This window comes from Salvelinus namaycush, unplaced genomic scaffold (assembly GCF_016432855.1).
Source record: "Salvelinus namaycush isolate Seneca unplaced genomic scaffold, SaNama_1.0 Scaffold1543, whole genome shotgun sequence".
Taxonomy (NCBI): Eukaryota; Metazoa; Chordata; class Actinopteri; order Salmoniformes; family Salmonidae; genus Salvelinus; species Salvelinus namaycush.
Window position 1 is genome coordinate 1 of NW_024058279.1, and position 60,839 is coordinate 60,839.

The 60,839-nt window shown below is 44.1% G+C and overlaps 2 protein-coding genes across 2 annotated transcripts; one reads left to right on the forward strand and one right to left on the reverse strand.

Moving 5' to 3' along the window:
• Window positions 1-7,790: 7,790 nt before the first annotated feature.
• On the forward strand, window positions 7,791-30,723 carry LOC120037010 (haloacid dehalogenase-like hydrolase domain-containing 5; the record flags this gene model as incomplete). The annotated part of the gene is made up of 7 exons (XM_038983242.1): window positions 7,791-7,994; window positions 12,979-13,091; window positions 16,129-16,222; window positions 26,245-26,278; window positions 26,415-26,589; window positions 26,691-26,879; window positions 30,306-30,723. Coding segments are annotated over 7 exons (1,227 nt in total), but the record flags the coding sequence as incomplete, so codon positions are not given.
• A 5,262-nt stretch (window positions 30,724-35,985) lies between these two features.
• On the reverse strand, window positions 35,986-48,056 carry rab43 (RAB43, member RAS oncogene family). The gene is made up of 3 exons (XM_038983243.1): window positions 47,728-48,056; window positions 41,659-41,842; window positions 35,986-37,065 (listed from the first exon to the last, which is right to left on the reverse strand). Exons 1-3 carry the CDS (start codon window positions 47,920-47,922, stop codon window positions 36,812-36,814), a joined length of 633 nt encoding a protein of 210 aa, XP_038839171.1. The 5' UTR covers window positions 47,923-48,056; the 3' UTR covers window positions 35,986-36,811.
• Window positions 48,057-60,839: the final 12,783 nt, after the last annotated feature.

A 60,839-nucleotide genomic window follows, 5' to 3' on the forward strand; every position in this document is an offset into this window, starting at 1 on the left:
TGGTGTGGTGATGTAGATATGTAGTGTGTGGTGATGTACTGTAGATATGTAGTGGTGTGGTGATGTAGATATGTAGTGGTGTGGTGATGTAGATTGTAGTGGTGTGGTGATGTACTGTAGATATGTAGTGGTGTGGTGATGTAGATATGTAGTGGTGTGGTGTGGTACTGTAGATATGTAGTGGTGTGGTGATGTACTGTAGATATGTAGTGGTGTGGTGATGTACTGTAGATATGTAGTGGTGTGTGATGTAGATATGTAGTGGTGTGGTGTGGTACTGTAGATATGTAGTGGTGTGGGATGTACTGTAGATATGTAGTGGTGTGGTGATGTACTGTAGATATGTAGTGGTGTGGTGATGTACTGTAGATATGTAGTGGTGTGGTGATGTAGATATGTAGTGGTGTGGTGATGTAGATATGTAGTGGTGTGGTGATGTACTGTAGATATGTATGGTGTGGTGATGTAGATATGTAGTGGTGTGGTGATGTAGATATGTAGTGGTGTGGTGATGTACTGTGGATATGTAGTGGTGTGGTGATGTAGATATGTGGTGTGGTGATGTACTGTAGATATGTAGTGGTGTGGTGAGGTACTGTGGATATGTAGTGGTGTGGTGATGTAGATAGTAGTGGTGTGGTGATGTAGATATGTAGTGTGTGGGTGATGTACTGTAGATATGTAGTGGTGTGGTGAGGTCCTGTGGATATGTAGTGGTTGTGGTGATGTAGATATGTAGTGTGTGGTGATGTAGATATGTAGTGGTGTGGTGATGTACTGGAGATATGTAGTGGTGTGGTGATGTAGATATGTAGTGGTGTGGTGATTAGATATGTAGTGTGTGGTGATGTAGATATGTAGTGGTGTGGTGAGGTACTGTAGATATGTATTGGTGTGGTGATGTACTGTCGATATGTAGTGGTGTGGTGATGTAGATATGTAGTGGTGTGGTGATGTACTGTAGATATGTAGTGGTGTGGTGATGTACTGTGGATATGTAGTGGTGTGGTGATGTAGATATGTAGTGGTGTGGTGATGTCCTGTAGATATGTAGTGGTGTGGTGATGTACTGTGGATATGTAGTGGTGTGGTGATGTACTGTGATATGTAGTGGTGTGGTGATGTACTGTAGGATATGTAGTGGTGTGGTGATGTCGATATGTAGTGGTGTGGTGATGTACTGTGGATATGTAGTGGTGTGGAGATGTACTGTAGATATGTAGTGGTGTGGTGATGTACTGTGGATATGTAGTGGTGTGGTGATGTACTGTAGATATGTAGTGGTGTGGTGATGTACTGTAGATATGTAGTGGTGTGGTGATGTAGATATGTAGTGGTGTGGTGATGTAGATATGTAGTGGTGTGGTGATGTACTGTAGATATGTAGTGGTGTGGTGATGTAGATATGTAGTGGTGTGGTGATGTAGATATGTAGTGGTGTGGTGATGTACTGTAGATATGTAGTGGTGTGGTGATGTAGATATGTAGTGGTGTGGTGATGTACTGTAGATATGTAGTGGTGTGGTGATGTACTGTGGATATGTAGTGGTGTGGTGATGTACTGTGGATATGTAGTGGTGTGGTGATGTACTGTAGATATATAGTGGGGTGGTGATGTACTGTAGATATGTAGTGGGGTGGTGTAGATATGTAGTGGTGTGGTGATGTACTGTAGATATGTAGTGGTGTGGTGAGGTTCTGTGGATATGTAGTGGTGTGGTGATGTACTGTGGATATGTAGTGGTGTGGTGATGTACTGTAGATATGTAGTGGTGTGGTGATGTACTGTAGATATGTAGTGGTGTGGTGATGTAGATATGTAGTGGTGTGGTGATGTAGATATGTAGTGGTGTGGTGATGTAGATATGTAGTGGTGTGGTGATGTAGATATGTAGTGGTGTGGTGATGTACTGTAGATATGTAGTGGTGTGGTGATGTAGATATGTAGTGGTGTGGTGATGTACTGTGGATATGTAGTGGTGTGGTGATGTAGATATGTAGTGGTGTGGTGATGTACTGTAGATATGTAGTGGTGTGGTGATGTAGATATGTAGTGGAGTGGTGAGGTACTGTGGATATGTAGTGGTGTGGTAATGTAGATATGTAGTGGTGTGGTGATGTAGATATGTAGTGGTGTGGTGATGTACTGTAGATATGTAGTGGTGTGGTGATGTACTGTAGATATGTAGTGGTGTGGTGATGTAGATATGTAGTGGTGTGGTGATGTAGATATGTAGTGGTGTGGTGATGTACTGTAGATATGTAGTGGTGTGGTGATGTACTGTAGATATGTAGTGGTGTGGTGATGTAGATATGTAGTGGTGTGGTGATGTAGATATGTAGTGGTGTGGTGATGTACTGTAGATATGTAGTGGTGTGGTGATGTAGATATGTAGTGGTGTGGTGATGTACTGTAGATATGTAGTGGTGTGGTGTGGTGATGTAGATATGTAGTGGTGTGGTGATGTAGATATGTAGTGGTGTGGTGATGTAGATATGTAGTGGTGTGGTGATGTACTGTAGATATGTAGTGGTGTGGTGATGTAGATATGTAGTGGTGTGGTGATGTACTGTAGATATGTAGTGGTGTGGTGATGTAGATATGTAGTGGTGTGGTGATGTAGATATGTAGTGGTGTGGTGAGGTACTGTGGATATGTAGTGGTGTGGTGAGGTACTGTGTATTTATAGTGGGGTGGTGTAGATATGTAGTGGTGTGGTGATGTACTGTGGATATGTAGTGGTGTGGTGATGTACTGTAGATATGTAGTGGTGTGGTGATGTAGATATGTAGTGGTGTGGTGATGTACTGTAGATATGTAGTGGTGTGGTGATGTAGATATGTAGTGGTGTGGTGATGTAGATATGTAGTGGTGTGGTGATGTAGATATGTAGTGATGTACTGTGGATATGTAGTGGTGTGGTGAGGTACTGTGTATTTATAGTGGGGTGGTGTAGATATGTAGTGGTGTGGTGATGTAGATATGTAGTGGTGTGGTGATGTACTGTAGATATGTAGTGGTGTGGTGATGTACTGTAGATATGTAGTGGTGTGGTGATGTAGATATGTAGTGGTGTGGTGATGTAGATATGTAGTGGTGTGGTGATGTACTGTAGATATGTAGTGGTGTGGTGATGTACTGTAGATATGTAGTGGTGTGGTGATGTAGATATGTAGTGGTGTGGTGATGTACTGTAGATATGTAGTGGTGTGGTGATGTACTGTAGATATGTAGTGGTGTGGTGATGTAGATATGTAGTGGTGTGGTGATGTAGATATGTAGTGGTGTGGTGATGTAGATATGTAGTGGTGTGGTGATGTAGATATGTAGTGGTGTGGTGATGTACTGTGGATATGTAGTGGTGTGGAGAGGTACTGTGGATATGTAGTGGTGTGGTGATGTAGATATGTAGTGGTGTGGTGATGTACTGTAGATATGTAGTGGTGATGTACTGTAGATATGTAGTGGTGTGGTGATGTACTGTAGATATGTAGTGGTGTGGTGATGTAGATATGTAGTGGTGTGGTGATGTACTGTAGATATGTAGTGGTGTGGTGATGTACTGTAGATATGTAGTGGTGTGGTGAGGTACTGTAGATATGTAGTGGTGTGGTGATGTACTGTAGATATGTAGTGGTGTGGTGAGGTACTGTAGATATGTAGTGGTGTGGTGATGTACTGTGGATATGTAGTGGTGTGGTGATGTACTGTAGATATGTAGTGGTGTGGTGATGTACTGTAGATATGTAGTGGTGTGGTGATGTACTGTGGATATGTAGTGGTGTGGTGATGTAGATATGTAGTGGTGTGGTGATGTACTGTAGATATGTAGTGGTGTGGTGATGTACTGTGGATATGTAGTGGTGTGGTGATGTACTGTAGATATGTAGTGGTGTGGTGATGTACTGTGGATATGTAGTGGTGTGGTGATGTACTGTAGATATGTAGTGGTGTGGTGATGTACTGTAGATATGTAGTGGTGTGGTGATGTACTGTGGATATGTAGTGGTGTGGTGATGTACTGTGGATATGTAGTGGTGTGGTGATGTAGATATGTAGTGGTGTGGTGATGTAGATATGTAGTGGTGTGGTGATGTACTGTAGATATGTAGTGGTGTGGTGATGTACTGTAGATATGTAGTGGGGTGGTGATGTAGATATGTAGTGGTGTGGTGATGTACTGTAGATATGTAGTGGTGTGGTGATGTACTGTGGATATGTAGTGGTGTGGTGATGTACTGTGGATATGTAGTGGTGTGGTGATGTACTGTGGATATGTAGTGGTGTGGTGATGTACTGTGGATATGTAGTGGTGTGGTGATGTACTGTAGATATGTAGTGGTGTGGTGATGTACTGTAGATATGTAGTGGTGTGGTGATGTACTGTAGATATGTAGTGGTGTGGTGAGGTACTGTGGATATGTAGTGGTGTGGTGATGTAGATATGTAGTGGTGTGGTGATGTAGATATGTAGTGGTGTGGTGATGTAGATATGTAGTGATGTACTGTGGATATGTAGTGGTGTGGTGAGGTACTGTGTATTTATAGTGGGGTGGTGTAGATATGTAGTGGTGTGGTGATGTAGATATGTAGTGGTGTGGTGATGTACTGTAGATATGTAGTGGTGTGGTGATGTACTGTAGATATGTAGTGGTGTGGTGATGTAGATATGTAGTGGTGTGGTGATGTAGATATGTAGTGGTGTGGTGATGTACTGTAGATATGTAGTGGTGTGGTGATGTACTGTAGATATGTAGTGGTGTGGTGATGTAGATATGTAGTGGTGTGGTGATGTACTGTAGATATGTAGTGGTGTGGTGATGTACTGTAGATATGTAGTGGTGTGGTGATGTAGATATGTAGTGGTGTGGTGATGTAGATATGTAGTGGTGTGGTGATGTAGATATGTAGTGGTGTGGTGATGTAGATATGTAGTGGTGTGGTGATGTACTGTGGATATGTAGTGGTGTGGAGAGGTACTGTGGATATGTAGTGGTGTGGTGATGTAGATATGTAGTGGTGTGGTGATGTAGATATGTAGTGGTGTGGTGATGTAGATATGTAGTGGTGATGTACTGTAGATATGTAGTGGTGTGGTGATGTACTGTAGATATGTAGTGGTGTGGTGATGTAGATATGTAGTGGTGTGGTGATGTACTGTAGATATGTAGTGGTGTGGTGATGTACTGTAGATATGTAGTGGTGTGGTGAGGTACTGTAGATATGTAGTGGTGTGGTGATGTACTGTAGATATGTAGTGGTGTGGTGAGGTACTGTAGATATGTAGTGGTGTGGTGATGTACTGTGGATATGTAGTGGTGTGGTGATGTACTGTAGATATGTAGTGGTGTGGTGATGTACTGTAGATATGTAGTGGTGTGGTGATGTACTGTGGATATGTAGTGGTGTGGTGATGTAGATATGTAGTGGTGTGGTGATGTACTGTAGATATGTAGTGGTGTGGTGATGTACTGTGGATATGTAGTGGTGTGGTGATGTACTGTAGATATGTAGTGGTGTGGTGATGTACTGTGGATATGTAGTGGTGTGGTGATGTACTGTAGATATGTAGTGGTGTGGTGATGTACTGTAGATATGTAGTGGTGTGGTGATGTACTGTGGATATGTAGTGGTGTGGTGATGTACTGTGGATATGTAGTGGTGTGGTGATGTAGATATGTAGTGGTGTGGTGATGTAGATATGTAGTGGTGTGGTGATGTACTGTAGATATGTAGTGGTGTGGTGATGTACTGTAGATATGTAGTGGGGTGGTGATGTAGATATGTAGTGGTGTGGTGATGTACTGTAGATATGTAGTGGTGTGGTGATGTACTGTGGATATGTAGTGGTGTGGTGATGTACTGTGGATATGTAGTGGTGTGGTGATGTACTGTGGATATGTAGTGGTGTGGTGATGTACTGTGGATATGTAGTGGTGTGGTGATGTACTGTAGATATGTAGTGGTGTGGTGATGTACTGTAGATATGTAGTGGTGTGGTGATGTACTGTAGATATGTAGTGGTGTGGTGATGTACTGTAGATATGTAGTGGTGTGGTGATGTACTGTGGATATGTAGTGGTGTGGTGATGTACTGTAGATATGTAGTGGTGTGGTGATGTACTGTGGATATGTAGTGGTGTGGTGATGTACTGTGGATATGTAGTGGTGTGGTGATGTACTGTGGATATGTAGTGGTGCCTCCTGCCTGCCTGCCTGCCTCCTTCCTCCTACCTGCTACCACCATCCACCTAATCGTGCTCTGCTCTGATCTGGACACACTGTTCTCAGAGCAGAAACAACATAATTCTACTGGGACAAATTATAATGTTGTGTTTATTGCTTGATCATTCTGGCTTTTATATAATTTCTATATTTTGAGGAATTTGAGCCTTATCCATAATCTAATTATGAAATACATTGTTGAGTCAGGGTGGCTGATGTTGGTCAGGGTGGAATGACGTGTGTGTGTGTGTGTGTGTGTGTGTGTGTGTGTGTGTGTGTGTGTGTGTGTGTGTGTGTGTGTGTGTGTGTGTGTGATCTTAACTGAGAGACAAGTGCTCCCCTGGGAAAGAGGACGGATGTTAGTTCTTAATAATCCTCAAGTGAAACAGAGTGAGATAGAGGGGAAAGCATTCTTATCAAAACACTGACAGACACAAAGCCACCGGGGGGTTCGTGGCTAATGTGGGAATTGGGATGATGCTGGTTCATAAAGCTGGGATGATGCTGGTTTATAAAGCTGGGATGATGCTGGTTCATAAAGCTGGGATGATGCTGGTTTATAAACTGGGATGATGCTGGGTCATAAAGCTGGGATGATGCTGGTTTATAAAGCTGGGATGATGCTGGTTCATAAAGCTGGGATGATGCTGGGTCATAAAGCTGGGATGATGCTGGTTCATAAAGCTGGGATGATGCTGGTTCATAAAGCTGGGATGATGCTGGTTCATAAAGCTGGGATGATGCTGGTTTATAAAGCTAGGATGATGCTGGTTCATAAAGCTGGGATGATGCTGGTTCATAAAGCTGGGATGATGCTGGTTCATAAAGCTGGGATGATGCTGGTTCATAAAGCTGGGATGATGCTGGTTCATAAAGCTGGGATGATGCTGGTTTATAAACTGGGATGATGCTGGTTTATAAACTGGGATGATGCTGGTTTATAAACTGGGATGATGCTGGTTTATTAAACTGGGATGATGCTGGTTTATAAAGCTGGGATGATGCTGGTTTATAAAGCTGGGATGATGCTGGTTTATAAAGCTGGGATGATGCTGGTTTATAAAGCTGGGATGATGCTGGTTCATAAAGCTGGGATGATGCTGGTTCATAAAGCTGGGATGATGCTGGTTCATAAAGCTGGGATGATGCTGGTTTATAAACTGGGATGATGCTGGTTTATAAACTGGGATGATTCTGGTTTATTAAACTGGGATGATGCTAGTTTATAAAGCTGGGATGATGCTGGTTAATAAAGCTGTAAAACATTGTTTAGTATTATGCTCAGAGAATCCTCTATTATTCTTTGCAGTGCAGGTTTGGGTGGGTCTGTCTGGGTCTGTCTGGGTCTGTTTGCTTTTGGTTGAGCAGATCAGGACCAGATCTTGCCGTTTTGCTGTGATGCCACGCATGGATGGTTTGTGTGTGACAACACATGAAATGTAAAAACTAAATTAATCCAAACTAAAAAAACACAGCTGAAATGGAAAGAATGGTTGTACAGTATTTGTCATATGGTTTGTCCAATGCCTTTGTCAGAATTGTCTCTGATCCTCCTGTGCTCTAGATCCAGCCAGGGTTCGGTCTACTGTTTGACATCGATGGGGTGCTGGTCCGGGGGAAGACTCCTATTCCAGCCGCTAAGAAGGCCTTCCAGAAGTTGGTGGACTCCAGAGGACAGTTCTTGGTTCCTGTGGTGTTCGTCACCAACGCTGGAAACTGTCTCCGTCAGAAGAAGGCTGATCAACTGTCTCAAATACTGGGAGTGCCTGTGAGTCCAACCCTAACCTTAACCTCTGACCCCTAACCCTGGGAGTGCCTGTGAGTCCAACCCTAACCTTAACCTCTGACCCCTAACCCTGGGAGTGCCTGTGAGTCCAACCCTAACCCTCTGACCCCTAACCCTGGGAGTCCAACCCTAACACTAACCTCTGACCCGTAACCCTATCCCTGGGAGTCCAACCCTAACCTTAACCTCTGACCCCTAACCCTAAACTCTGACTACTAAACCTGTGAGTCCAACCCTAACCTCTGACTACTAACCCTGGGAGTCCACACCTAGCCTCTGACCCTTAACCTTAACCTCTGACTACTAACTCTGGGAGTTCAACCTTAATCCTAACCTCTGACCCCTAACCTCTGACTACTAAACCTGTGAGACCAACCCTAACCTTAACCTCTGACTACTAACCCTAACTACCAACCCTAATCCTAACCCCTAACCCTAACGTCTGACCCCTTGTCATGTGAGTCTAACCCTAACTGCTGACCCCTAACCCTCTTACCTTTAACCCTAACCCTCTTACCTTTAACCCTAACCTTGGGAGTCCAACATCAAACCCTGGGAGTCTAACCCTGGGAGTCTAACCCTGGGAGTCTAACCCCTAACCCTGGGAGTCTAACCCTGGGAGTCTAACCCCTAACCCTGGGAATCTAACCCTGGGAGTCTAACCGTGGGAGTCCAACCTCAAACCGTGGGAGTCCAACCTCAAACCCTGGGAGTCTAACCTCAAACCCTGGGAGTCCAACATCAAACCCTGGGAGTCTAACCCCTAACCCTGGGAGTCTAACCCTGGGACTTTAACCCCTAACCCTGGGAGTCTAACCCTGGGAGTCTAACCCCTAACCCTGGGAGTAACCCTGGGAGTCTAACCCCTAACCCTGGGAGTCTAACCCCTAACCCTGGGAGTTTAACCCCTAACCCCTAACCTTGGGAGTCTAACCCCCAACCCTGGGAGTCTAACCCTGGGAGTCTAACCCTGGGAGTCTAACCCTGGGAGTCTAACCCTGGGAGTCGAACCTTAACCCTGGGAGTTTAACCCCTAACCCTGGGAGTCTAACCCTGGGAGTCTAACCTTAACCCTGGGAGTCTAACCCCCAACCCTGGGAGTCTAACCCTGGGAGTCTAACCCTGGGAGTCTAACCCCTAACCCTGGGAGTCTAACCCTGGGAGTCTAACCTTAACCCTGGGAGTTTAACCCCTAACCCTGGGAGTCTAACCCCTAACCCTGGGAGTCTAACCCCTAACCACAAACCCTGGGAGTCTAACCCCTAACCTTGGGAGTCTAACCCTGGGAGTCTAACCCCTAACCCTGGGAGTCTAACCCTGGGAGTCTAACCCTGGGAGTCTAACCCTGGGAGTATAAACCCTAACCCTGGGAGTCTAACCCCTAACCTTGGGAGTCTAACCCTGGGAGTCTAACCTTGGGAGTCTAACCCCTAACCTTGGGAGTCTAACCCTGGGAGTCTAACCCCTAACCCTGGGAGTCTAACCCTGGGAATCTAACCCCTAACCTTGGGAGCATAACCTTGGGAGTCTAACCCTGGGAGTCTAACCCCTAACCTTGGGAGTCTAACCCTGGAAGTCTAACCCTGAGAGTCTAACCCTAACCCTGGGAGTCTAACCCTAAACCCTGGGAGTCTAACCCCTAACCCTGGGAGTCTAACCCTGGGAGTCTAACCCCTAACCCTGGGAGTCTAACCCTGGGAATCTAACCCCTAACCTTGGGAGTCTAACCCTGGGAGTCTAACCCCTAACCCCTGGGAGTCTAACCTTAACCTGGAAGTCGAACACCCTAACCCCTGGAATTCTAACCCCTAACCCTGGGAGTCTAACCTCTAACCCCTGGAAGTCTAACCCCTAACCCTGGGAGTTTAACCCCTAACCCTGGGAGTTTAACCCTGGCAGTCTAACCCCTAACCCTGGGAGTCTAACCCTGGGAGTCTAACCCTGGAAGTCTAACCCCTAACCCCTGGAAGTCTAACCCCTAACCCCTGGGAGTCCAACCTTAACCTGGAAGTCTAACCTTAACCTGGAAGTCTAACCCCTAACCCCTTGGAGTCTAACCTTAACCTGGAAGTCTAACCCCTAACCCTGGGAGTCTAACCCCTAACCCTGGGAGTCTAACCCCTAACCCTGGGAGTCTAACCTTAACCTGGAAGTCTAACCCCTAACCCTGGAAGTCTAACCCCTAACCCTGGGAGTCTAACCCCTAACCCTGGGAGTCTAACCCTAGGAGTCTATCCCTAAACCCTGGGAATCTAACCCTAGGAGTCTATCCCTAAACCCTGGGAGTCTAACCCTAGGAGTCTATCCCTAAACCCTGGGAGTCTAACCGTAGGAGTCTAACCTCTAACCCTGGGAGTCTAACCTCTAACCCTGGGAGTCTAACCCCTAACCCTGGGAGTCTAACCCCTAACCCTGGGAGTCTAACCTTAACCTGGAAGTCTAACCCCTAACCCTGGGAGTCTCACCTTAACCTGGAAGTCTAACCCCTAACCCTGGGAGTCCAACCTTAACCTGGAAGGCTAACCCCTAACCCTGGGAGTCTAACCTTAACCTGGAAGTCTAACCCCTGGGAGTCTAACCTTAACCTGGAAGTCTAACCCCTAACCCCTGGAAGTCTAACCTCTAACCCTGGGAGTCTAACCCCTAAACTTGGGAGTCTAACCCTGGGAGTCTAACCCCTAACTCCTGGGAGTCTAACCTCTAACCCCTGGGAGTCTAACCCCTAACCCTGGAAGTCTAACCCCTAACCCTGGGAGTCTAACCCCTAACCCTGGGAGTCTAACCTTAACCTGGAAGTCTAACCCCTAACCCTGGGAGTCTAACCCCTAACCCTGGGAGTCTAACCTTAACCTGGAAGTCTAACCCCTAACCCTGGGAGTCTAACCCCTAACCCTGGGAGTCTAACCTTAACCTGGAAGTTTAACCCCTAATCCTGGGAGTCTAACCTTAACCTGGAAGTCTAACCCCTAACCCTGGGAGTCTAACCTTAACCTTGAAGTTTAACCCCTAATCCTGGGAGTCTAACCTTAACCTGGATGTCTAACCCCTAAACCCTGGAAGTCTAACCCCTAACCCCTGGGAGTCTAACCTTAACCTGGAAGTCTAACCCCTAACCCCTGGAAGTCTAACTCCTAACCCTGGGAGTCTAACCTTAACCTGGATGTCTAACCCCTAAACCCTGGAAGTCTAACCCCTAACCCCTGGGAGTCTAACCTTAACCTGGAAGTCTAACCCCTAACCCTGGGAGTCTAACCCCTAACCCTGGAAGTCTAACCCCTAACCCTGGGAGTCTAACCCCTAACCCTGGGAGTCTAACCCCTAACCCCTAACCTTGGGAGTCTAACCCTGGGAGTCTAACCTTGGGAGTCTAACCCTGGGAGTCTAACCCCTATCCCTGGAAGTCTAACCCCTAACCCTGGGAGTCTAACCCCTAACCCCTAACCCTGGGATTCTAACCTTGGGAGTCTAACCCTGGGAGTCTAACCCTGGGAGTCTAACCCCTAACCCTGGGAGTCTAACCCCTAACCCTGGGAGTCTAACCCCTAACCCTGGGAGTCTAACCCCTAACCCTGGGAGTCTATTCCCTAACCCTGTGAGTCTAAACCTGGGAGTCTAACCCTGGGAGTCTAACCTCTAACCCTGGGAGTCTAACCCCTAACCCTGGGAGTCTAACCCCTAACCCTGGGAGTCTAACCTTAACCTGGAAGTCTAACCCCTAACCCTGGGAGTCTCACCTTAACCTGGAAGTCTAACCCCTAACCCTGGGAGTCCAACCTTAACCTGGAAGGCTAACCCCTAACCCTGGGAGTCTATCCCCCAACCCTGGGAGTCTAACCCCTAACCCTGGGAGTCTAACCCCAAACCCTGGGAGTCTAACCCCAAACCCTGGGAGTCTAACCCCTAACCCCTGGGAGTCTAACCCCTAACCCCTGGGAGTCTAACCTTAACCTGGAAGTCTAACCCCTAACCCTGGGAGTCTAACCCCTAACCCTGGGAGTCTAACCCCTAACCCTGGGAGTCTAACCCCTAACCCTGGGAGTCTAACCCCTAACCCCTGGGAGTCTAACCTTAACCTGGAAGTCTAACCCCTAACCCTGGGAGTCTAACCCCTAACCCTGGGAGTCTAACCTTAACCTGGAAGTCTAACCCCTAACCCTGGGAGTCTATCCCCCAACCCTGGGAGTCTAACCCCTAACCCATGGGAGTCTAACCATAACCTGGAAGTCTAACCCCTAACCCTGGGAGTCTATCCCCCAACCCTGGGAGTCTAACCCCTAACCCTGGGAGTCTAACCCCAAACCCCTAACCTTGGGAGTCTAACCTTGGGAGTCTAACCCTGGGAGTCTAACCTTGGGAGTCTAACACTTAACCCTGGGAGTCTAAACCTGGGAGTCTAAACCTGGGAGTCTAACCTCTAAACCTGGGAGTCTAACCCCTAACCCTGGGAGTCTAACCATGGGAGTCTAACCCTGGGAGTCTAACCCTAACCCTGGGAGTCTAACCCTGGGAGTCTAACCCTGGGAGTCTAACCCTGGGAGTCTAACCTTAACCTGGAAGTCTAACCCCTAACCCTGGGAGTCCAACCTTAACCTGGAAGTCTAACCCCTAACCCTGGGAGTCTAAACTTAACCTGGAAGTCTAACCCCTAACCCCTGGGAGTCTAACCTTAACCTGGAAGTCTAACCCTGGCCCTGGGAGTACCTACAAGCCAGGCTCATGTTTCATGTCTCTTACAGCATGCTAATTCATCTGGAGGTCTGAACTGAGAAGTGCAAACAACATTCATGTAAAACTGTCTGGATGTTCTCATAGTGTCTATCACCTGACCTAGAATCATTATCATTCTCACTTTATACTGAAGGTGGTTTCAGGCTGTGGTTTCAGGCAGCAGCCAATCCAGTAGACTGCAACAGTCACTCTGTTTGATAACTTTGTATCTGTGTTGTGTCTTTTGTGTCTCTTGTAGATCTCCCAGGACCAGGTGATGCTGTCTCACAGTCCTCTCAGGATGTTCACGAAGTACCATGAGAAATGTGTTCTAGTGTCAGGACAAGGACCTGTACTGGATATCGCTAACAAGTATCTGTCTAATCACTTCTAACTCTGTTTCACTGTGCCATTATCACCAGATGTATATAGTTACTCAGCCAGTGTGAGTAGCTTACTAAAAAACTATCGACATATGAAACATCAATCAAAGCCTTTAGTCTTTCTTAGAGAGGTAGTTCTATGTTAATCAGTAAGATCACATGGCTGTACAGCTGGTTGTGTTTTGTAACCCTGGTTCATCTGCTCCCCATATATTCAAGGTCTCTGTGATTACTGGGTGACAGCCTGGCAGGTCCAGGGACAGTAATGAGAGCGTATACAATAATAGTGCACCGATGACGATAAGAGCAGATGATGTTGTTATCCAGATAAAGGTTTGGCCTACTGCTTCCGCCTGGGGCTTGTCGTCCAGATAAAGGTTTGGCCTACTGCTTCAGCCTGGGGCTTGTCGTCCAGATAAAGGTTTGGCCTACTGCTTCAGCCTGGGGCTTGGCGTCCAGATAAAGGTTTGGCCTACTGCTTCAGCCTGGGGCTTGGTGTCCAGATAAAGGTTTGGCCTACTGCTTCAGCCTGGGGCTTGGCGTCCAGATAAAGGTTTGGCCTACTGCTTCAGCCTGGGGCTTTGGCGTCCAGATAAAGGTTTGGCCTACTGCTTCAGCCTGGGGCTTGTTGTCCAGATAAAGGTTTGGCCTACTGCTTCAGCCTGGGGCTTGTCGTCCAGATAAAGGTTTGGCCTACTGCTTCATCCTGGGGCTTGTCGTCCAGATAAAGGTTTGGCCTACTGCTTCATCCTGGGGCTTGGCGTCCAGATAAAGGTTTGGCCTACTGCTTCAGCCTGGGGCTTGGTGTCCAGATAAAGGTTTGGCCTACTGCTTCAGCCTGGGGCTTGTTATCCAGATAAAGGTTTGGCCTACTGCTTCAGCCTGGGGCTTGGCGTCCAGATAAAGGTTTGGCCTACTGCTTCAGCCTGGGGCTTGTCGTCCAGATAAAGGTTTGGCCTACTGCTTCAGCCTGGGGCTTGTCGTCCAGATAAAGGTTTGGCCTACTGCTTCAGCCTGGGGCTTGTTGTCCAGATAAAGGTTTGGCCTACTGCTTCAGCCTGGGGCTTGTCGTCCAGATAAAGGTTTGGCCTACTGCTTCATCCTGGGGCTTGGCGTCCAGATAAAGGTTTGGCCTACTGCTTCAGCCTGGGGCTTGGCGTCCAGATAAAGGTTTGGCCTACTGCTTCAGCCTGGGGCTTGTCGTCCAGATAAAGGTTTGGCCTACTGCTTCAGCCTGGGGCTTGTTATCCAGATAAAGGTTTGTTCTACTGCTTCAGCCTGGGGCTTGTCGTCCAGATAAAGGTTTGGCCTACTGCTTCAGCCTGGGGCTTGGCGTCCAGATAAAGGTTTGGCCTACTGCTTCAGCCTGGGGCTTGGCGTCCAGATAAAGGTTTGGCCTACTGCTTCAGCCTGGGGCTTGTCGTCCAGATAAAGGTTTGGCCTACTGCTTCAGCCTGGGGCTTGTCGTCCAGATAAAGGTTTGGCCTACTGCTTCAGCCTGGGGCTTGGCGTCCAGATAAAGGTTTGGCCTACTGCTTCAGCCTGGGGCTTGTTGTCCAGATAAAGGTTTGGCCTACTGCTTCAGCCTGGGGCTTGTTATCCAGATAAAGGTTTGGCCTACTGCTTCAGCCTGGGGCTTGTCGTCCAGATAAAGGTTTGGCCTACTGCTTCAGCCTGGGGCTTGTCGTCCAGATAAAGGTTTGGCCTACTGCTTCAGCCTGGGGCTTGTCGTCCAGATAAAGGTTTGGCCTACTGCTTCAGCCTGGGGCTTGTTGTCCAGATAAAGGTTTGGCCTACTGCTTCAGCCTGGGGCTTGTCGTCCAGATAAAGGTTTGGCCTACTGCTTCAGCCTGGGGCTTGTCGTCCAGATAAAGGTTTGGCCTACTGCTTCAGCCTGGGGCTTGTCGTCCAGATAAAGGTTTGGCCTACTGCTTCAGCCTGGGGCTTGTCGTCCAGATAAAGGTTTGGCCTACTGCTTCAGCCTGGGGCTTGTCGTCCAGATAAAGGTTTGGCCTACTGCTTCAGCCTGGGGCTTGTCGTCCAGATAAAGGTTTGGCCTACTGCTTCAGCCTGGGGCTTGTCGTCCAGATAAAGGTTTGGCCTACTGCTTCAGCCTGGGGCTTGTCGTCCAGATAAAGGTTTGGCCTACTGCTTCAGCCTGGGGCTTGTCGTCCAGATAAAGGTTTGGCCTACTGCTTCAGCCTGGGGCTGGCAAACCTAAACACAGCGTCGTCAGCCATGCTGATGATCAGACCTTTTCTAGCACAGAGAATACAGAACGGTCTTTGATAAGAGTATAAACTGTGGAAATTCCACTGAGTATACAAAACATTAAGAGTATTCCATGACATAGACTGACCAGGCGAATCCAAGTGAAAGCTATGATCCCTTATTGATGTCAATTGTTAAATCCACTTCAATCAGTGTTAATGAAGGGGAGGAGATGGGAAAAAGAAGGACTTTCAAGCCTTGAGACATGGATTGTGTATTTGTGCCATTCAGAGGGTGAATGGGCAAGATAAAACACTTAAGTGCCTTTGAACTGTTTGTGTCAAGAACTGCAAGGTTTCTGGGTTTTTCACACCCATGTGTATCAAGAATGGTCCACCACCCAAAGGACATCCAGCCAATTGGATTCAACTGTGGGAAGCATTGGAGTCAACATGGGTCAGCATCCCTGTGGAATGCTTTCGATACCTTGTAGAGTCCATGCCCCGACGAATTGAGGCTGTTCTGAGGGAAAAAGAGAGTGGGGTACCAGTAAATATTATGAAGCTGTTCCTAATGTTGGGCTCCCAAGTGGCGCAGTGGTCTAAGGCACTGCATCTCAGTGCAAGAGGCGCCCTGGTTCGAATCCAGGCTGTATCACATCTGGCCGTGAGTGGGAGTCCCATAGGGCGGCGCACAATTGGCCCAGCGTCGTCCGGGGTAGGCTGTCAATGTAAATAATAATTTGTTTCTTAACTGTTTGGTATACTTAGTGTATGTTATAGATGTTACCATGTTGATCCTTAACGTCCCTCCAGTCTGGGCTTCCGGAATGTGGTGAGCATCGACATGTTGAGAGAATACTTCCCCCTGCTGGATATGGTGGACCACAACAGACGACCCAAACTACCAGTAGGAACACGCACGCACGCACACACGCACGGTGGTGCTGTTGGACAGGAAAAACCATCCATGTAACCTCATTGATCCAATGGTGGCCATATTGTTTGAGCTAGAGTCCTGGAAGATGTTGTGTTTAAAAACATGGGTACATACACTACCGTTCAAAAGTTTGGGGTCACTTAGAAATGTCTTTGTTTTCCATGAAAACATACCTGAAATTAGTTGCAAAATGAATAGGAAATATAGTCAAGACGTTGACAAGGTTATAAATAATGATTTTTAATTGAAATAATAATAGTGTCCTTCAAACTTTGATTTCGTAAAAGAATCCTCCATTTGCAACAATTACAGCCTTGCAGACCTTTGGCATTCTAGTTTTCAATTTGTTGAGGTAATCTGAAGAGATTTCACCCCATGCTTCCTGAAGCACCTCCCACAAGTTGGATTGGCTTGACGGGCACTTCTTACGTACCATACGGTCAAGCTGCTCCCACAACAGCTCAATAGGGTTGAGATCCGGTGACTGTGCCGGCCACTCCATTATAGACAGAATACCAGCTGACTGCTTCTTCCCTAAATTAGTTAATGCGTAGTTTGGAGCTGTGATTTGGGTCATTGTCCTGTTGTGGGAGGAAATTGGCTCCAATTAAGCGCAGTCCACAGGGTATGGCATTGCAAAATGGAGTGATAGCCTTCCTTCTTCAAGATCCCTTTTACCCTGTACAAATCTCCCACTTTACCACCACCAAAGCACCCCCAGACCATCACATTGCCTCCACCATGCTTGACAGATGGCGTCAACCACCAAAGCACCCCCAGACCATCACATTGCCTCCACCATGATGACAGATGGCGTCAACCACCAAAGCACCCCCAGACCATCACATTGCCTCCACCATGCTTGACAGATGGCGTCAACCACCAAAGCACCCCCAGACCATCACATTGCCTCCACCATGCTTGACAGATGGCGTCAACCACCAAAGCACCCCCAGACCATCACATTGCCTCCACCATGCTTGACAGATGGCGTCAGGCACTCCTCCAGCATCTTTTCATTTTTTCTTCTTTGTGATCCGAACACCTCAAATTTAGATTTGTTTGTCCATAACACTTTTTTCTAATCTTCCTCTGTTCAGTGTCTGTGTTCTTTTTCTTCTTCTTTTTGGCCAGTCTGGCATTTTCTTTGCAACTCTGACTGTACTTGTCCTCCTGCTCAGTTGTGGAACGGGGCCTCCCACTCCTCTTTCTATTCTGGTTAGAGCCAGTTTGCGCTGTTCTGTGAAGGGAGTAGTACACAGTGTTGTACGAGATCTTCAGTTTCTTGGCAGTTTCTCGCATGGAATAGCCTTCATTTCTCAGAACAAGAATAGACTGACGAGTTTCAGAAGAAAGTACTTTGTTTCTGGCCATTTTGAGCCTATAATCGAACCGACAAATGCTGATGCTCCAGATACTCAACTAGTCTAAAGAAGGCCAGTTTTATTGCTTCTTTAAATCAGGACAACAGTTTTCAGCTGTGCTAACATAATTGCAAAAGGGTTTTCTAATGATCAATTAGCCTTTTAAAATGATAAACTTGGATTAGCTAACACAACGTGCCATTGGAACACAGGAGTGATGGTTGCTGATAATGGACCTCTGTACGCCTATGTAGATATTCCATTAAAAATCAGCTGTTTCCAGCTACAATAGTCATTTACAACATTAACAATGTCTACACTGTATTTCTTATTTTAATGGACATTTTATTTTGCTTTTCTTTCAAATACAGGGACATTTCTAAGTGACCCCAAACTTTTGAATGGTAGCGTACATTTCTTCAACAACAGGTTATGGTCAATAATATCAAAGGCTGCACTGAAATCTGACAGTACAGCTCCCACAATCTTCTTATTATCAATTTCTTTCAACCAATCATCAGTCATTTGTGTCAGTGCAGTACATGTTGAGTGCCCTTCTCTATAAGCATGCTGAACGTCTGTTGTTAATTTGTTTACAGAGAAATAGCATTGTATTTGGTCAAACACCATTTTTTCCCAACAGTTTGCTAAGAGCTGGCAGCAAGCTGATAGGTCTGCTGTTAGAACCAGTAAAGGCCGCTTTACCACTCTTGGGTAGCAGAATGACTTTGGCTTCCCTCCAGGCCTGAGGACAAAGACTTCCCTCCAGGCCTGAGGACAAAGACTTTCCTCTAGACTCAGATTAAAGATAGGACAGATAGGAGTGGCTATAGAGTCAGTTACCATCCTCAGTAACTTTACATCTACGTTGTCAATGCCAGGAGGTTTGTCATTATTGATCGTTAACAATAATTTACCCACCTCTCCCACACTAACTTTACAAAATTCAAACATGCAATGCTTTTATTTTTTTTACGCATGAGTACAATGGCTCACTTCGTTGTTGGGATTTCCTGCCTAAGTTTGCCCACTTTGCCAATTAAGTAATCATTCAAATTATTGGCAACATCAAATAGTTTTGTGATGAATAAGCCATCTGATTCGATGAAAAATGGAGTTGAATGTGTCTTTCTGCTCATAATTTAATTCAAAGTACTACAAAGTGTTTGATCTTGGCATCATAATACAGTTTTCCTTTTTTTTTGTTTAGTAACAATTTCTCAAATTGCAATAAATCAGCCAGTCAGATGTGCAGCCAGACTTACCACTCCTTTTGCCCCATCTCTTTCAACCATACAGTTTTTCAATTCCTCATCAATCCATGGAGCCTTAACAGTTCTAAGTCAGTTAGTAATTAGTTTATCAGAGATAGACATAATACTGAGAAGAGCAAACAAAGCAAGAGAAATAAACATACATTCAGCAGTCCATTAATCAGTTGGCGTGTGTAAGTGTGTGTGTGTGTGTGTGTGCTGCGGGGTTGAAGCTACGAACCCATAGGTTCTCTTACCCCTAACATGCTTTTGGGAGGGAGGGTGGAAAATAAGCATTTCACTGTGACAAATACAATTTGCCAATCTTGCCGTTAAACTCATCAATCTGACCCTGGGAGAAATGCAAACTGTTCTTCATGTCCTGGACCTCTCTGGTCAGGTCGTCCATTCTTTTATTAGTTGACTCCACCAGTATTGTTCTTCAGGTCCTGGACCTCTCTGGTCAGGTCATCCATTCTTTTATTAGTTGACTCCACCAGTATTGTTCTTCATGTCCTGGACCTCTCTGGTCAGGTCGTCCATTCTTTTATTAGTTGACTCCACCAGTATTGTTCTTCAGGTCCTGGACCTCTCTGGTCAGGTTGTCCATTCTTTTATTAGTTGACTCCACCAGTATTGTTCTTCAGGTCCTGGACCTCTCTGGTCCATTCTTTTATTAGTTGACACCACCAGTATTGTTCTTCAGGTCCTGGACCTCTCTGGTCAGGTTGTCCATTCTTTTATTAGTTGACTCCACCATTATTGTTCTTCAGGTCCTGGACCTCTCTGGTCCATTATTTTATTAGTTGACTCCACCAGTATTGTTCTTCAGGTCCTGGACCTCTCTGGTCAGGTCCATTGGTTTATTAGTTGACTCCACCAGTATTGTTCTTCAGGTCCTGGACCTCTCTGGTCAGGTTGTCCATTCTTTTATTAGTTGACTCCACCAGTATTGTTCTTCAGGTCCTGGACCTCTCTGGTCCATTATTTTATTAGTTGACTCCACCAGTATTGTTCTTCAGGTCCTGGACCTCTCTGGTCAGGTCCATTAGTTTATTAGTTGACTCCACCAGTATTGTTCTTCAGGTCCTGGACCTCTCTGGTCCATTATTTTATTAGTTGACTCCACCAGTATTGTTCTTCATGTCCTGGACCTCTCTGGTCCATTCTTTTATTAGTTGACTCCACCAGTATTGTTCTTCAGGTCCTGGACCTCTCTGGTCCATTCTTTTATTAGTTGACTCCACCAGTATTGTTCTTCAGGTCCTGGACCTCTCTGGTCCATTATTTTATTAGTTGACTCCACCAGTATTGTTCTTCAGGTCCTGGACCTCTCTGGTCAGGTCCATTAGTTTATTAGTTGACTCCACCAGTATTGTTCTTCAGGTCCTGGACCTCTCTGGTCCATTCTTTTATTAGTTGACTCCACCAGTATTGTTCTTCAGGTCCTGGACCTCTCTGGTCCATTCTTTTATTAGTTGACTCCACCAGTATTGTTCTTCAGGTCCTGGACCTCTCTGGTCAGGTCGTCCATTCTTTTATTTGTTGACTCCACCAGTATTGTTCTTCAGGTCCTGGACCTCTCTGGTCAGGTCATCCATTCTTTTATTAGTTGACTCCACCAGTATTGTTCTTCATGTCCTGGACCTCTCTGGTCAGGTCATCCATTATTTTATTAGTTGACTCCACCAGTATTGTTCTTCAGGTCCTGGACCTCTCTGGTCAGGTCCATTGGTTTATTAGTTGACTCCACCAGTATTGTTCTTCAGGTCCTGGACCTCTCTGGTCCATTATGTTATTAGTTGACTCCACCAGTATTGTTCTTCAGGTCCTGGACCTCTCTGGTCCATTATTTTATTAATTGACTCCACCAGTATTGTTCTTCAGGTCCTGGACCTCTCTGGTCCATTATTTTATTAATTGACTCCACCAGTATTGTTCTTCAGGTCCTGGACCTCTCTGGTCCATTCTTTTATTAGTTGACTCCACCAGTATTGTTCTTCAGGTCCTGGACCTCTCTGGTCCATTATTTTATTAATTGACTCCACCAGTATTGTTCTTCAGGTCCTGGACCTCTCTGGTCCATTATTTTATTAGTTGACTCCACCAGTATTGTTCTTCAGGTCCTGGACCTCTCTGGTCCATTATTTTATTAGTTGACTCCACCAGTATTGTTCTTCAGGTCCTGGACCTCTCTGGTCCATTAGTTTATTAGTTGACTCCACCAGTATTGTTCTTCAGGTCCTGGACCTCTCTGGTCAGGTCATCCATTCTGTTATTAGTAGAATCCACCAGTATTGTTCTTCAGGTCCTGGACCTCTCTGGTACATTATTGTATTAGTTGACTCCACCAGTATTTGGATAAAACACTAAGCTATTTTCTAGTTGTTGTAACAACTGCTTGTCTCTTTTTGTTTGTTTAAAAGATCCTTCACAGAGACAATCAATCAAATGTATTTATAAAGCCCTTTTTACATCAGCTGATGTCTCAAAGTGCTATACAGAAACCCAGCCTAAAACCCCAAACAGTAAGCAATGAAGATGTAGAAACACGGTGGCTAGGAAAAACTCCCTAGAAAGGCAGGAACCTAGAAAGAAACCTAGAGAGAAACCAGGCTATGAGGGGTGGCCAGTCCTCATCTGGCTGTTTTAAGGCCATATTGTTCTTCATGATGTTCAAACAGTACTCCCGCCTGCTTTGGTCTTTGTCATGTCAACAACGTAGGTTACGCTGTTACTTCCAGACAGGGCAGGTTGCAAGGATCTAGACAGCCACAAGCCTGGGACAATCTGCGGTCCCAGTCACAATGGCTAACCTCGTCACGGGCTGCGCTCAAGAACACCCAGCTAGCTTAATGTCAAATCATATCAAATTGTATTTGTCACATGCGCAGAATACAACAGATGTAGACCTTACAGTGAAATGCTTACTTACAAGCCCTTAACCAACAATGCAGTTTTAAGAAAATAACTAAAAAAAGTAAGAGATAAGAATAACAAATAATTAACAATAGCTATATACAGGCGGTACCGGTACAGAGTCAATGTGCGGGGGCACTGGGGCCCCAAAACAGCTCCTCAGATCCGGCCTTGGGATCTGTCCAGTCCAGGATCACTGGATCACTGATCACTATACAGATAGTAACGGTCCCAGCAACTGATGCCAACCACGTCACAGGATCCAAAATCAAAAGGGAGCTAGCTAGTAACCAAACCTTTTCAATAGACTTTCAAAACAAACTTTTCAAAACAACAAATCGAGCTCTCCCTCGTTCCGTGTTCAACAGGAAGTGAAGAAGACATTTAAAAGTAGTCAACATCATTACAAATGGTCCAAAATAGATCAAAGGACTATTGCATGATCGGTTGATGTTGAGTTGTGATATTTGGCAAGTGTGGTAAGGAGTACAGAAGTAGCTCACCCTAGGGTGATGTGTCCAATTTGTCCAGATGGTGGCATTATGATGCAAGTGTGTGTCTGTGTGTTTGACTATGTGCATTTACAGTATGTATGTATGTGAAACATTTCATAGTGAAACACTATCAATACCCCTGATGGACCTTTTCAGGTAGTACTAACACTTGTGCCATCTTATAACAACTGCTCAACTCACTTCAACATTTACCAACAATGAACAACAGTACCTAGCTTGAACCCTGGCAACACTGCTCGCTGCTTTAATTACTGTGGGGTTTGCAAAGCAAAAGCCCCCACTTAAATCTTCAACATAATTCTCACTTTTTATTGTTATTAAATGGGACGTACAAAGCAAACGTCACATTCTAAAACTTTGTTGTACTTCTTCTTATTCTTCTTCTGCACGCTACTCCTCTTACACTGCTAGAAACGCCATTCACACTTTAAAACGTCTTTCTTTTTGGCCATCTTCATTCACTTTAATGTGGCTAATAATTGTGACGTCATCACTTCCAACTTCCATCCACTGTAATGCAACAATGCAACTTTTGACACAAATCAGCTACTTGGACCACTTTGACAAAAACTTACACAAAGAGTTAAAGGTTGTGGCATCTTCTTCCTCTACTTCTATGCTATTCAAATCTGGAATAATAACAGAATGATCTGGTACCAATCAAACGTTACAGCTGTTTAAGTGACCGCAACATTTTCGGTAACTTTTTCTGAGTGTAGTTATTTGTGTTGAAATATCTAACACAATCCAAAGTAATACGGTTGACCGTGTGGTCTATCAAAGTAATACGGTTGACCGTGTAGTCTATCAAAGTAATACGGTTGATCAAAGTGATAAGGTTGACAGTGTAGTCTATCAAATACGGTTGACAGTGTAGTCTATCAAATACGGTTGACAGTGTAGTCTATCAAAGTAATACGGTTGACAGTGTAGTCTATCAAAGTAATACGGTTGACAGTGTAGTCTATCAAAGTAATACGGTTGACAGTGTAGTCTATCAAAGTAATACGGTTGACAGTGTAGTCTATCAAAGTAATACGGTTGACAGTGTAGTCTATCAAAGTAATACGGTTGACAGTGTAGTCTATCAAAGTAATACGGTTGACAGTGTAGTCTATCAAAGTAATACGGTTGACAGTGTAGTCTATCAAAGTAATACGGTTGACAGTGTAGTCTATCAAAGTAATACGGTTGACAGTGTAGTCTATCAAAGTAATACGGTTGACAGTGTAGTCTATCAAAGTAATACGGTTGACAGTGTAGTCTATCAAAGTAATACGGTTGACCGTGTAGTCTATCAAAGTAATCATACCGATTATTTTACAACATTTAAGTTTGACTATATTTAACTCTTGGCTTAAGTAAAACCTTTTAAACTTCTTCAAATACCACAAGAATACATGTAAAGAGTTGAAGCAAGTCCCATCAAATTTTTCATAATGGAAAATTACCATCTAGTTATTATTAGGTGGGACTTGCGAAGCAAAAGTCCCCACTTTAAATCTTCGTCTTACGTCTTCTTATTATTTTTCTGCATGCTACTCCTCTTACACCGTTTACGCTAGAAACACCATTCAAAGTTTAAAATGTGCAGACTGGTCTGGAATAGTGTGCTTGCATACAACTTTTTAAATTATTTATACTTTTTAAACTATACATTTTTTGGTCTTTCTTTTTGTCCATCTTCATTCATTTAAATGGGACTTTTTTCAACATTCTAAAGCTCCCCGTTGTGACATCAACGTTTCCAACATTCACTGTAAACAATGTAACTTTTGACCACTTTGCAATTATCTTAGGCAAAAAGTTAGAGCATATGAAATCTTCCTCTACTTCTCTGATTTTCAAACCTGAAATAATAACATAATTATCTGGTACCTATCAAACGCTACAGCTGTTTAAGTAACCGCATCAACAACATTTTTTCTAACTTTTTATAAACAACTGAACTTTTGACCACTTACCCAACAAGTTAGACAAAAAGTTAGAGGGTGTGACATCTTCGTCTACGGCTCTGCTATTCAAATATGTTTGCAGAACAAAAATATCCGCTACGGATCTAACTATACAGCTGTTTTAGTAAATATATTAACACATTTTCCCCAACTTGTTCCAAACAACTGCCGTTTTGCCAAAAACTTAGAGCGTATGGAATCTCCCTCTACTTCTCTGCTTTCCAAATCTGGCTTTGAACAATAATATCTGCTACCAATAAAAAGTGAGTTGTTTGTAGGAGTTTAGAGTGATGAAAAAAGAAGCTAGCTAACAGCATGTCATATCATGTCATTGAGCAGCTCAAACGGAGTCATTGCTATGGATACCGATGCATTAAATAATTCACAAACAGTAATTATTGAACTGTTCAAGCTAGGGACACAAACAAACTTTCACATGTTCAGGCTATGCTAACTTCAAATTCTCAAAAACTTTGATCATAAAAATTGCATAAAAATTGCATAAAATAACCCACTACGAGTAACACTTGAATCATTCAAGCTAGAGACATCAAACCAATTGTCACATGTTCAGGCTATCCTAACATCAAATTCTTTAAAACTTGTATCAACTATAACTAGAAAATTAGCATAAAATAACCCACCAACAGTAACTCTTGAACCATTCAAGCTAGAGACAACCAAACCAACTTTCACTTGTTCAGGCTATCATATCCTATCAATTAATCGAGCTAACAAGCTTCACAAGAACACCACATTTTCTTTAGGAAATGTACTTTTCTAGTTATTGGTGAAAAAAAAAAATCCCATGAGATGAAAAGGTCAGGAATGTTCAGTTTAGCAACATAATAAAGGTCCAATGGCCACACCCTCTCATGCAATACCATGCAAGACTCAACTTATCTTAACACATTTCGATTGACCACGCGGTGGCACTATAATGGGCACATGTTTATATCTCTAGATCTGTTTGACTCAGAGTGATGAAATGTGTCACACACGCTCAGGGAGGTGAGTCAAGCTTACCTGTAGAAAATAGTTGAGTTTGGCCGCATGGTGGCGCTGTTGGACAGTCATGCAAGCTCATTGGTTCATAGTGGCCATGTTGTTTAAAGACGTGCATCCATAAATGCTATATACCAAATTTACCAATCGGTTAAGCAGTTCAGGAGAAGAAGACATTTAAAATAGTCAAAAATACATCAAAGTTATATTGCATGATCTGGTTGATTTAGAGTTCTGATATTTGCCAAGCGTGGTCAGGAGTACAGACGTATCTCATCCTAAGGCGATTTGTCCTGATGGTGGCACAGTGGACCCACAGTTTGAACCCTGGTAAGGCTGCTTGCAGGTATATTTAGGGGTTCAAGCAGCAAAGCTGGTGAAACCCTGTTGTATTTGTTCCACTTCATTATTGTCATTATTATTATATTCCTCTTTCTACCATGTTGGTGAAGAAAAAAACAATTTCCATGAGATGGAAAGGCCCAGGACTGTGCAACTTAACAACATGGCAAAGGTCCTAGGACCACACCCTCTCACGCAATACCATGGCAATTGGCCACATGGTGGCTCTATAACAAGAGATTGAAAAGTCTAAGTCATGTAACTTAGTTCATAGGTCCCTCCCCTCACAAAGAACAAATTTGCCTCAAGAACCCATAAAGTCCACCTCTGCTATGACTGTGTTCTCCCTATGTATGTCATGTTGTGTTACTGTATATTATTGTATAGACTGGTAGTTCAGTATATTATATACATTTAGCAGACACTTTTGTCCAGTAGCCCGAAATATATTCCAACCACCTGAGACTGAGGATACCCTACCCATGGTGTATCACCATGTTACCTCTGCTGGAGCAGGGTCACATGCACAGCGATGTGAAAGGTCAGGGAGGAGATGGTGATTGAGAGTGACAGTGTCCTAGGGACACTTTAGGGTGTATGTACTCTGGAGCCCTGAATGTTATTCTTCTCTTGTTGCAGTCTTCACCTATTGTGAACCTCCCTATAGTTCAAGGTAAGAAGCATATTGTTCATATCATAGTACATTATCTCCAAATAATGGTTCTACATGTAGAATCATCTTTCAGATTTATAAGAAAGGTATAAACTCACAATTTAATGATGTTGTTTCTCTTTTTTCCTGGTCGCAGCGGTCATCCTGTTCGGCGAGCCAATCCGATGGGAGACCAACCTCCAGCTGATCATTGATGTGTTGCTGACCAATGGGAGCCTGGGTAACGCCCATGAGATGCGTCACTCCGCCCACCTGCCGCTACTGGCCTGTAACATGGACCTGATGTGGATGGCCGAGGCCCAGTCTCCACGGTAACAAGTCACTGAGAAAGATTACACTAAGTGACATGGAACAATGGTTGACAAATGTTTTAGTCACACTGTCTGTCATTGTGTGTGTGTGTGTTGCGTAGGTTTGGCCACGGGATGTTCCTTGTGTGTCTGGAGAACATCTACAGGAAGATAACGGGGCAGGAGCTGAAGTACGAAGCTCTGATGGGGAAACCTTCTGAACTAACATATCACTTCGCTGAGTACCTCATCAGGGAGCAGGCTGCAGAGAGAGGCTGGAGGACACCTATAAGAACACTCTACGCTATCGGGTAATAACCCCATCAGAGCAGTATACACTATCAGGTTATAAGGTACACCCATCAGAGCAGTATACACTATCAGGTTATAAGGTACACCCATCAGAGCAGTATACACTATCAGGTTATAAGGTACACCCATCAGAGCAGTATACACTATCAGGTTATAAGGTACACCCATCAGAGCAGTATACACTATCAGGTTAGAACCTACAACCATCAGAACACTATCGGGTAATAACCCCATCAGAACACTATACACTATCAGGTTATAAGGTACACCCATCAGAACACAAAACACTATCGGGTAATAGCCCCATCAGAACCCTATACACTATCGGGTTAGAACCTACACACAACAGAACACAATACACTATCGGGTAATAGCCCCATCAGAACACTATACACTATCGGGTTAGAACCTACACCCATCAGAACCCTCAACGCTATCAGGTTATAACCTACACCCATCAGAACACAATACACTATCGGGTAATAGCCCCATCAGAACACTATACACTATCGGATTAGAACCTACACCCATCAGAATACAATACACTATCGAGTAATAAATCCCCTTCAGAACCCTCAACGCTATCAGGTTAGAACCTACACCCATCCTAACACTATACGGTATCGGGTAACAGCTCCATCAGAACACAATACACTATCGGGTTAGAACCTACACACAACAGAACACTATACGGTATCGGGTAACAGCACCATCAGAACACAATACATTATTGAGTAATAACCCCATCAGAACACAATACACTATCAGGTTAGAACCTACAACCATCAGAACACAATACACTATTGGGTAATAAACATACCAGCACACTATATGATATCGGCTTGGAACCTACACCCATCAGAACACTATCGAGTAATAACCCCATCAGAACACTATACAGTATGAGGTTAGAAGCTACACTCATCAGAACACTATCGGGTAGAACCTACAACCATCAGAATACTATACACAATCAGGTTTGAACAGGTTCACAACAACAATACACTATTGGGTAATAAACATATCAGCACACTATATGATATCGGCTTGGAACCTAGACCTATCAAAACACTATACACTATCAGGTTAGAGCCTACACCCATCAGAACACTATACACTATCAGGTTAGAGCCTACACCCATCAGAACACTATACACTATCAGGTTAGAACCTACACCCATCACAACACAATACACTATTCGGGTAATAACCCCATCAGTATACTCAATGCTATCAGGTTAGAACCTACGCCCATCAGAACATTATACACCATCGAGTAATAACCCCATCAGAACACTATACACCATCGAGTAATAACCCCATCAGAACACTATCAGGTTAGAACCTACACGTATCAGAACACTATACACTATCAGGTTAGAACCTACACCCATCAGAACACTATACACTATCGGGTAATAGCCCCATTAGAACACTATACGCTATCGGGTAAGTACCCTAAACCCATCAGAACACTATACACAATCAGGTTAGGACCTACACCCATTGGAACACTAAACGCTATCGTGTTAGAACCTACACCCATCAGAACACTATACGTCTACGCTGTCGGGTAAGGAACCACCCATCTGAGACAAAGCTGTAAGAAACCCTACGCTTCACTCTAATTATTTTTCCTTACTCATACAGTGGGGAGAACAAGTATTTGATACACTGCCGATTTTGCAGGTTTTCCTACTTACAAAGCATGTAGAGGTCTGTCATTTTTATCATAGGTACACTTCAACTGTGAGAGACGGAATCTAAAACAAAAATCGAGAAAATCACATTTTAAGTAATTAATTTGCATTTTATTGCATGACATAAGTATTTGATCACCTACCAACCAGTAAGAATTCCGGCTCTCACAGACCTGTTAGTTTTTCTTTAAGAAGCCCTCCTGTTCTCCACTCATTACCTGCATTAACTGCACCTGTTTGAACTCGTTACCTGTATAAAAGACACCTGTCCACACACTCAATCTAACAGACTCCAACCTCTCCACAATGGCCAAGACCAGAGAGCTGTGTAAGGACATCAGGGATAAAATTGTAGACCTGCACAAGGCTGGGATGGCCTACAGGACAATAGGCAAGCAGCTTGGTGAGAAGGCAACAACTGTTGGCGTAATTATTAGAAAATGGAAGAAGTTCAAGATGACGGTCAATCACCCTCGGTCTGGGGCTCCATGCAAGATCTCACCTCGTGGGGCATCAATGATCATGAGGAAGGTGAGGGATCAGCCCAGAACTACACGGCAGGACCTGGTCAATGACCTGAAGAGAGCTGGGACCACAGTCTCAAAGAAAACCATTAGTAACACACTATGCCGTCATGGATTAAAATCCTGCAGCGCACGCAAGTTCCCCCTGCTCAAGCCAGCGCATGTCCAGGCCCGTCTGAAGTTTGCCAATGACCATCTGGATGATCCAGAGGAGGAATGGGAGAAGGTCATGTGGTCTGATGAGACAAAAATAGAGCCTTTTGGTCTAAACTCCACTCGCCGTGTTTGGAGGAAGAAGAAGGATGAGTACAACCCCAAGAACACCATCCCAACCGTGAAGCATGGAGGTGGAAACATCATTCTTTGGGGATGCTTTTCTGCAAAGGGGTCAGGACGACTGCACCGTATTGAGGGGAGGATGGATGGGGCCATGTATCGCGAGATCTTGGCCAACAACCTCCTTCCCTCAGTAAGAGCATTGAAGATGGGTCGTGGCTGGGTCTTCCAGCATGACAACGACCCGGAACACACAGCCAGGGCAACTAAGGAGTGGCTCCGTAAGAAGCATCTCAATGTCCTGGAGTGGCCTAGCCAGTCTCCAGACCTGAACCCTCTTTGGAGGGAGCTGAAAGTCCGTTTTGCCCAGCGACAGCCCCGAAACCTGAAGGATCTGGAGAAGGTCTGTATGGAGGAGTGGGCCAAAATCCCTGCTGCAGTGTGTGCAAACCTGGTCAAGAACTACAGGAAACGTATGATCTCTGTAATTGTAAACAAAGGTTTCTGTACCAAATATTAAGTTCTGCTTTTCTGATGTATCAAATACTTATGTCATGCAATAAAATGCAAATTAATTACTTAAAAATCATATGTGATTTTCTGCATTTTTGTTTTAGATTCCGTCTCTCACAGTTGAAGTGTAGCTATGATAAAAATTACAGACCTCTACATGCAGGAAAACCTGCAAAATCAGCAGTGTATCAAATACTGGTTCTCCCCACTGTATGTAGTAATGCTGCAAAATATACTGTATTGTCGCTGTAAACTATACTGTATTGACATGTTACATCTGTAGTAATTATGTCATGATACTGTATTAACATGTTACACCTATGTAGTATTGCTGTAATGATACTACTGACATGTTATCAGATACCCTGTTCCCTTCTAACTAGTGTCCAACCTTTATTCCATCTAACAAAAGAGACAACCTGATGACAGATATCTATGGAGCCAACCTGTATAACCGCTATCTGGAGGAAAGGGTCCGGACCAGGCAGACTGCTGCCCAAGTAGTGCAGGCCACGGTGGAGGGTACAGGGGGCGGAGGGTCCCCTAAAGCCCTTCTCCAGGACCAGGACATAGAGACGGCCTTGGAGAGCGAGCTGGCCTCCCCCTCCGCCACCTCCTGTAAATCCCTGCTGGTATGTACCGGTGTCTATAACCCTCACAGCGAGGTGCCGGCTGATGCCAGCCACAGCATCACCGAGACTGTGTTCCATGGTCACCGGGACTTCCGTTTCGACCCGGCCCTGATGGAACCAGGACACATCGTACAGGACGTACACAACGCTGTGGAACTCATCTGTCAACAGGAGAACTTTGTCTCTACTAGGCAATGACCTGTAGAATAGCATTAGAGTTGTATAACTTTGTCTCTACTAGGCAATGACCTGTAGAATAGCATTAGAGTTGTATAACTTTGTCTCTACTAGGCAATGACCTGTAGAATAGCATTAGAGTTGTATAACTTTGTCTCTACTAGGCAATGACCTGTAGAATAGCATTAGAGTTGTATAACTTTGTCTCTACTAGGCAATGACCTGTAGAATAGCATTTGTATAACTTTGTATCTGTACGTCCAAAATGACCCTATTCCCTGTGTAGTTCAAAAGATAGGGAATATGGTGCCATTTCATATTTGTATATCAGATCCCAGTGAGGATGGTTTCAGCGTTAAAAACTGAAGAAATAGAAAGAGTCTGAGACTGTAGAAATGGTAGGAATAGTAGAGTCTGAGGCTGTAGAAACAGTAGAGTCAGTCTGTAGAAATAGTAGAGTCTGAGTCTGTAGAAACAGAATAAACAGTAGAGTCTGAGACTGTAGAAACAGTAGAGTCTGAGACTGTAGAAACATTAGAGTCCGAGACTGTAGAAATGGTAGGAATAGTAGAGTCTGAGGCTGTAGAAACAGTAGAGTCAGTCTGTAGAAATAGTAGAGTCTGAGTCTGTAGAAACAGAATAAACAGTAGAGTCTGAGACTGTAGAAACAGTCGAGTCTGAGACTGTAGAAACATTAGAGTCTGAGACTGTATAAATGGTAGGAATAGTAGAGTCTGAGGCTGTAGAAACAGTAGAGTCTGAGTCTGTATAAATGGTAGGAATAGTAGAGTCTGAGGCTGTAGAAACAGTAGAGTCTGAGGCTGTAGAAATAATAGAGTCTGAGTCTGTAGAAACAGAAGGCAAACCTGTTAATTGAAATGCATTCCAAGTGACTACCTCATGAAGCTGGTTGAGAGAATGTCAAGCGTGTGCAAATCTAGGCAAAGGGTGGTTACTTTGAAGAATCTCAAATATAAAATATATTTTGATTTGTTTAACAGTTTTTTGGTTACTACATGATTCCATACGTGTTATTTCATAGTTTTGATGTCTTCACTATTATTCTACAATGTAGAAAATAGTAAAAAAATAAAGAAAAACCCTGGAATGAGTAGGTGTGTCCAAATGTTTGACTGGTAATATATTTGATCAGCTTACTTTTCAAAACGATGGAAAAGCAGGTAGACTTTGCATTGAGGGCAGGTAGATACCAGATATGTGATAGCATGATCCTCTAACAACTTTTTGTACGTTAGATGAGTTCGATGATGGTAGCCTAGTGGTTTAAGCGTTGGGCCAATAACCCGAAAGGTTGCTGGATCGAATCCCCGAGCTGACAAGGTAAAAATCTGTCGTTCTGCCCCTGAGCAAGGCAGTTAACCCACTGTTCCCCCGGGCACCGAAGACGTGGATGTCGATTAAGGCGGCCCCCCGCACCTCTGATTCAGAGGGGTTGGGTAAAATGTGGAAGACACATTTCAGTTGAAGGCATTCAGTTGTACAACTGACTAGGTATCCCCCCCTTCCCTTAATTGTAAATAATTGCATTGACTGTACTGAAAACAAAAGCAACAATATGCACTATTAGAGAGAAGTCATTCTTTGTCCTGTATATCTGAATGGGTCTGAGCGATCGTGAACAGTACAGCGTGGCTGCCTGCACTAGCTGTTGTACCATGACCAGATAGGTCTTGGCCTGTCCCTGGTCAGATAATGGTTTCATATCCACGTATGATGTCAGGTCATCAGAAATGAAAGCATAAGAGTAGAATAGTGCAGAAGTCTTCTAGAACAATCCTGTACAGTATGCAGTAAAACATCCAATCATTGGGTTTTATTTTATAGATATTTTATACTTACACTAAGTACATATGTTCACATATTTGTGCATCTCATAGGATCTGCAATGTATGCATTTATATTACTGTATTTCATTGTATGAATTGCCAATAAGTAATTTTCCATGTATAAAATGTTAAGTTATTAACAAATGAAATGTCAAGGTATTTATACGGATTACAGATATTGTAACTTTATTGAAGACAGATACTGTGATTATGGCACATCAGCCACGTTTATACCTGGTTCTAATTTGTGTCCTTTGTCCTCATCTTGTCCACATTTTTAGACGATTAAAAGACGCATTGTGAACTGATTTTGATCAGATCTTATAAGTGTAAACAGGCAAGATCAGGACAAGATCCGGATGAAGGACACGTTAGCAGCAGGTATAAACGGGGCTAGAGAAGGTGACCACTGTATAGTAACTGCATGTATAGGCTATGATATTTATTTTATTAACAAGTTAAGGTTTACAATATTTATCTAATTTGTTGATAACCTGAACTGGTTTCCCTCAGTCCCTCAAAAGCCCACCAATAGTACTGCAACCCTCAAACCAAAGAAAAGGTTTTCCTAAGAAAATGACATGAACAGATCAGGTTCAGAATATAAAGATGAAAAACAAACATCCACTGACGACAACACCTCACTCTTATAAAGATGTGGAATAACTGAATAGTTACACATTATGATTCCATTGTCTATTCTCACTTCTGTCATATCTCTCTCCACAAATCAATAAACAGAGAAAGGCACTCTGTTCATCTAGAACAGGGGTTCTCAAGTACTATTCGAGTAGGTCCTGTCACACAAATGTCATAGGTGGCAAAGGTCCGGATTGATATTGTCATTTATCGACTTAGTAAACCCCCACAACCCATGCAAACCCAAACTGTTAAAAAAACTATTGTTGGAGAGAGAATTAGCAGTTCTAAAGTTCATTTCCTGCAATTCTACACATTATGCCATGGAGCAAAGGGAAAAGGTTGCCCTTTTAAAGCTAATTTATTCAATTCTACACATTATGCCATGGAGCAAAAGGAAAAGGTTGCCATTTTAAAGCTAATTTATTCAATTCTACACATTATGCCATGGAGCAAAAGGAAAAGGTTGCCTTTTTAAAGCTAATTTATTAAATTTTACACATTATGCCATGGAGCAAAAGGAAAAGATTGCCATTTTAAAGCTAATTTATTCAATTCTACACATTATGCCATGGAGCAAAAGGAAAAGGTTGCCATTTTAAAGCTAATTTATTCAATTCTACACATTATGCCATGAAGCAAAAGGAAAAGGTTTCCATTTTAAAGCTCATTTAACATTTTCCATGTCTTATTTGTGTTCATATGATACCAGTAGTCGAATCTTGACCAAATTCCTAATTGGTATTTTTTGGGAACCACAGTCCGTAATGTGTGGTCATGCGTCAAAGGACATAGGTAAACTGCAGTTGGTCCAGAACAAAGCAGCACGTATCACACTTAGATGTAAACGGAGGGAAAGTGTCAGTAACATGCATGTCAGTCTCTCCTGGCTAAAAGTAGGAGGAGAGATTGACTGCATCACCATTGGTCTTTGTGTGAGGTGTTGATGGTACCAAACTGTCTGTTCAAGCAGTTGGCACACAGTCCGGACACCCATCGGTACAACACAAGACATGCAACCAGAGGTCTCTTCACAGTCCCCAGGTCCAGAACAGGCTGGGAAACGCAGTATTAAATACAGCCATGACTACCATTTCAACCAAGTTAATAAAATGTGGCATATTTCCTGAAACTGATTTTGTATTTTAAAACTGGATATATACTAGCATATTTCAAAAAGCTATTTGACATGTGTGATCGAAATCCATCGATCTCCTTCAGAATGTACAGTCCCATAAAAAGTAAATAGTAAATGGTACTATACAGAAAGTTGATTCACAACCCTTGCATTCCACCTACAAGCCTGAGATATTAAAACAGCCTAATACTCCCTTCCCGCAGTACAAACATAGTACAACACATACAGTGCATCTGGAAAGCATTCAGACCCCTTGACTTTTTCCACATTTTGTTACGTTACAGCCTGATTCTAAAATGGATTAAATTGTTTTCCCCCCTCATCAATCTACACACAATACCCCATAATTGCAAAGCAAAAACAGGTTTTTAGAAAATGTTGCTAATTTGTATATATATAAATATATATAAAAAGCTGAAATATAACATTTACATAAGTATTCAGGCCCTTTACTCAATACTTTGTTGAAGCACCTTTGGCAACGATTACAGCCTTGAGTCTTCTTGGGTATGACGCTACAAGCTTGGCACACCTGTATTTGGGGAGTTTCTCCCATTCTTCTCTGCAGATCCTCTCAAGGATGGGGAGCGTCACTGCACAGATATTGTCAGGTCTCCCCAGAGATGTTCTATCGAATTCAAGTCCGGGCTCTGGCTGGGCAACTCAAGGACATTCAGTGACCTGTCCCGAAGCCACTCCTGCGTTGTCTTGGCTGTGTGCTTAGGGTCGTTGTTCAGTTGGAAGGTGAGCCTTCGCCCCAGTCTGAGGTCCTGAGCACTCTGGAGCTGGTTTTCATAACGGATCTCCCTGTACTTTGCTCCGTTCATCTTTCCCTCGATCCGGACAAGTCTCCCAGTCCCTGCCACTGAAAAACATCCTCACAGCATGATGCTGCCACCACCATGCTTCACTGTAGGAATGGTGCCATGTTTCCTCTAGATGTGACGCTTGGCATTCAGGCCAAAGAGTTTCATAAGACCAGAAAATCTTGTTTCTCATGGCCTGAGAGTCTTTAGGTGTTTTTGGCAAACTCCTAGTGGGCGGTCATGCCTTTTACTGAGGAGTGGCATCTGTTTGGCCACTCTACCATAAAGACCTGATGAGTGGAGTACTGCAGAGATGATTGTACTTCCGGAAGTTTCTCCCATCTCCACAGAAGAACTCTGGAGCTCTGTCAGAGTGACCATCGGGTTCTTGGTCACCTCCCTGACCAAGGCCCTTCACCCTGATTGCTCAGTTTGGCCGGGCGGTCAGTTCTATGAAGAGTCTTGGTGGTTCCAAACTTCTTCCATTTAAGAATGATGGAGGCCACTGTATTCTTGGGGACCTTCAATGCCGCAGACATGTTTTGGTACCCTTCCCCAGATCTGTGCCTTGACACAATCCTGTCTCGGAGCTCTACGGACAATTACTTTGACCTGCACTGTCAACTGTGGAACCTTATATAGACAGGTGTATGCCTTTCCAATCAAGTTTTGAGAAACATCTCAAGGATGATCAATGGCAACAGGATGCACCGGAGATTAATTTTGAGTCTCATAGCAAAGGGTCTGACTACTTATGTAAATAAGGTATATCTGTTTTTATTTGTAATATATTTGCAAAACTATCTAAAAATCAGTTTTTGCTTTGTCATTATGGGGTATTGTGTATAGATTGATGAGGAATCATTTTTATTTCACCCATTTTAGAATAAGTCTGTAATCTAACAAAATGTGGACAAAGTCGCGGGGTCTGAATACTTTCCAAATACACTGTATGCTCCTGTAGTCTTCACAGGAGGAGACTGTGATTGTGTCAGTCATGGTTCAACAAGCATTCAGAATCAAGATTACACTCTGATGTGCAACACTAGGCACACCATGCTCCTTTCCTTGACATACCGCACAACTTCAAACATGGCAGGTCAATTTCTAACAATAATCACTGTGCAAAAATATCAAAGTCTATGGTACGTGTATGTACTCTGTCCTCCCCATAAAAACATCATGATCAATAATGTAATGACTTACTTGGCAGGTTTATATATCTCCTACACTGTAATACTGTTTACAGGACAAGGTTCCATAATAATCTGTGATGTCAGGCCGCCACACCATATGAAGTGATAGATTTAACATTTCCTGTCAGGCCTGTCTGTCTCTGTTAAAGGGCAGGGAGGGACAGCACAGCTACATGCTCTGGGAAGTAAAAGTCAGGGTGTGACTCCAAGAGTGGTTTAGATCAACTCTCTGGATCAGAGATTCGGTTTACGTCCAATAACATCCACTTTTCTCTCTGTGAAATATTTCTGTGCAGGTCATGCCCCCCTCCCCCCTTAAAAAACAGGTATTGCTACATCAAAGTTTCTCAACTGGTCCCTGAAACAGAATAAAACAAATATATGTTTTTCAAAACACAAGTCAACAAACCACCTGTTGGTCACTAACCAGCTGGAGCAAAACCTTTGAATTATCAACATGTACAGTCCCCTCTCCACCTCCTATCAGCAGCCACAGCCCCAGCCTTCTCCGCCCATGTCTTTGCTGTTGAGTTTGAAGCTTTCCGTCACATTCTCGTTGAACATGGGTCCCCCATGGCGCAGGATGAGCTCGGCGGCCATCTTGTTAAAGGCCTCATCCACGTTGGAGGCGTCTTTAGCCGACGTCTCAATGGCCGTCAGGAACTCCAGCTGGTGGGCCATGGTCTGGGCATCTTCTAACGACACCTCACGCTGATCCACCAGGTCAGACTTATTCCCTGAGGATAGAGAGAAGAAAAGAGGACCGAGCAGAGGGAGGACAGGTGAGGAGAGGTGAGGGGGGAGAGGGCAGGCAAGGAGAGGTGAGGGTGGAAGAGGGAAGAGGACAGGCGGGATGAGGTGAGGGTGGAAGAGGGGAGAGGACAGGTGGGATGAGGTGAGGGTGGAAGAGGGGAGAGGACAGGTGGGATGAGGTGAGGGTGGAAGAGGGGAGAGGACAGGTAAGGAGAGGTGAGGGGGGAAGTAGGGAGGAGAGGTGAGGGGGGAAGAGGGAAGAGGACAGGTGGGACAGTAGGGGAGATGACAGGTGAGGAGAGGACGGGTTAAGAGGTGAGGGGAAGAGGTGAGGAAGAGGAGCAGGGGTGAGGAAGAGAGGGGGTGAGGTGAAGGGGAGAGGGGGTGAGGTGAAGAGGTGAGGAAGAGGAGGTGAGAAATAGAGGTGAGGAAGGGGTGGTGAGGAAGGGGTGGTGAGGACAGGTGGGGAGAGGAGAGGTGAGGAAGAGGAGAGATGGGAGAGGACAGGTGGGAGAAGAGAGGAGGACAGGTATGGATAGGGGAGAAGTGAGGAGAGGACAGGTGAGATGAGAGGACAGGTAAGGGGAGGGGAGAGGAGGAGTGGTGAGGAGAGGTGAAGGGTCCAGGTAAGGGGAGAGGAGGAGAGGTGAAGGGTCCAGGTAAGGGGAGAGGAGGAGAGGTGAAGGGTCCAGGTAAGGGGAGAGGTGAAGGGTCCAGGTAAGGGGAGAGGAGAGGAGGGGAGGTGAAGGGTCCAGGTAAGGGGAGAGGAGAGGTGAAGGGTCCAGGTAAGGGGAGAGGAGAGGAGGAGAGGTGAAGGGTCCAGGTAAGGGGAGAGGAGAGGTGAAGGGTCCAGGTAAGGGGAGAGGAGAGGAGGAGAGGTGAAGGGTCCAGGTAAGGGGAGAGGAGGAGAGGTGAAGGGTCCAGGTAAGGGGAGAGGAGGAGAGGTGAAGGGTCCAGGTAAGGGGAGAGGAGGAGAGGTGAAGGGTCCAGGTAAGGGGAGAGGAGGAGAGGTGAAGGGTCCAGGTAAGGGGAGAGGAGGAGAGGTGAAGGGTCCAGGTAAGGGGAGAGGAGGAGAGGTGAAGGGGACAGGTAAGGGGAGAGGAGGAGAGGTGAAGAGGCGAGGAGAGTTGAGGAAAAGGAGAGGTGGGAGGAGAGGAGGAGAGGTAAAGATGAGAGGACAGGAGGAGAGAGAGGTGAGAGTCGAGGTGAGGACACAATGGGGTATTTGGTATTTCTTCTATTATTCTATTATTCTTTTATTATTATTATTATATATATTATTCTATTATAGATATAATATATATTATTCTTTTATTAGGATCCCCATTAGCTGTTGCAGAGTCAATCAGTCCATATGGGCCAGTCAGTCAGCCAGTCCATAGGGACCAGTCAGTCAGCCAGTCCATAGGGGCCAGTCAGTCAGCCAGTCCATAGGGACCAGTCAGTCAATAGGTGCCAGTCAGTCAGTCCATAGGGGCCAGTCAGTCAATAGGTGCCAGTCAGTCAGTCCATAGGGGCCAGTCAGCCAGTCAGTCCATAGGGGCCAGTCAGTCAGCCCATAGGGGCCAGCCAGTCCATAGGGACCAGTCAGTCAATAGGTGCCAGTCAGTCAGTCCATAGGGGCCAGTCAGTCAATAGGTGCCAGTCAGTCAGTCCATAGGGGCCAGTCAGTCAGCCAGTCCATAGGGACCAGTCAGTCAGCCAGTCAGTCCATAGGGGCCAGTCACTGAGTCAACTTGTCAGTCCATAGGGGCCAGTCAGTCAGCCAGTCAGTCCATAGGGGCCAGTCAGTCCATAGGGGCCAGTCAGTCAGTCCATAGGGGCCAGTTAGTCAGCCAGCCAGTCCATAGGGGCCAGTCAGTCAGCCAGTCAGTCCATATGGGCCAGTTAGTCAGCCAGCCAGTCAGTCCATAGGGGCCAGTCAGTCCATAGGGGCCAGTCAGCCAGCCAGTCAGTCCATAGGGGCCAGTCAGTCAGCCAGTCAGTCCATAGGGGCCAGTTAGTCAGCCAGCCAGTCCATAGGGGCCAGTCAGTCAATAGGTGCCAGTCAGTCAGTCCATAGGGGCCAGTCAGTCAGTCCATATGGGCCAGTTAGTCAGCCAGCCAGTCCATAGGGACCAGTCACTGAGTCAACTTGTCAGTCCATAGGGGCCAGTCAGTCAGCCAGTCAGTCCATAGGGGGCCACTATGTCAGTTAGTCAGTCCAAAAGGGTCAGTCAGTCAGCCAGCCAGTCAATAGGGGCCAGTTAGTCAGCCAGCCAGTCAGTCCATAGGGGCGAGTCAGTCAGCCAGTCAGTCCATAGGGGCCAGTCAGTCAGCCAGTCCATAGGGGCCAGTCAGTCAATAGGTGCCAGTCAGTCAGTCCATAGGGGCCAGTCAGTCAGTCCATATGGGCCAGTTAGTCAGCCAGCCAGTCCATAGGGACCAGTCAGTCAGTCCATAGGGGCCAGTCAGTCAGCCAGTCCATAGGGGCCAGTCAGTCAGCCAGTCAGTCCATAGGGGCCAGTCAGTCAGCCAGTCCATAGGGGCCAGTCAGTCAATAGGTGCCAGTCAGTCAGTCCATAGGGGCCAGTCAGTCAGTCCATATGGGCCAGTTAGTCAGCCAGCCAGTCCATAGGGACCAGTCACTGAGTCAACTTGTCAGTCCATAGGGGCCAGTCAGTCAGCCAGTCAGCCCATAGGGGGCCACTATGTCAGTTAGTCAGTCCAAAAGGGTCAGTCAGTCAGCCAGTCAGTCAATAGGGGCCAGTCAGTCAATAGGTGCCAGTCAGTCAGTCCATAGGGGCCAGTCAGTCAATAGGGACCAGTCAGTCAGTCCAAAAGGGTCAGTCAGTCAGCCAGCCAGTCAATAGGGGCCACTATGTCAGTTAGTCAGTCAGCCAGCCAGTCAATAGGTGCCAGTCAGTCCATAGGGGCCAGTCAGTCAGCCAGCCAGTCCATAGGGGCCAGTTAGTCAGCCAGTCAGTCCATAGGGGCCAGTCAGTCAGCCAGCCAGTCCATAGGGGCCAGTTAGTCAGCCAGCCAGTCCATAGGGGCCAGTCAGTCCATAGGGGCCAGTTAGTCAGCCAGTCAGTCCATAGGGGCCAGTCAGTCAGCCAGTCAGTCCATAGGGGCCAGTCAGTCAGCCAGTCAGTCCATAGGGGCCAGTTAGTCAGCCAGCCACTCAGTCAATAGGTGCCAGCCAGTCAATAGGTGCCAGTCAGTCAATAGGTGCCAGCCAGTCAATAGGTGCCAGCCAGTCAATAGGTGCCAGTCAGTCAATAGGTGCCAGCCAGTCAATAGGTGCCAGCCAGTCAATAGGTGCCAGCCAGTCAATAGGTGCCAGTCAGTCAATAGGTGCCAGTCAGTCAATAGGTGCCAGTCAGTCAATAGGTGCCAGTCAGTCAGTCCATAGGGGCCAGTCAGTCAGTCCATAGGGGCCAGTCAGTCAGTCCATAGGGGCCAGTCAGTCAGTCCATAGGGGCCAGTCAGTCCATAGGGGCCAGTCAGTCCATAGGGGCCAGTCAGTCCATAGGGGCCAGTCAGTCCATAGGGGCCAGTCAGTCCATAGGGGCCAGTCAGTCCATAGGGCCCAGTCAGTCAGCCCATAGGGGCCAGCCAGTCAATAGGTGCCAGTTAGTCAATAGGTGCCAGTCAGTCAGTCCATAGGGGCCAGTCAGTCAATAGGTGCCAGTCAGTCAGTCCATAGGGGCCAGTCAGTCAATAGGTGCCAGTCAGTCAGCCCATAGGGGCCAGTCAGTCAATAGGTGCCAGTCAGTCAATAGGTGCCAGTCAGTCAATAGGTGCCAGTCAGTCAGTCCATAGGGCCCAGTCAGTCCATAGGGGCCAGTCAGTCCATAGGGGCCAGTCAGTCAGCCAGTCAGTCCATAGGGGCCAGTCAGTCCATAGGGGCCAGTCAGTCCATAGGGGCCAGTCAGTCCATAGGGGCCAGTCAGTCAGCCAGTCAGTCCATAGGGGCCAGTCAGTCCATAGGGGCCAGTCAGTCCATAGGGGCCAGTCAGTCAGCCAGTCAGTCCATAGGGGCCAGTCAGTCCATAGGGCCCAGTCAGTCCATAGGGGCCAGTCAGTCCATAGGGGCCAGTCAGTCAGCCAGTCCATAGGGCCCAGTCAGTCCATAGGGGCCAGTCAGTCCATAGGGGCCAGTCAGTCCATAGCCTACATATCAATACATACACACAAAACATAGGTCAAATAGAGGAGAGACGTTGTACCGTGAGATGCTGTTTTATCTGTTTTTAAAACAGTGATTTAAACTAGGGTGATTTATAAAGACCAGGGATAAACATTATCAGGCATGTTACTGATGTAAGGTAAGTAATAAACTAACTAGTAACCCTTTATTAGGATAGTCCATCTGTAGATGCTCTACAGACCATCAGCAACATTTCAACTATCTCCTAATCCTAAACTTAACCCTATCTCCTAATCCTAAACTTAACCCTTATTCTAAACCTCAACCGTTACCTAACTGTAAATCAATCATTCAGCTATCCATCTATCATCTATAGATGGACTACCCAGACTTTCCAGATAAAGTCTGACCCTAGTAACTAACTAACTACTAACTAACTACTAACCGATGAGCAGGGGTACAATGTTTGACCCTCCGTATTTCTTGACGTCCTCCATCCACTTGGGCACAGCCATGAAGGTTCCTCTCTTAGTGATGTCATAGGCAATGACGGCTCCGTTGGTGCTGCGGTAATAACTCTGGGTGATCGTCCTGAAACGTTCCTGACCCGCAGTGTCCCAGATCTGCAGCTGGACAACAACATATACAACCCAGGGTTATCGCACAGAGTTAGCCCTATCCCAGGTTAATCTCACAGTTAACCCTATCAGGTTATCTCACAGAGTTAGCCCTATCCCAGGTTAATCTCACAGAGTTAGCCCTATCCCAGGTTAATCTCACAGAGTTAGCCCTATCCCAGGTTAATCTCACAGAGTTAGCCCTATCCCAGGTTAATCTCACAGAGTTAGCCCTATCCCAGGTTAATCTCACAGTTAACCCTATCAGGTTATCTCACAGAGTTAGCCCTATCCCAGGTTAATCTCACAGAGTTAGCCCTATCCCAGGTTAATCTCACAGAGTTAGCCCTATCCCAGGTTAATCTCACAGAGTTAGCCCTATCCCAGGTTAATCTCAGAGTTAACCCTAACAGGTTCTCTCACAGAGTTATCACACAGTTACCTGCCCCCTGAAGGACTGATAACCTCTCATATGTTCAGCTGTGTTCAGGCTATATATAACCTACTATATGACATGTTTGTCCTGATATTCAATCAATACAGCGATATTATCAGACAACAGAGAGGTTTGCTCTGTCTCTGCCTTATGGTACGTAGACTACTAGGCATGGTACATGTTGTTAGTGACAAGGTGGAATTTCATGTCAGTAGACAGACAGTTTTACAATATGTTACAGCAGCCTTACGTTTATTCTGTGCTTGTTTACATACATGACAGGAGCAGTCTTGAGAACAGCAAAAACAACCCTGTAATGGCATTTCAATGTTCCTCCAATACTGTTACAGTACCCTATTGGCAGTACCCTATTGGCAGTAGGCTTCCCCAGTGATTTTCCCCAAGCACTGCAAGCCAGGGAAAAAAATACATATTACAACCTTTGTGTTGTGATAACTGCGTTGTTTGTTCTATAACCTGTTAGTTCATATGCCTTGCCACCGTGATATATAGGCCTAAGGCTGAGACAAGAAGACACAGTGGCAGAATAAATTCAACCACACCTTTGTTTCATCACCAAACCAGAGAGCAACATCTCTCCAGTGAAGTCCACAAAGCATATTGCATGTAACAAACAGTTACATGCCCTACAGCATGGTCAATCAACTTAATGTTTCTGACATTTTCAACCACTAAACAACTACTAATTTAGAAACCAGGAGAGTTAGGCAACCACAAGTCACAAAGAAACCAGGAGAGTTAGGCAACCGCAAGTCACAAAGAAACCAGGAGAGTTAGGCAACCGCAAGTCACAAAGAAACCAGGAGAGTTAGGCAACCGCAAGTCACAAAGAAACCAGGAGAGTTAGGCAACCGCAAGTTACAAAGAAACCAGGAGAGTTAGGCAACCGCAAGTCACAAAGAAACCAGGAGAGTTAGGCAACCGCAAGTCACAAAGAAACCAGGAGAGTTAGGCTACCGCAAGTCACAAAGAAACCAGGAGAGTTAGGCAACCACAAGTCACAAAGAAACCAGGAGAGTTAGGCAACCGCAAGTCACAAAGAACCCAGGAGTTAGGCAACCGCAAGTCACAAAGAAACCAGGAGAGTTAGGCAACCGCAAGTCACAAAGAACCCAGGAGTTAGGCAACCGCAAGTCACAAAGAACCCAGGAGTTAGGCAACCGCAAGTCACAAAGAACCCAGGAGTTAGGCAACCACAAGTCACAAAGAAACCAGGAGAGTTAGGCTACCGCAAGTCACAAAGAAACCAGGAGAGTTAGGCAACCGCAAGTCACAAAGAAACCAGGAGAGTTAGGCAACCGCAAGTCACAAAGAAACCGGAGGAGTTAGGCAACCGCAAGTCACAAAGAAACCAGGAGAGTTAGGCAACCGCAAGTCACAAAGAAACCAGGAGAGTTAGGCAACCGCAAGTCACAAAGAACCCAGGAGAGTTAGGCAACCGCAAGTTACTAAGAACCCAGGAGTTAGGCAACCACAAGTCACAAAGAAACCAGGAGAGTTAGGCAACCACAAGTCACAAAGAAACCGGAGGAGTTAGGCAACCGCAAGTCACAAAGAAACCGGAGGAGTTAGGCAACCGCAAGTCACAAAGAAACCAGGAGAGTTAGGCAACCGCAAGTCACAAAGAAACCAGGAGAGTTAGGCAACCGCAAGTCACAAAGAAACCAGGAGAGTTAGGCAACCGCAAGTCACAAAGAAACCAGGAGAGTTAGGCAACCGCAAGTCACAAAGAACCCAGGAGTTAGGCAACCGCAAGTCACAAAGAAACCAGGAGAGTTAGGCAACCGCAAGTCACAAAGAAACCAGGAGTTAGGCAACCGCAAGTCACAAAGAAACCAGGAGAGTTAGGCAACCACAAGTTACTAAGAAACCAGGAGTTAGGCAACCACAAGTTACTAAGAACCCAGGAGTTAGGCAACCGCAAGTTACTAAGAACCCAGGAGTTAGGCAACCGCAAGTTACTAAGAACCCAGGAGTTAGGCAACCGCAAGTTACTAAGAACCCAGGAGTTAGGCAACCGCAAGTTACTAAGAACCCAGGAGTTAGGCAACCGCAAGTCACAAAGAAACCAGGAGAGTTAGGCAACCGCAAGTCACAAAGAAACCAGGAGAGTTAGGCAACCGCAAGTCAAAGAAACCAGGAGAGTTAGGCAACCGCAAGTCAAAGAAACCAGGAGAGTTAGGCAACCGCAAGTCACAAAGAAACCAGGAGAGTTAGGCAACCGCAAGTCACAAAGAAACCAGGAGAGTTAGGCAACCGCAAGTCACAAAGAACCCAGGAGTTAGGCAACCACAAGTCACAAAGAAACCAGGAGAGTTAGGCTACCGCAAGTCACAAAGAAACCAGGAGAGTTAGGCTACCGCAAGTCACAAAGAAACCAGGAGAGTTAGGCTACCGCAAGTCACAAAGAAACCAGGAGAGTTAGGCAACCGCAAGTCACAAAGAAACCAGGAGAGTTAGGCAACCGCAAGTCACAAAGAAACCAGGAGAGTTAGGCAACCGCAAGTCACAAAGAAACCAGGAGCTGTTTCCACTATTCCAGCACCATTTCAACATCATCAAATCACCTATGCTTAGTCTAATACAGTGACAACTAAAAGATACCAAAAACAATATAGTCCAATCAAAATAAGCTAAATATGATGAGGCTCTCCATGGTTCTGATTACTGTGTGTGTGTGTTCGTGCAAGTAGAAAAAACATGTTGACTCACTCTACTTGTTGAGAAACGCCAATGCCATCCTCTCTTTCATGTGGACAAAACGGTCTATGACTCTGTCATACAGTACACACTTTTAGTTTTTGTTGTCCTAGGCTACCTGGCTAAAATGCAGTGGTGGAAAAAGTACCCAATTGTCATACTTGAGTAAAAGTAAAGATATCTTAATAGAAAATTACTCAAGTAAAAGTGAAAGTCAACCAGTAAAATAGTACTTGAGTAAAAGTCTAAAAGTATTTGGTTTTAAATATACTTAAGTATCAAAAGTAAAAGTATAAATCATTTCAAATTTCTTATATTAAGCAAAGGAGTACGCACCATTTTCTTGTTTTGAATATTTACGGCTAGCCAGGGACACACTCCAACACTCAGACATTATTTACAAAAGATGCATTTATGTTTGAGTCCGCCAGAACATAGGCAGTAGGGATTACCACGTGTTCTCTTGATATGTGCATGAATTTCAACATTTTCCTGTTCTGCTTAGCATTTAAAATGTAACAAGTACTTTGGGTTGTCAGGGAAAATGTATGGAGTAAAAAGTACAATATTTTATTAAGGAATGTAGTGAAGTAAAAGTTATCAAAAATAAATAGTAAAGTACAGATACCCCCAAAAACTACTTAAGTAGTACTTTACATATGGTTCCTTTCAAAACCCCCATTTCTCCTTATATGGTTCCTTTCGAAATGCCCTCTCCTTTCAACACCCCCAATTTTCCTGAGAGATGCACTGCACTGAGAGACGACATACACCACATGACCAAAAGTATGTGGACACCTGCTTGTGGAACATCCCATTCCAAACTCATGGGCATTAATATGGAGTTGGTCCCCCCCTTTGCTGCTATAACAGCCTCCACTCTTCTTCCACTAGATGTTGGAACATTGCTGCTATAACAGCCTCCACTCTTCTGGGAAGGCTTTCCACTAGATGTTGGAACATTGCTGCTATAACAGCCTCCACTCTTCTGGGAAGGCTTTCCACTAGATGTTGGAACATTGCTGCAGGGACTTGCTTCCATTCAGCCATAAGAGCATTAGTGAGGTCGGGCACTGATGTTGGGGGATTAGACCTGGCTCGCAGTCGGCGTTCCAATTCATCCCAAAGCTGTTCAATGGGGTTGAGGTCAGGGCTCTGTGCAGGCTAGTCAAGTTCTTCCACATCGATCTCGACAAACCATTTCTGTATGGACCTCGCTTTGTGCACGGGGGCATTGTCATGCTGCAACAGGAAAGGGGCTTCCCCAAACTGTTGCCACAAAGTTGGAAGCACAGAATAGTCTAGAATGACATTGTATGCTGTAGCATTAAGATTTCCCTTCACTGGAACTAAAGGGCGTAGCCCGAACCATGAAAAACAGCCGCAGACCATTATTTCTCCTCCACCAAAATTTACAGTTGGCAATATGCATTGAGGCAGCTAGCGTTCTCCTGGCATCTGCCAAATCCAGATTCATCCGTTGGACTGCCAGATGGTGAAGCGTGATTCATCACTCCTAAGAACACATTTCCATTTTATTTTTATTTCACCTTTATTTAACCAGGTAGGCCAGTTGAGAACAAGTTCTCATTTACAACTGCGATCTGGCCAAGATAAAGCAAAGCAGTGCGACACAAACAACACCACATGGAATAAACAAACATACAGACAATAACACAATAGAAAAGTCTATTGTGTGTGTAAATGAAGTAAGATTAGGGAGGTAAGGCAATAAATAGGTCATAGTGGTGAAATAATTACAATTTAGCATTAACACTGGAGTGATAGATGTGCAAGTAGAGATACTGGTGTGCAATTGCTCCTGAGTCCAATGACAGCGAGCTTTACACCACTCCAGCCGACGCTTGGCTGCTCGGCCACGGAAACCCATTTCATGAAGCTCCCGACGAACAGCTCTTGTGCTGACGTTCCAAAACTGCCTCTGGAAGCAACTCGGTAGTGAGTGTTGCAACCGAGGACAGACGATTTTTACACACTTCAGCACTCGGCGGTCCCGTTCTGGGAGTTTGTGTGGCCTACCACTTCTTGGCTGAGCCGTTGTTGCTCCTAGACGTTTCCACTTCACAATAACAGCACTTACAGCAGGGAAGAAATTTGACAAACTGACTTGTTGGAAAGGTGGCATCCTATGGCGGTGCCACGTTGTAAGTCACTGAGCTCTTCAGTAAGGCCATTCTACTGTCAATGTTTGTCTGTGTTGATTGCATGGCTGTGTGCTCGATTTTATACACCTGTCAGCAACGGGTGTGGCTGAAAAAGCAGAATCCACTCATTTGAAGTGGTGTCTACATACCGCTGTATATACAGTGAGTAGGTGGCAGCATAGAGACCCTGAGGTATGACTACTCTGATAGATAGTGGCAGAGCTGGACCCTATTGCAAATGCTCGCTGACTTCCCTTGGATTCAATGCTATGGTCGGCAATAATGTCAGACAGTATCACTACACACACAGAGACATGCTGTTTCGCTCTCTCGGGTGGTTTCTCTGGTGAGGTGGTGTCCATTCAGCCTTTTGCGAATTGAAGGAAAATGATGAAACAGAGTGACGAAATAAAATATTTTATGTATTTCTTTTAGTGGTGGGGGGGAAGCCTGACTTCCCTTGGCACCCATGAATACGCGCCACTGTCTATTGTTGACTTCGGTTAACAGTCACATAGGCTAGGCTATGGGAATTGATCAATTCACATCAGGCTACTATAGCTATAGCTACTAACCTTCACTCTCTTCCCTTGAATATCCATTGTCTTCATGGTAAAGTCCACTCCGATGGTATTTCCTTGTCTTTCCATGAAATTGCCAGACTTGAACCGTTGAACCACACAAGTTTTGCCAACACCTACATCTCCCACTAAAACTATTTTAAAAACAAAGTCATAGCTGTCATCCGTCTCCAGTAACGTTAATGACATTGTCGATGCGACTGGTGGCTGTTTCTTAGATAACTACAAAGTTATCGTCGATGTTACATGAGTGTTTATAACAACGCTAGAATATTATCTGTTTACAATGCAAAACTGACGTGGAGAAAAGTCGGCACCAACGGAATTGCCAACGCGGAAGGCAAAAGTACAGTTTTAGGTATCCTTCAACCGCGCCTGAATGTTTCAACATGGACTAGATAAGCGCTATTCTCATAGGAGTCCATGGCATACAAGGTGGAGGACCGTCGCTAGGGTCCTAATAACAGATGTTATTTCAGATTTATTTGCTACGCATTCAAACAATTTACAATTGTAAAATGCAATCCATGCAAATGGTACAAGATTAGGGTCAGATAATATTATAAAGCAATCTAGAATAAGGCTAATCTGGTTATTTTAAAAGCATTAAAAAGCATTTAAAATATATAAGTAATTTGACATGTTTGGAGTTTTATTCAGCATTAATTTGAATTATGAAATCCCTAATCCAACACAATCATTATCGTGGCATGTATTTTGAGTTATTGGACATGTGATGTTGTTAACATTAGGCCTATAGATGACAATTTGATTTAGAGAACTTTTCAATTATAACATTGTGAGGCTTCTCCCAACGCTGTTTTGCCATGACAGCTGAGGTGTATTCATTCCGTCAATTTTGTTTCAAAACGTTTCTTAAACAGAAGCAAACGGGACGAAATGGGGAGGGACTAACCTGAATTTGCCAAACACGTCTGGGGTGTATTCGTTAGTCAGATTCCGTTGCAAAATGTTTATTAGTTTGTTGCAAAACGTTTTGTCACAGAAAACGTTTATTGTTGACGTTTACTATCTAGGAACCAAATTGAAGGAAACAGGATCTAACAAGGAAGGACCTACATGAATGTGTCCAATAGAAACTCTTGTTTTTGTTTGAAGTAACAGTTTCCATTGCAACACATTTTGTAACAGACTAAACATTTTGCAACGGAAACCCGACTAATGAATACACCCCTGCGGTTTAAGAACCAAACAGAAGCAAAAATAATGAAACGTGGCGGGATATACCTGAATTTGTCCAATAGAAAACTCTTGTTTGCGTTTTCCGTTGAAGTAAATGGTTTCTGTTGTAAAAAAACGCTTTGCAACAGAATCGGCGTAATGATTACACCCCTGCGCCACAGATAGAACAACGAGCGTAATGTTTCACCAGATGTATAAATCTAAAGCATCCGGTTGGCGTTTCCACTCACTACTAAATATGCTGATGAGAGGAAGCCCAGTGGCGGGCGTTTCCACTCACTACTAAATATGCTGATGAGAGGAAGCCCAGTGGCGGGCGTTTCCACTCACTACTAAATATGCTGATGAGAGGAAGCCCAGTGGCGGGCGTTTCCACTCACTACTAAATATGCTGATGAGAGGAAGCCCAGTGACGGGCCGAACCCAACAGGCTGAACCCAATGAGGTAGGCTGATGGCGATGTCGGAGAGTCGGAAATGGCGGCGAGTAGTGCGAATGAAATTGAGGAAATGGGGAACAAGTTGGTAAAGCAACAGCTGTGATGGAATGTGAACAATATGGGTGTCAGTTCTGATGGAGAAAAGGTTGGAGAGCAACATCTGTGATGGAATGTGACACGAGCCTACCAGACAAGCTAAATAACTTCTATGCTCGATTCGAGGCAAGCAACACTGAAGCGTGCATGAGAGCATCAGCTCTTCCGGACGACTGTGTGATCACGCTCTCCGTAGCCGATCTGAGTAAGATCTTTAAACAGGTCAACATTCACAAGGCCGCAGGGCCAGACGGATTACCAGGACGTGTACTCCGAGCATGTGCCGACCAACTGGCAAATCAAATCAAATCAAACTTGATTTGTCACATGCGCAGTGTAGACTTTACCATGAAATGCTTACTTACAAGCCCTTAACCAACAGTGCAGTTCAAGAAGAGTTAAGAAAATATTGACCAAGTAGACTAAAATAAAAAGTAATAATAAAAAGTAACACAATAAGAATAACAATAACGAGGCTATATACAGGGGGCACCGGTACCGAGTCAGTGTGCGGTGGTACAGGTTAGTGGTAATTTGTACATGTAGGTAGGGGTGAAGTGACTATGCATAGATAATAAACAGCGAGTAGCAGCAGTGTGCAAAAGGGAGGGGGAGGGGTCAATGTAAATTGTCCAGTGGCGATTTTATTAATTGTTCAGCAGTCTTATGGCTTGGGGGTAGAAGCTGTTGAGGAGCCTTTTGGTCCTAGACTTGGCGCTCCGGTACCGCTTGCTGTGCGGTAGCAGAGAAAACAGTCTATAACTTGGATGACTGGAGTCTCTGCCAATTTTATGGGCTTTCCTCTGACACCACCTATTATATACAGTGGGAAGGGAATAAAATATGTTTAGAATGGGACCTGTAGCTGCTCAATGGGAAGGAAATAAAATATGTTTAGAATGGGACCTGTAGCTGCTCAATGGGAAGGGAATAAAATATGTTTAGAATGGGACCTGTAGCTGCTCAATGGGAAGGAAATAAAATATGTTTAGAATGGGACCTGTAGCTGCTCAATGGGAAGGGAATAAAATATGTTTAGAATGGGACCTGTAGCTGCTCAATGGGAAGGGAATAAAATATGTTTAGAATGGGACCTGTAGCTGCTCAATGTGAAGGGAATAAAATATGTTTAGAATGGGACCTGTAGCTGCTCAATGGGAAGGGAATAAAATATGTTTAGAATGGGACCTGTAGCTGCTCAATGGGAAGGGAATAAAATATGTTTAGAATGGGACCTGTAGCTGCTCAATGGGAAGGGAATAAAATATGTTTAGAATGGGACCTGTAGCTGCTCAATGGGAAGGGAATAAATATGTTTAGAATGGGACCTGTAGCTGCTCAATGGGAAGGGAATAAAATATGTTTAGAATGGGACCTGTAGCTGCTCAATGGGAAGGGAATAAAATATGTTTAGAATGGGACCTGTAGCTGCTCAATGGGAAGGGAATAAAATATGTTTAGAATGGGACCTGTAGCTGCTCAATGGGAAGGGAATAAAATATGTTTAGAATGGGACCTGTAGCTGCTCAATGGGAAGGAAATAAAATATGTTTAGAATGGGACCTGTAGCTGCTCAATGGGAAGGGAATAAAATATGTTTAGAATGGGACCTGTAGCTGCTCAATGGGAAGGGAATAAAATATGTTTAGAATGGGACCTGTAGCTGCTCAATGGGAAGGGAATAAAATATGTTTAGAATGGGACCTGTAGCTGCTCAATGGGAAGGGAATAAAATATGTTTAGAATGGGACCTGTAGCTGCTCAATGGGAAGGGAATAAAATATGTTTAGAATGGGACCTGTAGCTGCTCAATGGGAAGGGAATAAAATATGTTTAGAATGGGACCTGTAGCTGCTCAATGGGAAGGAAATAAAATATGTTTAGAATGGGACCTGTAGCTGCTCAATGGGAAGGGAATAAAATATGTTTAGAATGGGACCTGTAGCTGCTCAATGTGAAGGAATAAAATATGTTTAGAATGGGACCTGTAGCTGCTCAATGGGAAGGGAATAAAATATGTTTAGAATGGGACCTGTAGCTGCTCAATGGGAAGGGAATAAAATATGTTTAGAATGGGACCTGTAGCTGCTCAATGGGAAGGAAATAAAATATGTTTAGAATGGGACCTGTAGCTGCTCAATGGGAAGGGAATAAAATATGTTTAGAATGGGACCTGTAGCTGCTCAATGGGAAGGGAATAAAATATGTTTAGAATGGGACCTGTAGCTGCTCAATGGGAAGGAAATAAAATATGTTTAGAATGGAACCTGTAGCTGCTCAATGGGAAGGGAATAAAATATGTTTAGAATGGGACCTGTAGCTGCTCAATGTGAAGGGAATAAAATATGTTTAGAATGGGACCTGTAGCTGCTCAATGGGAAGGGAATAAAATATGTTTAGAATGGGACCTGTAGCTGCTCAATGGGAAGGGAATAAAATATGTTTAGAATGGGACCTGTAGCTGCTCAATGGGAAGGAAATAAAATATGTTTAGAATGGGACCTGTAGCTGCTCAATGGGAAGGGAATAAAATATGTTTAGAATGGGACCTGTAGCTGCTCAATGGGAAGGGAATAAAATATGTTTAGAATGGGACCTGTAGCTGCTCAATGGGAAGGAAATAAAATATGTTTAGAATGGGACCTGTAGCTGCTCAATGGGAAGGGAATAAAATATGTTTAGAATGGGACCTGTAGCTGCTCAATGGGAAGGGAATAAAATATGTTTAGAATGGGACCTGTAGCTGCTCAATGGGAAGGAAATAAAATATGTTTAGAATGGGAACCTGTAGCTGCTCAATGGGAAGGGAATAAAATATGTTTAGAATGGGACCTGTAGCTGCTCAATGGGAAGGGAATAAAATATGTTTAGAATGGGACCTGTAGCTGCTCAATGGGAAGGAAATAAAATATGTTTAGAATGGGACCTGTAGCTGCTCAATGGGAAGGGAATAAAATATGTTTAGAATGGGACCTGTAGCTGCTCAATGGGAAGGGAATAAAATATGTTTAGAATGGGACCTGTAGCTGCTCAATGGGAAGGGAATAAAATATGTTTAGAATGGGACCTGTAGCTGCTCAATGGGAAGGGAATAAAATATGTTTAGAATGGGACCTGTAGCTGCTCAATGGGAAGGGAATAAAATATGTTTAGAATGGGACCTGTAGCTGCTCAATGGGAAGGGAATAAAATATGTTTAGAATGGGACCTGTAGCTGCTCAATGGGAAGGGAATAAAATATGTTTAGAATGGGACCTGTAGCTGCTCAATGTGAAGGGAATAAAATATGTTTAGAATGGGACCTGTAGCTGCTCAATGTGAAGGGAATAAAATATGTTTAGAATGGGACCTGTAGCTGCTCAATGTGAAGGAAATAAAATATGTTTAGAATGGGACCTGTAGCTGCTCAATGTGAAGGGAATAAAATATGTTTAGAATGGGACCTGTAGCTGCTCAATGGGAAGGGAATAAAATATGTTTAGAATGGGACCTGTAGCTGCTCAATGGGAAGGGAATAAAATATGTTTAGAATGGGACCTGTAGCTGCTCAATGGGAAGGGAATAAAATATGTTTAGAATGGGACCTGTAGCTGCTCAATGGGAAGGAATAAAATATGTTTAGAATGGGACCTGTAGCTGCTCAATGGGAAGGGAATAAAATATGTTTAGAATGGGACCTGTAGCTGCTCAATGTGAAGGAAATAAAATATGTTTAGAATGGGACCTGTAGCTGCTCAATGTGAAGGAAATAAAATATGTTTAGAATGGGACCTGTAGCTGCTCAATGGGAAGGAAATAAAATATGTTTAGAATGGGACCTGTAGCTGCTCAATGGGAAGGGAATAAAATATGTTTAGAATAGGACCTGTAGCTGCTCAATGGGAAGGGAATAAAATATGTTTAGAATGGGACCTGTAGCTGCTCAATGGGAAGGGAATAAAATATGTTTAGAATGGGACCTGTAGCTGCTCAATGGGAAGGGAATAAAATATGTTTAGAATGGGACCTGTAGCTGCTCAATGGGAAGGGAATAAAATATGTTTAGAATGGGACCTGTAGCTGCTCAATGGGAAGGGAATAAAATATGTTTAGAATGGGACCTGTAGCTGCTCAATGGGAAGGGAATAAAATATGTTTAGAATGGGACCTGTAGCTGCTCAATGGGAAGGGAATAAAATATGTTTAGAATGGGACCTGTAGCTGCTCAATGGGAAGGAATAAAATATGTTTAGAATGGGACCTGTAGCTGCTCAATGGGAAGGGAATAAAATATGTTTAGAATGGGACCTGTAGCTGCTCAATGGGAAGGGAATAAAATATGTTTAGAATGGGACCTGTAGCTGCTCAATGGGAAGGGAATAAAATATGTTTAGAATGGGACCTGTAGCTGCTCAATGGGAAGGGAATAAAATATGTTTAGAATGGGACCTGTAGCTGCTCAATGGGAAGGGAATAAAATATGTTTAGAATGGGACCTGTAGCTGCTCAATGGAAGGGAATAAAATATGTTTAGAATGGGACCTGTAGCTGCTCAATGGGAAGGGAATAAAATATGTTTAGAATGGGACCTGTAGCTGCTCAATGGGAAGGGAATAAAATATGTTTAGAATGGGACCTGTAGCTGCTCAATGGGAAGGGAATAAAATATGTTTAGAATGGGACCTGTAGCTGCTCAATGGGAAGGGAATAAAATATGTTTAGAATGGGACCTGTAGCTGCTCAATGGGAAGGAATAAAATATGTTTAGAATGGGACCTGTAGCTGCTCAATGGGAAGGAATAAAATATGTTTAGAATGGGACCTGTAGCTGCTCAATGGGAAGGGAATAAAATATGTTTAGAATGGGACCTGTAGCTGCTCAATGGGAAGGGAATAAAATATGTTTAGAATGGGACCTGTAGCTGCTCAATGGGAAGGGAATAAAATATGTTTAGAATGGGACCTGTAGCTGCTCAATGGGAAGGGAATAAAATATGTTTAGAATGGGACCTGTAGCTGCTCAATGGGAAGGGAATAAAATATGTTTAGAATGGGACCTGTAGCTGCTCAATGGGAAGGAATAAAATATGTTTAGAATGGGACCTGTAGCTGCTCAATGGGAAGGGAATAAAATATGTTTAGAATGGGACCTGTAGCTGCTCAATGGGAAGGGAATAAAATATGTTTAGAATGGGACCTGTAGCTGCTCAATGGGAAGGGAATAAAATATGTTTAGAATGGGACCTGTAGCTGCTCAATGGGAAGGGAATAAAATATGTTTAGAATGGGACCTGTAGCTGCTCAATGGGAAGGGAATAAAATATGTTTAGAATGGGACCTGTAGCTGCTCAATGGGAAGGGAATAAAATATGTTTAGAATGGGACCTGTAGCTGCTCAATGGGAAGGGAAATAAAATATGTTTAGAATGGGACCTGTAGCTGCTCAATGGGAAGGGAATAAAATATGTTTAGAATGGGACCTGTAGCTGCTCAATGGGAAGGGAATAAAATATGTTTAGAATGGGACCTGTAGCTGCTCAATGGGAAGGGAATAAAATATGTTTAGAATGGGACCTGTAGCTGCTCAATGGGAAGGGAATAAAATATGTTTAGAATGGGACCTGTAGCTGCTCAATGGGAAGGAATAAAATATGTTTAGAATGGGACCTGTAGCTGCTCAATGGGAAGGGAATAAAATATGTTTAGAATGGGACCTGTAGCTGCTCAATGGGAAGGGAATAAAATATGTTTAGAATGGGACCTGTAGCTGCTCAATGGGAAGGGAATAAAATATGTTTAGAATGGGACCTGTAGCTGCTCAATGGGAAGGGAATAAAATATGTTTAGAATGGGACCTGTAGCTGCTCAATGGGAAGGGAATAAAATATGTTTAGAATGGGACCTGTAGCTGCTCAATGGGAAGGGAATAAAATATGTTTAGAATGGGACCTGTAGCTGCTCAATGGGAAGGGAATAAAATATGTTTAGAATGGGACCTGTAGCTGCTCAATGGGAAGGGAATAAAATATGTTTAGAATGGGACCTGTAGCTGCTCAATGTGAAGGAATAAAATATGTTTAGAATGGGACCTGTAGCTGCTCAATGTGAAGGGAATAAAATATGTTTAGAATGGGACCTGTAGCTGCTCAATGTGAAGGGAATAAAATATGTTTAGAATGGGACCTGTAGCTGCTCAATGTGAAGGGAATAAAATATGTTTAGAATGGGACCTGTAGCTGCTCAATGGGAAGGGAATAAAATATGTTTAGAATGGGACCTGTAGCTGCTCAATGGGAAGGGAATAAAATATGTTTAGAATGGGACCTGTAGCTGCTCAATGTGAAGGGAATAAAATATGTTTAGAATGGGACCTGTAGCTGCTCAATGGGAAGGGAAATAAAATATGTTTAGAATGGGACCTGTAGCTGCTCAATGGGAAGGGAATAAAATATGTTTAGAATGGGACCTGTAGCTGCTCAATGTGAAGGAAATAAAATATGTTTAGAATGGGACCTGTAGCTGCTCAATGTGAAGGAAATAAAATATGTTTAGAATGGGACCTGTAGCTGCTCAATGGGAAGGAAATAAAATATGTTTAGAATGGGACCTGTAGCTGCTCAATGGGAAGGGAATAAAATATGTTTAGAATAGGACCTGTAGCTGCTCAATGGGAAGGGAATAAAATATGTTTAGAATGGGACCTGTAGCTGCTCAATGGGAAGGGAATAAAATATGTTTAGAATGGGACCTGTAGCTGCTCAATGGGAAGGGAATAAAATATGTTTAGAATGGGACCTGTAGCTGCTCAATGGGAAGGGAATAAAATATGTTTAGAATGGGACCTGTAGCTGCTCAATGGGAAGGAATAAAATATGTTTAGAATGGGACCTGTAGCTGCTCAATGGGAAGGAATAAAATATGTTTAGAATGGGACCTGTAGCTGCTCAATGGGAAGGGAATAAAATATGTTTAGAATGGGACCTGTAGCTGCTCAATGGGAAGGGAATAAAATATGTTTAGAATGGGACCTGTAGCTGCTCAATGGGAAGGGAATAAAATATGTTTAGAATGGGACCTGTAGCTGCTCAATGTGAAGGGAATAAAATATGTTTAGAATGGGACCTGTAGCTGCTCAATGGGAAGGGAATAAAATATGTTTAGAATGGGACCTGTAGCTGCTCAATGGGAAGGAAATAAAATATGTTTAGAATGGGACCTGTAGCTGCTCAATGGGAAGGGAATAAAATATGTTTAGAATGGGACCTGTAGCTGCTCAATGTGAAGGGAAATAAAATATGTTTAGAATGGGACCTGTAGCTGCTCAATGGGAAGGAAATAAAATATGTTTAGAATGGGACCTGTAGCTGCTCAATGGGAAGGGAATAAAATATGTTTAGAATGGGACCTGTAGCTGCTCAATGGGAAGGGAATAAAATATGTTTAGAATGGGACCTGTAGCTGCTCAATGGGAAGGGAATAAAATATGTTTAGAATGGGACCTGTAGCTGCTCAATGGGAAGGGAATAAAATATGTTTAGAATGGGACCTGTAGCTGCTCAATGGGAAGGGAATAAAATATGTTTAGAATGGGACCTGTAGCTGCTCAATGGAAGGGAATAAAATATGTTTAGAATGGGACCTGTAGCTGCTCAATGGGAAGGAAATAAAATATGTTTAGAATGGGACCTGTAGCTGCTCAATGGGAAGGAAATAAAATATGTTTAGAATGGGACCTGTAGCTGCTCAATGGGAAGGGAATAAAATATGTTTAGAATGGGACCTGTAGCTGCTCAATGGGAAGGGAATAAAATATGTTTAGAATGGGACCTGTAGCTGCTCAATGGGAAGGGAATAAAATATGTTTAGAATGGGACCTGTAGCTGCTCAATGGGAAGGGAATAAAATATGTTTAGAATGGGACCTGTAGCTGCTCAATGGGAAGGGAATAAAATATGTTTAGAATGGGACCTGTAGCTGCTCAATGGGAAGGGAATAAAATATGTTTAGAATGGGACCTGTAGCTGCTCAATGGGAAGGGAATAAAATATGTTTAGAATGGGACCTGTAGCTGCTCAATGGGAAGGGAATAAAATATGTTTAGAATGGGACCTGTAGCTGCTCAATGGGAAGGGAATAAAATATGTTTAGAATGGGACCTGTAGCTGCTCAATGGGAAGGAAATAAAATATGTTTAGAATGGGACCTGTAGCTGCTCAATGGGAAGGAAATAAAATATGTTTAGAATGGGACCTGTAGCTGCTCAATGGGAAGGGAATAAAATATGTTTAGAATGGGACCTGTAGCTGCTCAATGGGAAGGGAATAAAATATGTTTAGAATGGGACCTGTAGCTGCTCAATGGGAAGGGAATAAAATATGTTTAGAATGGGACCTGTAGCTGCTCAATGGGAAGGGAATAAAATATGTTTAGAATGGGACCTGTAGCTGCTCAATGGGAAGGGAATAAAATATGTTTAGAATGGGACCTGTAGCTGCTCAATGTGAAGGGAATAAAATATGTTTAGAATGGGACCTGTAGCTGCTCAATGTGAAGGAAATAAAATATGTTTAGAATGGGACCTGTAGCTGCTCAATGTGAAGGAAATAAAATATGTTTAGAATGGGACCTGTAGCTGCTCAATGGGAAGGAATAAAATATGTTTAGAATGGGACCTGTAGCTGCTCAATGGGAAGGGAATAAAATATGTTTAGAATGGGACCTGTAGCTGCTCAATGGGAAGGGAATAAAATATGTTTAGAATGGGACCTGTAGCTGCTCAATGGGAAGGGAATAAAATATGTTTAGAATGGGACCTGTAGCTGCTCAATGTGAAGGGAATAAAATATGTTTAGAATGGGACCTGTAGCTGCTCAATGGGAAGGGAATAAAATATGTTTAGAATGGGACCTGTAGCTGCTCAATGGGAAGGGAATAAAATATGTTTAGAATGGGACCTGTAGCTGCTCAATGGGAAGGGAATAAAATATGTTTAGAATGGGACCTGTAGCTGCTCAATGGGAAGGGAATAAAATATGTTTAGAATGGGACCTGTAGCTGCTCAATGGGAAGGGAATAAAATATGTTTAGAATGGGACCTGTAGCTGCTCAATGGGAAGGGAATAAAATATGTTTAGAATGGGACCTGTAGCTGCTCAATGGGAAGGGAATAAAATATGTTTAGAATGGGACCTGTAGCTGCTCAATGGGAAGGGAATAAAATATGTTTAGAATGGGACCTGTAGCTGCTCAATGGGAAGGGAATAAAATATGTTTAGAATGGGACCTGTAGCTGCTCAATGGGAAGGGAATAAAATATGTTTAGAATGGGACCTGTAGCTGCTCAATGTGAAGGGAATAAAATATGTTTAGAATGGGACCTGTAGCTGCTCAATGGAAGGAAATAAAATATGTTTAGAATGGGACCTGTAGCTGCTCAATGGGAAGGAATAAAATATGTTTAGAATGGGACCTGTAGCTGCTCAATGGGAAGGGAATAAAATATGTTTAGAATGGGACCTGTAGCTGCTCAATGGGAAGGGAATAAAATATGTTTAGAATGGGACCTGTAGCTGCTCAATGGGAAGGAATAAAATATGTTTAGAATGGGACCTGTAGCTGCTCAATGGGAAGGGAATAAAATATGTTTAGAATGGGACCTGTAGCTGCTCAATGGGAAGGGAATAAAATATGTTTAGAATGGGACCTGTAGCTGCTCAATGGGAAGGGAATAAAATATGTTTAGAATGGGACCTGTAGCTGCTCAATGGGAAGGGAATAAAATATGTTTAGAATGGGACCTGTAGCTGCTCAATGGGAAGGGAATAAAATATGTTTAGAATGGGACCTGTAGCTGCTCAATGGGAAGGGAATAAAATATGTTTAGAATGGGACCTGTAGCTGCTCAATGGGAAGGAATAAAATATGTTTAGAATGGGACCTGTAGCTGCTCAATGGGAAGGGAATAAAATATGTTTAGAATGGGACCTGTAGCTGCTCAATGGGAAGGGAATAAAATATGTTTAGAATGGGACCTGTAGCTGCTCAATGGGAAGGGAATAAAATATGTTTAGAATGGGACCTGTAGCTGCTCAATGGGAAGGAAATAAAATATGTTTAGAATGGGACCTGTAGCTGCTCAATGGGAAGGGAATAAAATATGTTTAGAATGGGACCTGTAGCTGCTCAATGTGAAGGAAATAAAATATGTTTAGAATGGGACCTGTAGCTGCTCAATGGGAAGGAATAAAATATGTTTAGAATGGGACCTGTAGCTGCTCAATGGGAAGGGAATAAAATATGTTTAGAATGGGACCTGTAGCTGCTCAATGGGAAGGGAATAAAATATGTTTAGAATGGGACCTGTAGCTGCTCAATGTGAAGGGAATAAAATATGTTTAGAATGGGACCTGTAGCTGCTCAATGGGAAGGGAATAAAATATGTTTAGAATGGGACCTGTAGCTGCTCAATGGGAAGGGAATAAAATATGTTTAGAATGGGACCTGTAGCTGCTCAATGTGAAGGGAATAAAATATGTTTAGAATGGGACCTGTAGCTGCTCAATGGGAAGGGAATAAAATATGTTTAGAATGGGACCTGTAGCTGCTCAATGGGAAGGGAATAAAATATGTTTAGAATGGGACCTGTAGCTGCTCAATGGGAAGGGAATAAAATATGTTTAGAATGGGACCTGTAGCTGCTCAATGGGAAGGGAATAAAATATGTTTAGAATGGGACCTGTAGCTGCTCAATGGGAAGGGAATAAAATATGTTTAGAATGGGACCTGTAGCTGCTCAATGGGAAGGGAATAAAATATGTTTAGAATGGGACCTGTAGCTGCTCAATTGGGAAGGAATAAAATTATGTTTAGAAGGGACCTGTAGCTGCTCAATGTGAAGGAAATAAATATGTTTAGAATGGGACCTGTAGCTGCTCAATGGGAAGGGAATAAAATATGTTTAGAATGGGACCTGTAGCTGCTCAATGGGAAGGGAATAAAATATGTTAGAATGGGACCTGTAGCTGCTCAATGGGAAGGAAATAAAATATGTTTAGAATGGGACCTGTAGCTGCTCAATGGGAAGGGAATAAAATATGTTTAGAATGGGACCTGTAGCTGCTCAATGGGAAGGGAATAAAATATGTTTAGAATGGGACCTGTAGCTGCTCAATGGGAAGGAATAAAATATGTTTAGAATGGGACCTGTAGCTGCTCAATGGGAAGGGAATAAAATATGTTTAGAATGGGACCTGTAGCTGCTCAATGGAAGGGAATAAAATATGTTTAGAATGGGACCTGTAGCTGCCTCAATGGGAAGGGAATAAAATATGTTTAGAATGGGACCTGTAGCTGCTCAATGGGAAGGAAATAAAATATGTTTAGAATGGGA

What these genes read in the sequence shown, in the direction of transcription:
- rab43 (XM_038983243.1), bottom strand. Translation starts at nt 47,922, where the DNA reads ATGTCATTAACGTTACTGGAGACGGATGACAGCTATGACTTTGTTTTT. An exon ending in TTCAAGGGAAGAGAGTGAAG is followed by an intron (nt 41,843 to 47,727) that starts GTTAGTAGCTAT and finishes GTTGTTGTCCAG; the next exon opens with CTGCAGATCTGGGACACTGC. An exon ending in CATTGTACCCCTGCTCATCG is followed by an intron (nt 37,066 to 41,658) that starts GTTAGTAGTTAG and finishes CTCTATCCTCAG; the next exon opens with GGAATAAGTCTGACCTGGTG.